At 41.9% G+C, this 59,530-nt stretch overlaps 2 protein-coding genes and 1 pseudogene across 5 annotated transcripts; 2 read left to right on the top strand and 1 right to left on the bottom strand.

Annotated features, from left to right (window-relative positions):
• Positions 1–5,186: 5,186 nt before the first annotated feature.
• Positions 5,187–8,784, bottom strand: LOC137002774 (GTPase IMAP family member 9-like; annotated as a pseudogene).
• A 1,587-nt stretch (positions 8,785–10,371) lies between these two features.
• LOC137016972 (uncharacterized) lies at positions 10,372–33,004 on the top strand. 4 transcript variants are annotated; one of them, XR_010894531.1, is made up of 10 exons: positions 10,375–10,687; positions 14,079–14,420; positions 22,456–22,785; positions 22,879–23,019; positions 25,485–25,817; positions 30,363–30,653; positions 31,044–31,135; positions 31,343–31,425; positions 31,593–31,690; positions 32,587–33,004. XR_010894531.1 is itself a non-coding variant. In XM_067380832.1 (8 exons), the coding sequence occupies exons 1-7, from the start codon at positions 10,651–10,653 to the stop codon at positions 31,655–31,657; spliced, it is 1,539 nt and encodes a 512-aa protein (XP_067236933.1). In that variant the 5' UTR covers positions 10,376–10,650; the 3' UTR covers positions 31,658–31,690; positions 32,587–33,004. The 4 variants fall into 4 exon arrangements, 2 of the variants coding, with proteins under 2 accessions (XP_067236934.1, XP_067236933.1); XR_010894530.1 differs by lacking the exon at positions 31,044–31,135; XM_067380832.1 differs by lacking the exons at positions 31,044–31,135; positions 31,343–31,425 and having other exon boundaries at positions 10,376–10,687.
• Positions 33,005–38,367: 5,363 nt separating this feature from the next.
• LOC137016976 (uncharacterized) lies at positions 38,368–54,432 on the top strand. The gene is made up of 8 exons (XM_067380837.1): positions 38,368–38,428; positions 38,772–39,095; positions 44,705–45,025; positions 52,545–52,658; positions 53,292–53,381; positions 53,574–53,602; positions 53,797–53,862; positions 54,004–54,432. The coding sequence occupies exons 1-8, from the start codon at positions 38,368–38,370 to the stop codon at positions 54,121–54,123; spliced, it is 1,125 nt and encodes a 374-aa protein (XP_067236938.1). The 3' UTR covers positions 54,124–54,432.
• Positions 54,433–59,530: the final 5,098 nt, after the last annotated feature.

Below are 59,530 nucleotides of genomic sequence, written 5' to 3'. Positions count from 1 at the left end.
GGTCTGTCCGGGTGGTTGGTGTGGAAAGTCTGTAACAGAGTAGGATCAAGGATATCATTCTTAGGGACCCATGAGCGTTCTTCGGGACCGTAGCCTTCCCAATCCACCAGATATTCTAACAGACCACCACGGCGCCGGGAGTCCAGGATCTCTCGAACCTCGTAGGCAGTTCCATCGTCCAGGATGAGTGGAAGGGGGGGCTCGACGGCTGCCACGTCAGGTTCTGTGGAAGGAAGAACAGAAGGGTGGTGAGGTTTTAGGAGTGACACATGGAAGGTTGGATGAATTCTTTTATATTGTGCAGGGAGTTGTAACCGGTAGGTGACGGGGTTGATCTGTCGGAGGATGGTGAATGGGCCAATGAAGCGGGGACTCAGCTTCTTGCAGGGCAGGCGCATCCTGATGTCTCTGGTGGACAGCCAGACCTTCTGCCCCGGTTGGTAGTTAGGAGCGTGGGAGCGCCGAAGGTCGGCTGTCATCCTGCGCCTGCGCAGGGCTCTCTGCAGCTGGTGATGAGCTGAGTCCCATACCCTCTCGCTCTCCCGGAACCAGTAGTCGACCGCTGGCACGTTGGAGGGTTCCCCGTCCCAGGGGAACAGTGGGGGCTGGAAGCCGAGCACGCATTGAAAAGGTGTTAATCCTGTTGTAGCTTGACGGAGGGAGTTCTGGGCGTACTCGGCCCAGCCCAGGTACTGGTTCCAGGAGTCCTGGTGGCCATGACAGAAGGTACGCAGGAAGCGCCCAATCTCCTGGATCTTCCGTTCCGTCTGCCCGTTCGACTGAGGATGGTATCCAGACGATAGGCTGACGGTCACACCCAGGAGGGAGAAGAACGCCTTCCAGACTCGAGAGATAAATTGGGGTCCTCTATCAGAGACTATGTCTTCGGGGATTCCATAATGACGGAAGACATGGTTGAACATTAATTCTGCTGTGGCCATGGCAGTGGGTAGACCTTCCAGGGGGATCAGACGGCAGGCTTTGGAGAAACGGTCTACGACTACTAGAATACAGGTGTGACCATCAGATTCTGGGAGGTCGGTAACGAAGTCTACTCCCAGGTGTGACCAGGGTCTCTCAGGAACGGGCAGAGGATTGAGCTTGCCGGTTGGAAGATGGCGTGGGCTCTTGGAGATGGCGCACTCCCTGCAGCCCTGCACGTACCTTCTGACGTCGCTGGCCATGTTTGGCCACCAGAAGCGCTGTTTGAGCAGCGAGAGGGTCTCATTGACCCCCGGGTGACCAGTGCCAAGTGATGAGTATACGGAGTGCAGGAGTGGAGTGCGTCGTGTCCTGGTGATGTAACACAAGCCTGGGGGACAACCCGGCGGAGTGCGTGAGGAGGCATTGGAGGAGGGTAAGGTCTCTTCCGACCATTCGATGGGGCTCATGAAGAGAGACTCGGGCAGGATAGTTTCAGGGTCATCATTCTTCTCCTCGGGAGCGTGGAGACGTGAGAGAGCATCGGCCTTGAGGTTCTTTGATCCAGGGCGGTATGAGATGGTGAAATTAAATCTTGAGAAGAACATTGCCCATCTGGCTTGACGTGGGTTGAGTCGTTTGGCAGCTTTCAGATACTCAAGGTTTTTATGGTCAGTAAGAACTTGGAAAGGGTGGTTAGCTCCCTCCAACCAATGCCTCCACTCCTCAAGGGCGAGCTTGACAGCCAGGAGTTCACGGTCCCCAATGTCGTAGTTTACCTCCGCCGGGTTGAGCTTGCGGGAGAAGAAGGCGCATGGATGGAGCCTACTTGGATTCCCCTGCTGCTGTGAGAGGACCGCTCCCACTCCGGTGGTGGAGGCGTCCACCTCCACGACGAATGGTAATTCTGGATTGGGGTGGACGAGGAGGGGAGCGGTGGTGAAGGCTTTCTTGAGGGTCTCAAAAGCTTCAGTGGCAGGTTGGGACCAGGACAGAGACTTGGGCTGTTTACGGAGCAGGTTGGTGAGTGGGCTGACGATGGTGCTGTAGTTTTTGATGAAGCGACGGTAGAAATTGGAGAAGCCGAGGAAACGTTGGAGTTCTTTAATGGTAGTGGGAGTTGGCCAGTTCTGGATGGCGGAAACCTTCCCCTCGTCCATCCTGATGCCACTGTGGTCAATCACATATCCCAGGAAGTGGACAGAGGACTGATGGAAGGAACACTTCTCTGCTTTTAGAAAGAGTTGGAACTGCCGTAAGCGCTTGAGGACCTCCGCAACGTGGTGGCGATGTTCGGCCAAGCTCCGGGAGTAGATGAGGATGTCATCAATATACACCAGAACGAACTTGTGGAGGAACTCCCGGAGCACCTCATGGATGAAATCCTGGAATACGGAGGGCGTTGACCAGGCCATACGGCATCACAAGATATTCATAGTGGCCGGTGGGCGTGACGAAGGCGGTCTTCCACTCGTCCCCCTCGCGTATCCGGATGAGGTTATACGCGCTGCGGAGGTCCAGCTTGGTGAACACAGTGGCACCGCGGAGATGTTCCAGGGCCGCTGGGACGAGGGGAAGTGGATACCTGAACTTCACGGTAATCTTGTTCAGTGAGCGATAATCGATACAGGGCCGCAAGCCTCCGTCCTTCTTGGCCACGAAGAAGAAGCTTGAAGCAGCAGGGGAAGTAGACGGGCGGATGTATCCTTGGTTAAGGGCCTCTTTAATATATTCCTCCATGGCCTTCTCCTCCGGTACTGATAGGGGGTAAATGCGTCCCCTAGGCACTGGCTCACCCGGTAACAGATCGATGGCGCAGTCCCATGGCCGGTGTGGAGGAAGCTTGGAGGCGCGTTGCGGGCAGAAGACGTCACTGAAGGGGGCGTAGTCGGGTGGAACATCGACGGAGCGTTTTTCCACAGGACTTTCGATGGAGGTAGCGTTCACGGAGATATTCTTGGAGAGAGGAGATCTTGGAACAGGAAGTTCTGGGAAACAGCTGGAGAAGCAGTGGTCGCCCCACTTCAGGACTTCGCCCGTGCGCCAGGAGATGGTGGGATTGTGGAGTTCCAACCACGGGCGCCCTAGAACCACGTCAGCGGTGGATTCCTCCAGAACCAGCAGATGGATGGTCTCAGAGTGGAAGATACCCACTTGCAGTAGAAGAGGACCAGTGACGCGACGAACCATCTTTCGGCTTAGGGGTTTGCCCGTGATGGAGTGGACCTGGTAGTTAACCGGAGAAGGCGAGGTCTTGAGCCCGAGGTGTCGACAGAGGGCGCCGGAGATGAAGTTTCCTGCTGACCCTGAATCGAGGAGCGCCACCACTGGAACGGAAGCATTAGCAGCAGTAAGGTTTACGATAGTAGTGAGTGGTTTCATCTTTTGGATTGAAGGAATGATAGCACTCACCACAGGTCGAGGAGGACGGGTTGGGCATGTGGAGATGACATGCCCAGGGGATCCACAGTACAAGCAAAGATTCAGGGTCAGCCTTCTCCGCCTTTCTGCTGGAGACAAACGTGAGTTATCCACTTGCATGGGTTCGGTGGCTGGTTCTGGAGAGCTGACGGGTTCGGACCGACGGAGGAGGGTGGTGGTCAGTGGTTGGCCCTGGTGCTCAAGGAGACACGACTGCATACGAGAACCCACACGGATGGCGAGTTGGATGAATTGTTCGAGTCCCATGGAGTCCTCGTATGCAGCGAGATGCAACCGCACATTAGGCTCCAAACCTTGTCGAAAGGTGGTGATGAGGGCTTGTTCATTCCAGCCGCTGGTTGCGGCGAGCGTTCTGAACTGCAAGGCATAATCGTTAACAGTCTGGTTTCCTTGTTTTAAATTGTACAGTTTCTCACCAGTAGAAGAGTCAGCCAAAGGTCTTCCGAAGACTTCTCTGAAGTGGGAGACGAACGCTGGATAGGATTTAACGACTGAGCCTTTTTGAGTCCAGAGGGAATCCGCCCATTGAAGGGCCTTACCTTGCAGTTGGGAGATTATGAACGCTATCTTCGCCGTTTCGGTGGGATAGAGGTGCGGCTGCATCTCCAGGACCAACTCGCACTGAAGAAGGAATCCGCTGCAATCCTCCGCCGATCCAGAGTAGGGCGCTGGTTTGGCCATGGGACTGGCGGTGTAAACAGGTGAAGCAGCGGTGACAGTGGATGCGGAAGTGGCAGCGGTGAGGGGTCCTGGCGACGGTGACTGTGGTTGAGGGGTAAGTGCTCGTCGCAAAGCGTCCACGAGCTCTTGAAATGGGTCATGGTAGCTCATGCTGATGTATGGCTGTTAAGGTCCGGTCTTCTGTTACAACAGAGACACCGGAAGCAGAGATAAAAGCAGTTGGGTTGTTTATTGAGACAATCAGCAGAGCAAACAGGTAAGTGACTGGTGAATATGAAGGTCTTGGAGGTGAAAGAGAGGTAATACTGTCCTTATTCTTTGTATTGCAGGTGATGGTGGAAGGAGACGCTGGAGATGGGTGACTGGAACACTCACACACACAAGCAGGTAGGGACACGAGGAGTACTGGAGACAATGGAGACGAAGGAGATGATGTAGACAGGTAAGTATCGTTTTGAGAGTCCTTGAGGAAAGTGAACAACGGGGAGTATCACGAACGAGACCGGACAATGTGTGTGTGTGAGTGTGGGGTTCTTATAGTGAGGCTGATGACTGTGGTGATGAGCTGCAGGTGGCGGTGATTAGAATTCCGGTGATTGAGTGCGCGGGTAAGGGAGTGAGGTGGAACCTGACGTGTCTGTGACAGAGGTATGAAAACATTGTAATAGCTAGGTACACTCCACATATATTTTAGCTAGCTAATCCATTGCAATTTAGCCATAACTATCAGTGTAACTGTAACCAGTTACCAAAACAGCCGTCTGTTTTGTTAGTTCATTTTTCAATAGTGTCTTATCAATGACAAAAGTATTCACATCGGTGTTTGTTTCCTTCCTAAACTAATCGGACTTTTGAACGAATTGGCTGAATGAACGATTTAAGTAGCTCACCCATTAAAACGTCGAATCGCTGCCACCTACTGGCGGTTTCAATATTTAACATAATTTCTTTCTTATTAGAATCGCTTCGTTATGTTAGAATTTGATGAATGATTATACATAAATTTCATAAAGTTATGATAGATAGATAGAGAAGGAATAAATTATCTAATAACGCTACACATAAAACAGATTTTTTTTTTATTAAAAAAATGATAACAGGCAGCATACCAACACTCAACCCCCCCAATGTTGAAAGCAAATCTACGCCCTTGAGTGTCCTCCTCCATTCTGCTCCATCATTGTGTCAATCTTGTGCAGTAGATCATTCACCTGCTCTTGTTATTCTCATCTCTATTGTTAAAGACATGATATCTGCCTCCACACTGCTGAACTAGATGCCTTAATGTACTGTTACCCTCAATGAGTTTCTCTACAGACTTTCCTTCTATCTGATCTCCATGAGTGAAGAGAATGGAGTATTTTAACACCTCGTGACCAAACATCACCTCAATGATCTGAGGAATCTGCTGCTCATGCTCAGTGAATCTGTCATTTACTCTTAACACAATGAAAGTCCAGGACTGGATAATCTCTGTCATTAACACTTCAGGGTTCATCTGTGTGTCAAAGAATCCAGGTGTATCAACTACAGACACAGATCTGCCTGAAACAGTGGCATGTTTTTCCAAACATTCACAGGTCACCGAATCCATACTCTGCTCAGATTCAAACTCTCGCTCTCCCAGTATTGTGTTTCCAGCTACACTTCTGCCAACACCAGTTTTACCCAGAAGAACAATCCTTCTGGATGAGAGAGAGACAGCCGTTGTCTGTTGTTCTTCACAAGTGTTTGCTCTGATGTCAGGACTCTGTCTGAGAAGCCTCCCTCCATCTGATGCTGTATCAAAGAGAAAACAGTTGGAATCAGTGCTTATTTGGATGCTTATGAGTTAATTTACTTTGTGAATAAAAATGAAAAGAAGTTTACTTAAAAAAATAAAGCAAATTTGAAGAGGATCCACGTACAGCTTGGTTTACAGTTAAAATCCACAGGAGAAATAAACACAGGAAAGTTGGAGCAGACAATGATACTCAGAACAGGAGCATATCCAGAGCAACAAGGAACAAATTAAACAAAGCAAACCAAGAGATTAAACAGGGCTATAAAGACAGAGGAAAACAAATAAGCTTATGAATTACTATGATGACAAACTAGGAGTGGGGAGTGGTCAAAGGAAAATACATGGCAACAAACAACGGGAGCACAGTAACAGGGAAAACAGGAACTAAACAAAGGAAGAGAACACAGAGACTATGGGAACAAAGAAAACAATTTAATTTAAAAGTCCAGACACAAAACAAAAGGCACAACATCAACACCTTCTTTCCTTGGAAGAAGAGGTCAGCTGGTCAGTGTTGGGGGGCACTTTTGATTAAAACTGAAATGGGTCATACCATATTACCAGAGCACTGAGCAGTAGGGCTGCAACAAACGATTATTTTGATAATCGATTAATCTAACGATTAGTAAAACTATTAATCAACTAATCATTGATTATTATCAGTAGGCTTTGTTGTCATGATCATTATTGGGAGTGCCCTTATCAGCCACTAGAGGGCACTCCAACCCGGACTCTTGTTTTCTACAGACTACATTTCCCATAACCCACTTCCCGGACTCATTATCCCGTTCATTGCACCCAGCTGTTTTGTGTTTCTTCATTAGTGTCTGCCTATTTATACCCGGTTTGTTTTCTGCTTTGGTTATGGTGTTTTCATGTATGGTTTTCCTGGTCTCTGTTTTGGTTTTTGGTTTTCATGTTTCTTGATTTTTGTATGGACTGTTTTTATGGATTTTGACCCTTGCCTGTCTGTGGATTATGTTCTGGATTTCCCCATTAAATGCTGCACATGGATCTTACCGGTTTGTCTCTGTGATTCCGTGACATTTGTTCAATTCCACTTTAGCAATTAGTTAAAATATTGAGTTATACTTTACTTTAACTAGTGAATAAAACAAGGAAATCACTTCAGCTTTTGAAAGTATATTTTAGTATTACTGTATTTAATAGACCAATCTCCTTCAGGTTTTCTTTCCTCCTCAGAAGTCATCAATAGTCCAACTGTTACAATGACTGGTACTGTATTTTTTTAAGTCTGGGAATTGTAATAATAACTTTTTAATAACACAGGAGGGCTGCATTACAGTATTGCGCTACAGCGCCCCACTGGTCAAACCGCGTTATTGCAGGCCCTTCAAATAGGTTGTATGAGATCAAGAGACTTTGACAACAAAAATAACATGGACAGAGCAAGTACAATGTATACATACACACGGTTCAGATGAATTGAAAGCTTGCCCTCTTTAATAATACAGTTAAACAAAATGTACAAAGCAAACTTTGTGCGAAACTGAAATAACCTTAACATTAGTAACCACCCCAGGTACATGGTGACAAGAGTTCCTCAATTCATACTTTCTGTTGCTGTCAAATCATTGAATGGACTTACTGTCGGGGCGATCCAAAACTGGACTACTGCCTGTGCAAAACATAAACACAAAGCGTTAGTGGTTCTGGTTAAAATTATGCAAATCAGAAAACAGGTGTTACAATAGTTTAGTAACAGATGAAAACAGAACATGAAAATAGCACAAATATCCCCCAAGCCATTTACAGTTTCAGACCTCTCTATCTTCTATGAATTGCATAAAACACACACACATAAGCTTAAACTGAATAAATGACTTCATTACATAACAGTAACTCTGTAGGGCCTCGTCGGCCTCTCAGACTTTAGTCCAACCCTAAACTATGTCTTTATTCTTTATCTGTTAAACTATGTGTTGTTATCATGAGACTGTAGTGCTCGTAAACATTTAAATATTCTTCTGCATTTCTCCCTTGTGCACGGGAGTTTGTTGTAATTTTCTCCTTGCTCATTTGTTAATATTCATCATTCTGTATGAGTGTGTTGTGTCTGTGCTTCATTGGTTGTTCTCTCCTCTAAAAAATAGTTCTCCTTATGCGCTCAACTAAGTCGGATAATTTTTTTAAGCGACCTGAAAACATGTGCATAAACTACGATGGAACGGCATAACTGGACCAACCAGTCGACCGATCTCGTTTCAAAGCATCTGTTTTGTTCATTCTGTAATGCCTGAGCAAAGTCCAAAAAGAGAACTTGTCTGGAAAACAGAGGACATATGTAGCCCATTTTTGCTTCCTCGATATGCAAAACATGGACTGTTGCTACGACACGTCAACGCGTCCGCCATATTGTGCAGGGCAAGACTACGCTGTAAACAAATGCAAGTAAACGGGCGAGCTGCGGTTTTTCTGGATAAAACAAAAATTACATTTACATTTATCAACCAATTTCAGTGGTTTATAATGTATGTGGTGTACAAAAAGTTCTAGTTCCTTAAAATATTGATAGTTAGACAATTTATTCGAATAAGTAATAGTCAAAGCTCAGGCTTGTCATGTATTTGGCTGCTTTATTCTTGCATAATAATTGTGAAAATGTCCATACAGAGATATAATTTAATTTTCACATTAAATGAAATAAAGTGTTCTTATTGTGGAAAAGGCATTTTCTGTCTTTAACGCAATTTTAGCTTTTCTTGAGCTTAGAATTGACCACCATTGAGAAAAATAAACACATCATCCATTATATTTATATTTATATTTATGCATTTGGCAGACACTTTTATCCAAAGCGACTTACATTGCATTATACTATACATTTGTATCTGAGTATGTGCAATCCCTGGGATCAAACCCATGACCTTGGCATTGCTAGTGCCATGCTCTAACCACTGAGCTCCATTAGAAATCACACAGGCTGCTTTCTGCATTTTTATAGCACTAAAATGATACAGATATTTACAGATAGATACTCCAAAACACACAACAACAACGATAACTGATGGATCCTTTACATATGATATGGTAAAACTACAGTGCAATGCAAATAGTAAGTATAAGATAAAGTGAGAATAGTAAATAGTTTGTTATACACTATATATAAGAAATAGTTTATGTATTATATAATAATATAGTCAATAATAAAGTAATTAATATTGTCAATAAACAAACAGTTTACAGCAAATAAAATAGTAATGAATAGTACAATTATATAATAATATAAGTACAATAATATATTGATAATAGCATATAGTATGATAATACTATAATAATAGCAATAGAATATGTAGTATGAAAAAAGTTTTTGTGCATTTGTTTTAGAGATTGTTTTGTCAATAAATGTAGAGGGTTTCAATTTGCATTTGTGTTGACTGTAATATTTTGAAATACTAACTTCATTATTATATGTAATTACAAATAATGTAATAACAAATGTATTAAATTAAATAAAAATGTATGTAAATAATGTAATTATAAATGTATTAAATTATATAATAGATGTAATGTTTTCAGCGCTTAAGTGCATTCTATTTGTAATTAGTTTCAAATGTATCACAAGTTAAGTTCATATTAAATGCAATTAGTTGAACTTCTGAGTGATTTTTTTAAACAACTTTAATACATTTTTTTATGTACTTTGAAATGTGGTAAAAGTGTACTTTCGAATGTATTGACAAGCAATTGCTAAAATATACTTTAATGTAATTTACATGTACACTTTAATTCACACTTTAAGTGTGATAACTGATATTAAAATATATTTTAGTTCACATTAATTGTATCCAGTCTGAAACAGACAGCGACTTCACAACATGATGAGAATAATGTGGAAACATCACAAAAGCAAAACAAAAACATATCATGACTGGTGATAATAACAAGTATAACATCATCTTGTAAAGTCGTTGTCTATTTTTTCTGTGCATTTGTGCTGAATTACCTCACAGAAATAAATTATATTATCATCAGAATTATTTTATTTGACTGCTTTTGAAATAGTTTTAAATCAGGTACATAAGGTTGTTTGAGTATGTGTTATGTTTGACACATTTCAGGGTTTTGTGCTGCAATATCCTGCCTTGTCAAACTTTAAATAAACTTTAATTCAGGCCTTTATTGATGTTCTTAATAATTTGCCTGGTAAAATAAAGGTTAAATAAATAAAAAATAAAATGAAACTAAACTAAAATTTCCTATCATAATTATAATATTGTAAACAAAAATAACATTCTTTAAGTAGCCGCTGGCATGAAGACTGTCATCAAAACTACGGGTTTATATTCCAAAGGGATATTTTATTACCTTTTCGAAATAATCTGTTAAATAGTTGCAATTTGCGGAGCGTGAACTAATATTTTCAGTTCCATTGGCTTGCGCGTTCTCTCAAAGACACGCCCACAATATGACGATCTCATGAATATTCACGTAAGCGCCACCCAGAATATTTCAGGAACTGAATATATTGTAAGACCTCTGCCTCCCGCCCAGGTTAACTTACCCACAGAGTGACATCACTGACATGGACACTCGACTCTTCTTAATAAATCACTCCAGATGACAGGAGAACATGAATCCCGTCAATGTCACACTCCATTCCAGTATGTGGCGGAGTATGCGGAATAAGCTGGCCATAAAAAACACCAGAAGAAGAAGACGCAGAAGCACCATTTCATGGGCGTTGTCAGTTCCCCTTATCTTTGAGTGTGTTTTAGAATTACGAACACGTCAAAGGTTGTAAAATAACCCAATTAGCCATCTTTATTAAATTCAGCATCTTCACAGCTCAACATACGGACATGTTATCCGTCTTTCTGTTCTTACTATTAATCTACGGTGAGTTTCGAACCTGTTTTCCTTTCGGTTTCAATGTATGTGCACAATAGCTCCGTCTGTTCCTCTGCAAGACGCATGCAGTTTTGTTTATAAACCGCTCCAAAGAAACACTTGCAGAGTTTAAAGTCATAGATGCAAAGGCTATTACCACGGATCAACCTTTAGCCACATTATTCATAGATATTAATGTTATTACTCATTTTCATGCATCTGACGTAGAAATTATAATTAAGACTTGTGTTACTCCGCAGCGGTGACGACCAGTCCAGTCCGAATATAAACACTTATTACAGGTGTACCGCAGTGATTCAGGATAAGACAAAAACACGGTTTGGAAGATGGATTCATGATGTTGCAAACGGCAGCTAGCGCGGATCCGTAAAAAGCCTTTGGCTGCGTATGGACAAGTCACCTGACTTTAGTGATTAGTGATTATACTTGGTTCGTTGCATTTGGTTGTTACAAAGACATTATACCTGAGCCAGTTTTGTTTGGGGTCCAAATATGTCCAGTATTCAAAAAAAGGTTCAGATTCAGTATGCTAGAAAGTTATTCATATTCACACTCGCATATCCAGCTCTCTAGTCTAACACATGGCCATAACAGCAGAAATAAAAAGCATTTGCTGTACATATTTCCTTTTGTTAGTTTTGTGTGTGTGTGTGTGTGTGTGTGTGTGTGTGTGTGTGTGTGTGTGTGTGTGTGCGCGCATTGGCGCAAAAATGGGTTATGCACGGATGGGGGGCGCCATTGTGCCAAAACAATTCTTTGAATAAAATTTAAAATACATTTTAAAATTATGTTTGTTGAAAATTAATCTTTGTTTAGCATTTTAAATGAGTAAAACATATATTTTATTATATCAAGTGAAATCAGCTGCTCACCATTTTGACATACAAGAGCCGTTGCTCTGTTACGGACAGTCACATGTCCAAAACGGATTTGTCCATTCTGGTGTACAGAACAGAAAATGTAAAAAAGGAAATGAAAAACAGGGTCTTAAAATGAGGAAATCAATGTCTAAGTGGATAACAAGCAATTGTCTTTTAAGAACGGTCCGCTGAATCATTGATTTTACTCGGTTCGTTGAAAAATGAACAATGTATTAATAAACTTTTAAACAAATGTAAATTCCACTTTGCCATGTAAATAAGGCTTCTTTTAAGCCAAATGAAAAAAGGAAGGAGGAAAAGAAAATTACATAAATAGATAATAAAACAAATAGGTGATCTTGATGATGCAGACAATTGTTGATGTGCGTCTTTTTAGACCCCAAATAACGTTTGCTCAAATAATAATAAAAAAATGTTCTCTTTGTCCAAATGACATGAAACATTGTACAGTGGTTAACACTTTCTAGATCTACAAATACAAAAAAAAAATAAAAAAATAAATAAATAAAAAAATGGAGTGATATCTTGTTTTTATGTTAGTGTAGAAAAAAAAGTCACACTCAAAATGTAATTTTGTTACAAATTATATATATTTTTTAATCAAATGTAATTTTACTCTGTTTATTAATGTTTTTACTTCATATTTGTGCAGTTTTTGGAGGATTTATCATATCTTTTAAATTTATATAAATAAATAAATATTTTGTTGAATAGGTTTTGTTGAGCTTTTTCTGTAAAATTCACTTTATAAAAGACCCACATTTCTAACTTTCATTCATGGGGATAACATGGATAATTTGACATGGTTTAGTGTGAGATTTTTGCCCATCTTTTGGAAAATGCAGTTTTAAAAGTAAAAAATGATCACTTTATCCAGCAGATGGCAGCAGAGCTCCACTATTTGCTGTTTGACTGACTGAAAGACTCTTTTCACACGTATTTTTTTTCAGTTGATTCATATCTAAATAATATGAAATCACAATTATAACAATACATTTTTTTGTCAAACTTTAGCATTTTTTTGTACTGAAAAAAATAGGTTTTTCAAAAATGTTGATTTTGAGGATAAATTTTGTTCATTTTCTAAGTGGGGTCTCTTCATAATGTAATAATATTGAAAAACTGATTTTTATCTTATTACAAAAAATATTAAACTTTGACAAAAAGTAGCTTTTATAGTTATAATTGTGATTTCATAATATTTAGATATGAATCCAACTGAAAAATACTTGTGAAAAGATGTCTTTCAGTCAGTCAAAGACTGACCATGTACCACTTGCATAAACACCGCATCTGTAGGGTCTGCCATTGGTGTTTCGCGGGCTATGTAACATGCTCTGTTTATCATATTAGATACATTTGAGTGTGTTGAAAATGATGTTATAACGTTACTCTGTGCGTTCGCTCGCATAAAAAATAAAATAAAGAAAATTAGATTTAAACAATAAGACTAAATGTGTTCAGTTATATAACAACAATTCGTTTTATGCCTATAAATATATCAAAACAGTTGTTTCCTTGTCTATTAAAAGCGTCTTTGGTGTTTCCGTCAAATGTTAAGTGTCCCCAACTAAGCAAGCCAAACTCCAACAGGTGATATGCTGTCTGATTTCATAGTAAACGGTGCATCTTCATTGATAGTTTAGTGAACAGTCAAGACCTAAATGTAAAATATTTTCTTACTATGTTTTATGAAAAACTTACACCCCAGTTGTGCAGTGCTAGCAATAAATCCAACAGACATAACACACTGCAATAAAATTAAATCTAATAAATGAATCTAATAATTCAACTTAATACAATTCAAGAAGATCTGTTCAGGTTGAGTGATGTAGCACAGAAGAGCAGATACCAGGGTATCAAATGGAAGACTCAGACACAGAGAGTGTAGGTTCAACCAAGATACAACATCTATTCGGCCAGTGAGCCAATTATGTATTGAAAATATAGGAAGTGAAAGTGACAACTCAGCATTACTACAATGAATAGGGTTTGTACAACACTCTAAGAAAAGCAACATGTTCTCTGAGCATGACAATGACTAGACAGAGATACAGAGATACAAAAAAACAGGCACATGATGTTCTTAGAATCTTACAAGTATTTTTGTCATGAGGCAATATGTATTTATTTGAGAACCAACATGACAGACTATATTGTTTTCACAGAAAGCAGTGTAGTTCATTGTTTCACCTGTATAAAGCAATGATTTAAAAAATGGGGAAAAATACTGTTAGTTTGTGCAGTGTTTCTTCTCAAGTAGGCTACATTTATCTTGTTTTTATGCTTATGTATTGTTGTGTATGCTCTTGAATTTCATATTTTTTTCCACAATCTTCAGAAGTTCCATCGTTACCAATAGAGTTCCACAGAACACCATAGTTTTCTCATGATGCTTTTGGGAAACGCACCCCAGAACAGTAAACCAGTATCTGTTTGTCTTCTGAGCTGGTCTGAAGTTAGTGTGGTATCAGTAAAACTGGTTGTTTCTTTTCCAGGTGTGTCTGATAAAGAGACAGAAGAATCTAAACCTGAGCCGATGACGGTGATGGAGGGAGATTCTGTGACTCTACACACTGATCTTACTGAAGTAATGAACGATGATACCATTCTGTGGCTGTTTGGACCTAAAGACTTGCTCATATCTCAGATGAGGCGAAAAGATGACTTCACTCCGGTTTTTTTCACTGATGATCCTGGATTCAGAGGCAGATTGCAGGTGGACCAAAAGACTGGATCTCTGACCATCAGAAACACCAGAACCAGACACACGGGACAATATAAACTCACCATCTCTAGAGAAATTACTACAACAAAGACATTTAATGTCACGGTCATTGGTGAGTATCTTGAGTCCTTCATTGCAACAATGATCAAAAAGCTTCAAAAAAGGTATTTAAAGAAATATCTTTCTTTGAATCTAACATTTTAAAGTTGTTTACTGTTTTTTTTTTCTGTCTTAAAATAGTGGCATGCACGCAGTGGCTTTGCTCTGCTAGTGTTTTTTGTTTGTTTTGTTTGTTCTGTGCCAATCAGCAACTCTACATATAATTGAAATGTTCTGTTAAAGGGGTGATGAACTGAGAAATCAAATTTCCCTTGAGCTTTTGACATATAAGAGGTCATCATACTATAAGAATATCCTGTAAGTTTCAGAACTGAAAACTTCCTTGTTAGTCCAATAAAAGCTTTTACTGACACCAGATCCAACGAAAGTGGGGATCTATGAGGTCAAAGGGCAGCAAGCACAGCTTCTTCTTCAGAAGATCAACGCCTACTTCATCACTGCCTGTTTAGTCCCGCCCACCGATTCACACATGACATGCAATAGAATAGGTAGCCTGAGATATAACCGCCACTCTGTCATGCACAAGCTTTAGCTACACATCTATATTAGGGAGGACTTGCTGTTTGTTCATAAAAAAGGTCTTCCTGTCTTACTAGTTGTGTAAAATAACCAACCCACAAAGTAGTTTCAAAAATATGCAAAGAGATATATTCATAAGAATTAATAGTTGAATGTCTTGCATAATAGCATTGCAATAAATACCACCAAATATAAACAATTATGAGCAATAGAGAAACAACAATTCTTATCTGGAAAAAGTTGGCGAGAAGTCCATACAGTTAATGTCTGAATCCCCCAGGCAAAAAGTCAGACAGAAATCCAAACGCTGAAGGTCTTACAAAAATCACAAAAAATATATAATCCACAGTTCGTGTTAAGTCCCCAAAGACAGATGTACGTACTCCTTGTGAAATGTTGTCCATCATCAGGAATTCACACAGGTTGAGGCATTTGTTGCACTTCAGAAGAGGTCTACTTTGCTGATATGGCTTGGGTGACATGAGGTTGAGGGGTTCCTTCAGGGAACCAACCCCCTAGGGCCCCTCCCTCTCTAGCGCATTGCAAGCTGTGCAGTTTCTGGATTGGATTGCTGGTCCTTCTCATAGGGGAACCTAGCATTTCATTCAGAGCTCCAGCTGAGGGTCAGACGTTGATTGCAGCATCGGAGAGAGTGCTGTTATGCTCTGGAAATGAGGGTGACGCTGCCCACTGTAATGGTGTGTGCTTATGCTGACTCAGATTCGGAGTTTACAGCCATGCTTTCCCGGGTATTCCGGATGTGCATGGAAAACTTGGCAGTATGGAGGTATATTGGTGCCATAAATATGGAATGCCAAGAGTGCCAAAATCTGTATAAGTTTTTCCTCTCTCACTGCCCTCTTGGATGGGGTGGCTGTACACAGACCACTCCCACCTGCATGTGAGGCCAAGGCACTCTTTATGCATGAGGGTAGTTCTGAGCCGGGGTTGAGCTGCGCTTGTTGACTAACCGTGATCAAGTCACGCCACAGGCCCTCGGCCAGACGATGTCCACCTCAGTGGTCCAGAAGCGCCCCCTGGCTTACCTTGTGAGGTGCAAGAGGTTGTCAAGCTAAATGCTTTCTCAACGCTCCCATCTCACGAGGTGGCCTTTCGGTGACACTGTCGAGGACTGAGCCCAGTAGTTTTCCTCAGTTAGTAGCAGACCGGGGAGCTTCCCCATGACAAACCATTGAGTTCCTCTTGGGCCGCCCCTCAGTCTGCTCTTCGCTCTGCGTCCCCCCAAGTTCAGGGGCATCCTCTTCACTACAGTGAAAGATGTCTGCTCCTGTCTTGCGGTGCGGAGATCGCAGTCCTACTGGCAAAGGACGCGATAGAGCCGGTCCCTCCAGCCGATATGAGGTCAGGGTTCTACAGTCCCTACTTCATTGTACCCAAGAAGAGCGGTGGGTTACGACCTATCCTGGATCTGCGAGTGTTGAATCTGAGCCTTCACAAGCTACCATTCAAAATGCTCACACAGAAACGCATTTTCGAATGCATCTGTCCCCAGGATTGATTTGCAGCGATCAACCTGAAGGACGCGTACTTTCATCTCTCGATTCTTCCGCGACACAGGCCATTCCTGAAGGCTTGGCGACACTCCTGAGTGATTGCCACCCGGAACGTGCCGTGTTGCCACGCCCATCTCGGGACTCGGCCGTGGAGCCAGTATTGAAGCGGTCTCATATGAAGCGGACCGAGTGGTATTACAGCCGGTGCGGCCGCCATATGCCCCAGGAGCCTCTGAAAATATTTAAGTGGGACCGCTGTCCTGCCGTTGAACATATTCAGGCAGTTCAACACCGACTGAGCCACGTACAACGGGCTTGCAGTTTCAGGGGTTTGGACGGGACCCCATCTGCAGTGGCATATCAACTGCCTCGAGTTGCTTGCAGTGCGCCTTGCTCTGAGCCGCCTCTAAGGGCCGCTACGGGGAAAGCATGTACTGGTCCATATGGACAACACTGCGACCGTTGCGTACATCAACCGTCAAGGTGGTCTACGCTCTCGTCGCATGTCGCAACTCGCCCCCCATCTCCTCCTGTGGAGTCAGAAGCATCTGAGGTCGCTTTGCACCATTCATATTCCCGGTGTGCTCAACCGTGCGGCCGACGAGCTATCACGAGCTGCGCTGCCGGGAGAGTGGCGACTCCACCCCCAGGTGGTCCAGCTGATCTGGAGAGAGTTCGGAGAGGCTCAGGTAGACCTGTTTGCCTCACCAGAAACCTCTCACTGCCAGCTGTTTTACTCTCTGACCGAGGGGACACTCAGGACAGACGCACTGGCACACAGCTGGCCCCGGGGCCTGCGCAAATATGCGTTTTCCCCAGTGAGCCTACTTGCACAGACACTGTGCAAAGTCAGGGAGGACGAGGAGCAGATCCTGCTAGTTGCGCCCTATTGGCCCCTATTGTCCCCCTCCACCCTCAAAGTCCACACTGCTGCTACGCTTACCACGACCACATAGATGGCAAAACTGTTGGTCAGCACGACCTGGTCGTCAGGTTCCTTAGGGGGGCGAGACGGTTAAATCCTCCTCGACCTCCCTCCTTACACTCTTGAGACCTTGCTCTGGTGCTTCGAGCACTTCAGATTGCTCCCTTTGAGCACTTGCAATCAGCAGACTTAAAGATTCTGTCTCTGAAGACTTTGCTGCTGGTTGCATTGGCCTCCATCAAGAGAGTAGGGGACCTGCAGTCGTTTTCCATCGACGAATCGTGCCTAGAGTTCGGGCCGGGTGACAGCCACGTGGTACTGAGACCCCGGCCTGGCTATGTGCCCAAGGTTCCTACCACTCCATTCAGGGACCAGGTAGTGAGCCTGCAAGCGCTGCCCTCGGAGGAGGCAGACCCAGTCCTGGCTTTGCTCTGTCCAGTTTGCGCCTTGTGACTGTACATAGACAGAACTCAAAGCTTCAGGACCTCAGACCAGCTCTTTGTCTGTTACGGAGGCCAGCAGAAGGGAAAGGCTGTCTCCAAGCAGAGGATGGCCCACTAAATAGTGGTTGCCATCGCCCTGGCTTACCAAGCTCAGGGCGTGCCCTGCCCGCTCAGGTTGCATGCTCACTCCACGAGAGTTGTAGCATTCTCCTGGGCGCTGGCTCGTGGCGCCTCGCTAACAGACATTTGTAGAGCTGCGGGCTGGGCGACACCTAACACGTTCCCTAAATATTAAAGCCTTCATGTCGAGCCGGTCTCCTCCCGTGTTCTCGCCTCAGGTCAGAGGCACGGAGAGGAGAGGCCCCGGCTTAGTGTCGGCTTGCTGCGCTACATGCGCTCTTTTGCTCCAGAGAGTTCCTATGGGCAGACCCTGTTAAGTCCTCTGGTTACCCTTCGGCAGCCGACGTGGCGGAGCGTCTGGCGCCAGGCCTATACTCCGTTGCATCCTTGAGAACCAGATTTAGGCTGGGTTCCATATGTGTGACCCTACGGGGATCCCATATGGTTTATTCCATGGTTGCTCCTAAACGAAGCCCTTGTCTTTCCCTCTGGGAGAACCCATATGTTAGCCCATATGTACTCCTCCACATAACTCCTTCGGGGAAGGATGTGGCTTCCTCAGCCACATCCCTTTTCTAACAAAAGGTTACGCTTTCCCAGCGTCATCCAATAGTCTCACTGAATGGGTTTGGGAACAGCAGTGATTGACCCTTTCTGTGTGTTAGCCCTGTCCCACCGTCCTCAGGCAAGGGGGTTCAGGTGGCTTACAACAGAGCGCTGGAAAAGAGCAGCTCCTGTGGTGCTTTGGTAGGGATTCCTATTCGTCGGTCTGTCCGACGTACGTTGAACGTGATCGACTGAATGGGAACGTCTTGGTTACAAAGGTAACCCTCGTTCCCTGAAGGAGGGACGTCCCGTCGCCACAGTGGTTGTCCTGCTGATGCTGCCACCTGCTTGGTTCGGCTCCTCAGCGAAAACCTGAAGATGCAACGCACCTGCTGCTCATTATATACCCGCGCTGCGAGGCGAGCAGCTGATGCATATGATTGCATGCCAATGTGCATTGGCTCGTTTCAGTTACACTCAAAGTAGATTGGCCTCTCTAGCGAGATTCCTATTCGTCCGTCTGTCCGACGTACGTCTCCGTTCCCTCCTTCAGGGAACGCGGGTTACCTTTGTAACCAAGACGTTTCAATGATGAGATCACTGCTTTCATGAGCTCAACAACATGTCTGTGATCGACTACAATGATCATCACTGCAACCTTTCATGCCACAATCTAAACATAATGCCATAGATATAAATGTAATGCAACACATTTCACGATTAGTTAACCTTAGAGCTGTAATAGTAAAAATGTGCTAAAAGAGAGAGTAATACTTCGATTTTTCATATGCTAAGATGTCAGCCATTCACAGCAGTGGGCATTTACACTGAAGTCTCACAGCAGACACGCCCCTTAAAACAGAGCGTTCAAATCAGAGGATAAAATCAGGGTAAGAAAAATGCCTTTTATTTCTAAATCGACCCTTCGCAAAGACCCGCCCTCCCTTAGTTACTGTTGCTTTGTCCGACAAGCCGTGGCACTGTCACGCCACACAGCAAACCAGGTTACTTATGATATTAAACAAAGTCCCAGTTTTCAAACTGTGTAGTTTTTTAAGAAATTAAAAAAAAAAGAAAAAAAGAAAGCGTTTTGTGAGTCTTTAATGTGTCGTGACCATGGTCGTGACAGATTGTTGTAGTGCCTCAGCTCAAGAGGCTCATAAACTGATCATCTCTTCCTACTAGTCCATTTATAGCGTCAAATAAACATGAGAAGAAATGTTGTTTCAAATGCGTAAAGATGTCAATACACATCATTTTTCAAGTTTAAGTCCACCCAGGTTAATCTTCTAACTCCTGACTGCTTTGTCAGACAAAATGGCGGATTCGGCGTTCTGACTGGTTAGATTGCTTGTCAATCAAACTAACGGCGAAGGGTCAATTCTGATGATTTTTTTATGTAAAAATCATTCTAACATTATAAGTGCACTCCAGGAAACATTATAAAACAATAAAACAACACAGTTCATGACTCCTTTAAAGATCGGAGAGTCGTGCTCCGAGCTAGACTCGATCCAGAATTGTTATTATTATTAACAGTGTACAATTCCTGGAAGAGATTGTCCAACCAGCGGGATCTCCGCTGCGGATGCAGCGGCGCAGTGAATGCAGGCAAAAGGCTGCCAGGTGGGCCTACAAACAAGGCTAAAGAGATCACGCAGCCCTGAAGTATCAGCAGAGATTGAGTCAGCTAGATCATCCATTGTGAAGGCCTCATCGACACGACAGCCAGTAGCACAGTTCCTCAACAAACCGTCCATACCGGTGTGATGAATATGATCCGCAACTGGACGGAACTGAAATAAATACTTTGAATGTTGCGATCCTATCAGACTTATGATAGCAACCTGAATCATAACAAAGCACTGTTCACCAGAGGACAACTGGCCCCCCGACTAAGCCTGGTTTCTCCCAAGGTTTTTTTCTCCATTTTAACACTTGTTTGCCACCTGATGTCACCTGATGGAGTTTGGGCTCCTTGCCGCTGTCGCCTTTGGCTTGCTTAGTTGGGGACACTTGACATTTGACTTGACATTTGATATTCAACAGTATTCTTGACATTTATTCAACAGTGCTTTGATCTGCCTGCATTGACACTATTCTTTAAGAGCTGCTGTGCAGCCAAAATTATGTACCAGTTATCAATGTAAAGCTGCTTTGACACAATCTGCATTGTAAAAAGCGCTATATAAATAAAGGTGACGTGACTTGACTAAAGAGATCACCCCATAAGCCTGCACTGCCCAACATCTTCCTCACAAACACTAGATCACTCGGCAACAAAACAGAAGAACTGGATCTGATAGAATTTTTATAGTAGCGGGGGATTTTAATCAAGCCAATCTAAAAACTGTTCTTCCTAAATTTCATCAGCATATTACATGCCCCATGAGAGAACGTAATGTTTTGGATCATCTTAACAGCAGCATAAACAATGGATACAAAGTCACGTCCTTCCCCCACTTGGGCCAGTCTGATTATAAATCCATCTTTCTCACCCCTTCATACAAACATCTCATCAAGAAAACTAAGCCATCTGTTTTAACAATAAGGACTTGGCCTGAGGAGGCTTCCATTCAACTTCAGAGTCACATCAGTAATAGGGCCCCCCGAAGAGTTTGGCAGGGTATCCGACATCTCACTCAATGTAAAATTTGAAGTCAACACGAATGAGTCTGAGTCTGTCCTCTGCTGTACTCACTATATAAAAGCAGCACCAGCAACCCACAGCTCAAACAATAATTAAATTTGCAGATGACACCACTGTGCTGTGGCTGATCTTGAATGGTGATGACTCTACCTACAGAGAGGACTGTGTTGGCACTCAACACCTCTAAAAACTAAGGAGCTCATCATTAAATTAAATTCCGGAAAAAGAAATAGAAATCGCCCCTCTATACAGTATATTGTAGGAGAAATGGTGGAGAGAGTGACCACCTTAAAATTTCTCAGCACACACATCTCCCAGGACCTCACATGGACTATTAAAGTGTTAGTTCACCCAAAAATGTAAATTCTGTCTTTAATTCCTCACCCTCATGTTGTTCCACACCTGTAAGACCTTCGTTCATCTTCAAAACACAAACTACGGTATTTTTGATTAAATTCGAGAGGTAAATGACTCGTCCATAGACAGCAATACAATCAACACTTTCAAGGTCCAGAAAGGAACTAAAGACATCGTTAAAACAGTCATGTGACTGCAGTGGTTCAATCTTAATGTTATGAAGAGACGAGAATACTTTGTGTGTGCAAAAACAACACAAAAATACAGACTGTATTCAATTGTTCCCCTTCCCTGTCAGTTTGTTACGCAGTTGCATTGCAGCACTTCCAGGTTATATGTCAGAACTCTGGCTCAGTATTGATGTGATGCTGACGCAGGATCCGGCCAATAATGAGTCGGCATTCTGACGATGAACCTGGAAGCGATGGACGTAAACAACATGTGAGAATGACACAGAAAAGAAGAAATTGTTGAACAAAGCCGTTTTTGCACAGAAAGTATTCTCGTTGCTTCATAACACACACACACACACACACACATATATATATATATATATATATATATATATATATATATATATATATATATATATATATATATGTTTAGATTTGCACTGTCCACTACACATATCTGTTTGAATTTGCACTATTTACATTGCTTCCACATTTTTGTGTGTGCGCATTCTATTCTATTCTATTCTATTCTATTCTAGCCACCTGATTTTCTGGTTGTGCTACCTGACTTTTGCAACCAATCTTACACTGATCAGGCTTCTATTTGTATGCCTGTATTAGATTTTGCCAAAATTAAATAAAATAAAGAAGTTTAAGATAGTATTTCCTTGTTTTACATTGTTGTTCCACCTGATGGGGAACCACAAGCAGGATTTCATAATGGTCTAACTTGTTCAAAATTTGTGAAGCACTTTTATCAAGGTTCCACTTGTTTTCCAGCTGTGGTTAGTGAGACGGATGGAATAAAGTCAGAGTCAGTATCAGTGACGGAGGGAGAGTCTGTCACTTTACGCAATGATGCTGAAATACACAAAGATGCTCTGATGCTGTGGAGGTTTGGAGATAAAGGTGTCCTCCTGGCTAAAATCGATATCGAGGCCAACAAGACCTCATTACACGACACTGATGAGAGATTCAGAGATCGACTGCAGCTGGATCTTCACACCGGATCTCTGATCATCACAAACACCAGAACAAATGACTCTGGACTTTATGAGCTGCAGATCAGAGGCATTGAGAGCTCACGGCGATTCCTTCTGTCGGTCAATGGTGAGTAATTGAAAGATCAAGTCTTTTAATGTAATGGCATGAATCATTTCAGATCATCACACTGACTGACACCTTCACCGTCTCCATTTATAGCTGTCCCAGAACCACAGCTTTCTTCAGGTGCTAAAGCAGGGATAGGTGTTGGTGTTTTAATTCTTGTTCTGCTGCTTGTGGCTGCAGCTTTAGCTGCAATTTACTACCACCACAGGATCTCTAAATTAAAAAAGAAAATGGGTAAGTATAATATACTTTAAACAGGATTCCCATCTCCTACAAAATGTCATAACTTTCTTTAAACTGTGGACATTAGAGGTTTTCAACCCCGCTCTTAGAGACCCAATGTCCTGTTCCAACCAGTTTCAACACACCTTCAGAGGCAGGGGTGCAGAATTCAGTTCCTGGGGCGTCACAGTCCTGCAGAGTTTAGCTTCAGCCCTAATTAAACACACCTGGAGCCTCGTTAATAAAATGTTGTGCAGAAACAGTCCAAATTTCATCTTGCGATCATTTCTCAAATGTACATACGTGTGATTCATAGAATGAACGTACGCACAGAAAACATGTATATGCCAAAATCTCTTTCAAGGAAAGTCTGTTCACTCGTCGGCCATATTTGCAGTGCCTCCAGGCAGCTATTTCAGGCGTCCAAGACCAAGTCCTATCTATTTGAATATGGCAATCCTGAAAGATCAAACACTGCTTGGTGAACTCACAATTAAATTACATATTTCAAATCAGTAACAAAATCTGACATGAACTGTCTCATAAATGTTGTTTCTTATGCACAAATAGTGTTACAAAAGCTTATTTTTCAGGCTAGATGCGCATTTGCAGTCCTAAGGGGTGTTCTATGGGAACACTCTTTTAGTAAGAAGGCAGGACGTATTTTGCCATTTTGCGTGTTGCAGTTTCTCCCATTCAGAATTAATATGACTGCACCTTCTTTGTATATCTATAGTCTTTGCGTACACCTCTCTTTCAGATGTGGATTTTATAAATAACAGATGAGCTTGAACTTGTGCCCTTCTGAATGGTTTCAGTTCTCTGCCTTGTACACGACTCCTAATTAATGTCATTTATATACAAAAAATGATCATCTTTGTCCTTAATCCTTTAATTTAGAATGACGAGCTGCAAGAATATCTTAGATTTCCAAAAACTGCAGTTATCTGATAAGGCAGGGTTTCCCAAACATTCCTGGAGCCTCCCCAACACTGCATGTTCTCCATGTCTCCTTAAAGGGTCATGAAAACCCCCTGTTTTACCCTGGTCGTTCACACCTCTGAGTTTCAAAAAGTCTGTGGAAATGTGCATGTAAAGCTCTGGAAAAGTGGGAGTGTAGAGGGGGGAAGAGGGGAGAGAACAGCCAATGAAACAGAGACATACAACACACTCATTATACAGAATAATGAATATTAATATATGAGCACGGAGAAAATGACAACAAACTCCCAAGCACAAGGGAGAAATGCAAAATAATATTTAATAGGGCTAATAATAGGCTTCTTTGATTACGTTTACGAGCACTGCAGTCTCAAAATCAGTCTTTTGTCTGTTAGAATGATCGTGTCGTCGCGTTCAGATAGGCTACACCACTGTATCAGTGTCCAGTTTGCACATATAATTCATTTGAAGAAGACTTGAAGAAATATGTGTGCATAACTACACCGTGCTGGTTAATGTTTGGTGCAGGAGAATGTGTGAAATAAAAACTTTAAACACGGATACTTTATTCTGTATGAGCTATGTGCCAGTGGCTAGTGTTATTAAACTCATCGCGGAGCTCCGTGCTGAAACCGATCATATGCGCACTCCTCCGCCTGTATATCATAAAAACAATCGTATTTTTCATGTGTTCGTATTTAAACTCCAGTTCTGACTGCATCACGAGCAAAATACAAACAACACTCATGTGCTGCTGTGCTGAAGGAAACATACATACGGCTCATGTACAACCCATGTCTCTGAATGACAAGAGACAGAGGGAAGAGAAGCGATACTTCCTCAGGCATAATACCGCAATTATAATCTTATGCATACTACAGCGCAGTGATTGGATTGAATGAGCTTTATGTCATGGATAAATACAGAAACTATTGATGTGGTGTGGATTTATGCGTACACACATTCTAAGATCAAATCTGTGTGGCCACTTGAGAGTTCATGCACGACATAGAAAGTAAGGCTGCAGGAGTTGAAAAATGGCAAAGCTCAGTGCGCTTAATGCACACTAAATCCACACAATTTCTAATACAATCTCTAATACGGTCTAATGGAGCGGTCTTTGAGGCCAAGCGTATTCCATCATTTATCATTTATCCCATGATTTACTCACCCTCAAGGCATCCTCGGTGTATATGACTATTCTCTCAGATGAACACAATTGAAGTTATATTAAAAAATATCCTGGCTATCCAAGCTTTATAATGCCCAAAAAAACATATCCATCCGTCATAAAAGTAATTCATACAACTCCAGGGGGTTAATAAAGGCCTTCTGAAAGTGCTCTTTTCCATACAGTGGTGATCACAAAGTTCAAGCTTTAAAAAGAAAAGTACCATAAATGCACTATGTTGTCATATATTCAAAGTCTTCTAAAGTCAAATGATAACCCTGTGTAAGGAAGATAACCCATTGTTCAGTGATAATCTTCTCTTTTCCACATTTCTGTTCTCCGTTTCCACATGTTGCTGTGACAGATGAAGAGAAGAAGTCAGTGATGGAGGGAGATTCTCCAACTCTACTCACTGGTCTTACTAACATACAGGGTATTGATACGATAGAGTGGTGCTATGAAGATGAAGACAATTGCATTGCTGAAATTAATAAGGGGGAAATTAAGAAATCTACCGGTGCTGATGGGAGATTCAGAAGCAAACTGAGGCTGGATAAAGACACTGGAGATCTCACCATTAGCAACATCAGAACCATACACTCTGGACTCTATATACTAAAGATCAGCAGCAGCAGCAAAAGTGTTACCAAAAGCACCACAAGAACAAAACGCAAGAGATTCATTGTTACTGTTGGTGGTAAGTATATCTAAAGTGTTAAAGGGTTAGTTCACCCGAAAATGAAAATTCTGTCATTAATTACTCACCCTCAAGTCGATCCACACCCGTAAGACCTTCGTTCATCTTCAGAACACAAATGAAGATGCATGAAATCTGATAGCTAACTTACACATTCAAGATCCAGAAAGGAACGAAAGACAACATTCACGAGTTCACACTTACAAATAATCAGACAGAAAAATGTATGCGTAGTAGTATGCGTATCTGGCGGGCTGTCCGAGGAGAGGGCTCCGAGCTCGGTATTTTGGCCCGAACCCAGATTACTCCCCCCATTCTGGTTAGTATTCCGGAAAGTAACCAGTGCAGGTGTGAGGAGACGGGGTGGTGGAGGGATGCTGTCAAACTGTCGAGGAATATGGGTGAGTCGACCGTGTCTTATATATATAAGCTTTCACTCGTGCTGATTGGGTAGATATGTTGATTACTGATTGCTGACAGCTGGCCGAGATGACGTGATGATTAGTCAGATTATTTGAACGTTGCTCCTCCCGAATTTTGTTAATAAAACATCATTTCACGAGTTCACACTTACAAATAATCAGAGAGAAAATAGTATGCGTAGTAGTATGCGTATTTGGCGTGCTGTCCGAGGAGAGGGCTCCGAGCTCTGTATTTTGGCCCGAACCCAGATTACTCCCCCCAAAAATTGCAAACCAATGCAGGACAGCAGCCGGAACATTACTGATGACCCCCAAAATTGCCTTGCTTAGGCTGAATGTGCTGCTAGGAGGGTTAGTAAAGGACCGGTAGAGTTATCGTCATATGGATGAAGACATTGGACAGCGTTGAGCTCCTGCGGGAGCCGACATCACTGCTGCGGCAGTGGAGGAATTAGCCAGAAGAACTGAGCTCCTGCGGGAGCCGAGGTGATGACACTGCTGCGGCAGTGGAGGAAATAGCCAGAAGAACTGAGCTCCTGCGGGAGCTGAGGTGACGACACTGCTGTGGCAGTGGAGGAATTGGCTTGAAGAACTGAGCTCCTGCGGGAGCCGAGGCGACATCACTGCTGCGGCAGTGGAGGAATTAACCAGAACTGAGCTCCTGCGGGAGCCGAGGCGACATCACTGCTGCGGCAGTGGAGGAATTAACCAGAACTGAGCTCCTGCGGGAGCCGAGGCGACATCACTGCTGCGGCAGTGGAGAAATTAACCAGAACTGAGCTCCTGCGGGAGCCGAGGCGACATCACTGCTGCGGCAGTGGAGAGAATAGCCAGAGGAACTGAGCTCCTGCGGGAGCCGAGGCGACATCACTGCTGCGGCAGTGGACAAATTAGCCAGAAGAACTGAGCTCCTGCGGGAGCCGAGGCAACATCACTGCTGCAACAGTGGAGAGAATAGCCAGAAGAACTGAGCTCCTGCGGGAGCCGAGGCGACATCACTGCTGCGACAATGATAGAAAATTTCCGTTGTATTGGAATGATGGTATTAGTTGAGTTGGATATGGTGGCTTGCAGGTATGTGTGAGAGAACGAGCTGGAGCTGAAACTAGCTGATAGGTGTTCGTTGGGTTTCTTTAATATGGAAGCGATTAGATTGGATGTAGTTCTTAAAAGCTTCTGATGACCAGCGACCAAATGTTTGAATCTGATGCTGGGAGAGGCCTTTTTGGGTGGCTGTAGTTGCTGCTCCTATGCAGAATGGATTGTAGGGTTCTAGGGGAGACAGCTTGAAGAAAGTAGTTGAGAGAAGTGTCAAGGAGAGTTTTAAGTGGGTGGTTTATGGAAATATCAGCTCTGAATAATCAGGTACAGGGGTTGGGAATGGGTCCACATTCCAGGCAATTCGTGCCAACAGCTTGAATTTCTAAGAGGATCTGATGTTGTTGGCAATGGGGTTTGGTTCCAGGGCTCTAGCATTTGGTGGGATGGGCATCAGTATTGTAGTAGACAGGGTGAACGGCGTTTTGCTTATGGGAAAGTGCAAGGAGGAAGAAAGGCCGGGACCGAGGCCGTTAGCGGAGGCAGCCTCACGCTCGGGTCGGGATGAGGAGGTTAGAAAAGAGGGAAACTGAGAAAGGGAAATTGAGGTGTCCGGGCCTGCACCGTTAGCAGAGGCAGCCTCTTGCTCGGGTTGGCCGCTGGAGCCTGGGAAGGAACAGGGTGGTTAGAAAAAGAGGGAAGCTGGGGAAAATAGGATGTCTAGGCCTGCGGCGATAGCGGAGGCAGCCTCACGCTAAGGTCCGTAGTTGACACTGTAGACCAAAGACAAAAGAGAGGTAGGGTGAGAGATGGTGGGATGAAATGGCTGAGACGGCTGAGCTTGCTCCGCTAGTAGAGGCATCCTCACGTTAGGAGGGAAAGCATTCACCAAGAGGGGCAGGCATTGTTGGATGGTGTGCGGTGCCGGTGAAAGCCGCGGTGTGTGGCTAAGCGGAGGGAGGAGGAAAGTGGGGAATCTGGGGCATGACCCAGGCTTGCTGCTGCTGTGGCCTGACGCTTGTTTCTAGCACATGAATTGAAGATACAAGAGTGAGGATGTAAGATGAAAGACTGGCCTTGTGGAATTACTCGCATCATGAAGTTTAAGTAGCTGAGCGAAGATAGTAATTCCTGTTTAGAACAGTTTGGACTGTTTAGGAAGGTGGAAGCAAAAATGAATGTCCTATTGACTCCTTATGCCTGGAAATTAACTGTATTCGAGTTAAATCCCAGAAATTCAATGGACGTGGCTGGACCCATCGTTTATCCGGGGCGATTGGAAACCTGGGCTCAGCGAAACAGTGCAGGGCCGAGAGATAGATTATTAAACTTTGTACATATTCTTATTTTCTCAGAAGCAGCCTGAAATGTTTTAAACCTGCATATATTCGCCTCTGACACAATGGTTTGATACTGTAAATGACAGTACTGTTTGTACTATCATTGCTGTTTGATGATCATTCAACATCAAACAAAGTACAATATGATTTGGATGATCCTTGTTCTTTAACTGTTGCTGGTTTGAGTCACAAGCACCTTCATTTAGTGAAGCTCAAAAGAGACCCATTTGTAAAAGACAGAGCTTTGCATAATAAAAATGTGCACCTTGAATTTATTTAATTGTTTTCAACAACCGCTAACATTTAACCATGGACATGCTGCTTGTTTAATATTGTTTATTTATATTTATTATATTTTCCATCCAGACCTGGAAATTACTCAATTCCATACTTTCCAAACTGTAATGTAATTAGTTTATTCATTGGTTATCTGTCTATGGTTTGTTAAGTTACTTACAGATTTCTGCTCGTTATAAAACAGATACAGACGAAAAGGGAACGGTAAGATTTATTTAAATGCATCAAAATAACGATTTGAAAAGAATTTGTCCTACCAGTCTCCAAAAGTGAAGCTGTGGTTATACTTCAAAACAGAAATACATATTATGACTAAGTTTCTAAGCGATTTGTTGATGAATCGCAGGACAGCGATGACAATAAGTTCTGAGTTTAATGAATCTATGCGACCGTGCGTGCAATCTGAACGTCATAGGCTACGAGCATATAACAGCTGATTGAGTGTTTAAACCACAAGCGGCACGTTAATTAGAACGGCAAACTTTACGGAAACAGTTTAAAATGTGAATTCCCCCGATCAGCATTGATACAGATGTCATAATGTGGAAATTAATTCAGGGACGGAAAACGAGAAGGATTTTAACTGTGCTTTTACGGGGTTGAGCCGATGGGGAGGAAAGTCCGAGCTGGCTGGGATTGAATCTGCGATGCGGCGCGGCTCTGGCTTGCTGAAGGCCTGCTGCGGCGGCCTGATGCTGGAACAAGGCCCGTTCCTTCGCGGGAAGAGGCGGCATTGCCCGAGACTCGAGCTTGGTGCTCGACTGCCTTGTTGTCCATTTCTTTATGGCAGGAATGATAGAATGAGCAGGACTAGGAAATACACGGAAGGAGTGACGAGAGTCGGCCTCGGCGTCTTGGCATGCGGGGACCCGTTTGTTTGGGCTGACGCCCCCCCGAGATGAATCGGCGGCGGTGTAATTGCTCCTAGTAAGGCCAGAGGATTGTGGCAAAGAGGACGAAAGATTCTTCATCGGACACAAAGAGATTAATTTCGGATATGGTGGGAACTTAGATGATTAGTCAGATTATTTGAACGTTGCTCCTCCCGAATTTTGTTAATAAAACATCATTTAAAGTTAAAATGGTCACATTAAAATCCATGTGACTCTAGTGGTTTTATGAAGCTATGCAAGTGCTTTTTTTGCACTCACACACAAAAAAAACTTAATTTACCACTGTATTTACAAAATAATATAATCTACAGCGCGTTCACAGAATGCATTATGGTGCTCTATAAAAAATAACCCTGTCCAAGCCTTTTCAGCTCTATTCTCTCACTGCATGTCTTTAGTAAATCTTGACAAAAGAGGGTTTGCGCTGGCGCAAGCTGTTAGTAAATCTGGGCCTATAAATGTATGTTATGTACAAACTGCAGACTAAGTTCATTCAGTCACTTGTTTGATTTTTTTTTTTTTTAATATATTTCTATGTTTTGCTGTGACATGAAGTGAGGACACGGACAGCGAAGGTGGGAGAACATGTCACTCTTGAGACTCATGCTGAAATACAGAGCGATGATCTAATGCTGTGGACATTAGGACCCGAAAACCGTCTCGTTGTTAAAACTGATTCAGGAGGGACTAGCATTAGTGAGAGATTCAGAGACAGACTGGAGCCCGACAACGAAACTGGATCGCTGACCATCAGAAACATTGAAATCACAGACTCTGGACATTTTAAACTACAGATCATCAACAGCGAACGGACCATATTCAGAAGATTCAATGTGACTGTCATCGGTGAGTAGAGCGCCATTTATTATAATAACATATTGATTTTCACAACAGGAGCAAACTGATTGGTCGGTGGTGTTCAAAGAATGCATTGTCTTTTTGCACATTCCAGATTATAAAGTTATGATTATTCAAGTTTTAAGAAAACATTTTTTGCAAAGAAGCATTTTAGTTAGTGGTCTCTGTCTTTTGGACTTTTTGGATATTTTTATTAACTAACATGAACAAAGATTAACAAATACAGTAACAAATGTATTTCTCATGGCTAGTTCATAAATGAACCTCATTGTAAAGTGTTACCACAGACAAGATGCTTGAACACATGTAAGATCCAGACAGGTGAAACTGAATATTTTTGTAAGTTGGATTAATAATGACTTCATTTGTTTCTTAAAGAATGATTCAGTGGTAGAGACATTTTTAACAGTAATTTGGCGTAACAATGCAGTCGATACAGTCGTTACTTGAAGTCCAGTTACTTTCAGAAGGTAATTTATTATATTTTGATTGGTAACATCAGCGTTTCTATCTGAATAATAAACTTTTGTATATTTCTGTTATAATTGGAATATTTGTCACACAGAAATAATGATACTGTGCATTTGAAAAGATTGTTTGTGAAGCTGTTTATTTATTTATTTATTATTTTTTTAAATCAAAGGTTTAATATACACATGCAAATCATTGTCTTTCAGGAATTAGATCTCAGATTTGATATCTGACGTATATGAGTAGCGCGAGGGCTTTTCAGTGCATTCATTGCTATAATATTCATGAGGTGAGACATCTCTATTAAAGGATACACTCCCAGCACTTCACCCACCCGTCACACCAGAACCGTTTTCAGAACCAAAACTTAGAAATCTTGCACGGTTCTGGTTCTTTTCAAAAAACACTACTGGTTCCAGATGTGAAAATATGATTTATCTGTGTATTTTCTTTAAGGTTCCACAGAAGAACACGTGAATGAAGAGACACAGCAATCAGTGGAGATGGTCCTGTTGGAGTGAATGAGCAGCAGGCGACAAGTTCCATTTGACAGGGTTTGTACCTTCATGAATTTTTTTTTTTTTTTTTTTTTTTACAATATTTTACAATATTACAATATCAAGAGCATTAATTGTCAAGTGTTCCTGTTCATTTTATAATTTGAGTAACATTAAACAGTCTGTGTAAATGAACATGCATGCTTTTTCAGGTGCAGCTTCTGTTCCACCTTTGCAGTGTAAAGATGGCTTTTGTTAATGCAAAATTTTATTGGTAACAGTATATATAGTGTTCTGATTGACTTAAGTTATTGGTTACAGTCAATCAATTGCAGAGAGCCCCATATTGGAAAAGTTTATTTCTGAACGTGGCATGGGGTAATGTCTGGCGGTTGCAGTTTGTATAGGTGTAAATTAAATAAATTAATAAATAAACTTGACTGTTTTGGGAGAATTTAAATAGGGATGTTATCTTGTTGATGATTGATGGTTTTCCAATTAGATTAATGGTAAATAGGACTAACAGGCTGAGCTGATTTTACATCTTTTTAGTTACCAAATTTTGTATTACAAAAGTTCGTCTCTAGCCCTGCAACCGTATAAAGTTACAGTCAGTGTTACTGTACACTTTTTTAACATCATTTCCTCCCATTGATGTATGTTAATCTGTTGCTAGGGTCAGACACAGTATTTTAACTTACTGGTGTGTCAGCATTCATTTTGTATTAAACTACATGGCTTGTCGTTAATTAAGTTATGCTGTGATTTGATATTTGAACATGGATTTTTATTCTTATTTTACATACATATACTGTTGAATTATATCAAGAAAAATGCAATTACCCTGCCTCCTGTTTAGATTTTGGATGTCTGTTGCTACACATTTGGCCAATGTATTAAACATTAGGCATTGCTTACAATATTATTAGTATTTATTTTTGTTTGTTTCTCAGGTCTGGCAGGGATTGTTGGTGAGGGGAGGGAATATCCAGTGCTTTCTCCACCCTCAATACCACGACTGAGGTGAGACCCTTGAGCAAGGCACCGTACCCCCAACTGCTCCCTGTGCGTCACAGCAATGGCTGCCCACTGCTCCGGGTGTGTGTTCACGGTGTGTGTGTTCACGGTTGTGTGTGTGCACTTGGATGGGTTAAATGCAGAGCACAAATTCTGAGTATGGGTCACCATACTTGGCCACATGTCACTTCACTTTCACTTTCAGAAATGTATTATACTGTATGGCCAGAGTGTGTGTTTTAAATGTGCCTTAATTTTAAGTGTATCAAAATAAACTACAAAATACAGCAGCCACACCATGTATCAAAATAAGCTACTATATTTTTGTATTTTAAAAATACTAAATAAAATACTTTTACAAGTGTCATTCAGTCGTTCCGTGTTCTGTCACGCCTAAATCTGCGATCAAACCTTCTCAGTGATGAACTGCAATAAATCAAACATGGATCTTGACTATTATTATTATGCTTTATTTATTCACCTTTATTTAATCAGGTGAGTCAATTGAGAACAATATAAATGAACTAAGCTTTATAGTCTGCCGCAGATGATTCCAATCATATGCAGCAGAAAACTGAAAAGAGCAACGACCAAAGGAGGTACGGACTTTGGGTATGCAGAGATTAAAGGAGCTGCTAGAGCGCAGATTACGACCTGTATTATAAGCAGTTAAAAGGGACTGTAAATATAATGGAGCTTTACCAGTAAGAGTTTTATAAATAAATGCAATGGTGGTAAAATTAACTGCAGGTGGTTAATCCTTCTCTGGAACAATCTTCCTAGCATTGTTCGGGATGCAGACACACTCTGTCAGTTTAAATCTAGACTAAAAACACATCTCTTTAACCTGGCATACACATAACACATTATATATTTATATTTTCAAATCTGTTAAAGGATTATTAGGCTGCATAAATTAAGTCAGCCGTAACCGGGAACACGATCCTCAACTGGATGGAACTGAAATAAATACTTTGATTGTTGCAATCCTATCAGATTTATGATAGCAACCTGATTCGTAACAAAGCACTGTTCGCCAGAGGAGAACTGGCCCCCCGACTAAGCCTGGTTTCTCCCAAGGTTTTTTCTCCATTTTAACACCTATTTGCCACTTGTTTGCCACCTGGTGTCACCTGATGGAGTTTGGGTTCCTTGCCGCTGTCACCTTTGGCTTGCTTAGTTGGGGACACTTGACATTTGACTTGACATTTGATATTCAACAGTATTCTTGACATTTATTCAACAGTGCTTTGATCTGCCTGCATTGACACTATTCTTTAAGAGCTGCTGTGCAGCAAAAATTATGTACCAGTTATCAATGTAAAGCTGCTTTGACACAATCTGCATTGTAAAAAGCGCTATATAAATAAAGGTGACTTGACTTTTTATTATTTAAAATCACTGCAGGTGCTGTATGTGGATCACTAGTGCGCAAAACTCGCATCTTGTTTACAATATTTTTGCTTTTAAGATGGAAAATTGACAGGCTTGTGTTGCAGTTACATGGCTGTTTTGCCCTCCAGGGCTCCGTGACAGTCACATGACTGAAAACATATGTTGATATGTATTGGATGTTTGTTTGTTTTTTTATTGTTTTTCTCCATCATGTTATAAAGAACATACTGCATATATAAAATTTCTTTTTTTTTTTGGTTGATGTTGGTCTTTATGGTTTGTGCAATACTGGTTGTATTTGTTTAATGTGGACAATAAAAAAGTAAAAAATTGTTAAATGACACCTTTCCCACTGAAAACTGAAGACCATTAATTAATTCTTGCCATTCATTTACGTGTTTAGTCTATAGGTTTGTGCATTTGAATGAGTAGATGCTTGGTCTTTTTTATTAAGTGATATTGCCAAATTACTTGTCTGGTCCACATACAGCTAAATACTTCCTGTTAAAGGTGCCATAGAATGGACATTTCACAAGGTGTCCCCAGAATGCGTCTGTGAAATTTTAGCTCAAAATACCCCATAGATTTGTTATTATACCATGTTTTAACTGCTTGTTTTTGGGTGGGAGAAAAAATGTTGGCGGTGTACGCCTTTAAATGCTCATGCTCGTGCTTGTGCTCCTCGCCCCTAACAAGTTCACGTACAATACATTGCATTTACACACAGCAAATATAACTCTCAAATTGGATCATTACAAACAGTTGGTGATGCAGCATATAAGATCACGTAAGTATGGCATGTATTTTGTGGATGTTTGCAAACATTCGATTCTGAATAATTTTGATAGTGTTCAGCTAAACACTGTTGGAGAGATTTATAAAGAATGAAGTTGTGTTTATGAATTATACAGACTGCAAGTGTTTAATAATGAAAATAACGACGGCTCTGATCTCCGTGAATACAGTAATAACTGATGGTAACTTTAACCTCATTTAACAGTACATTAGCAACATGCTAACGAAACATTTAGAAAGACAATTTACAAATATCAGTAAAAATATCATGATATCATGGATCATGTCAGTTATTATTGCTCCATCTGCCATTTTTCACTATTGTTCTTGCTTGCTTACCTAGTCTGATGATTCAGCTGTGCACAGATCCAGACGTTAATACTGGCTGCCCTTGTCTAATGCCTTGAACATGGGCTGGCATATGCAAATATTGGGGGCGTACATATTAATGATCCCGACTGTTACGTAACAGTCGGTGTTATGTTGAGATTCGCCTGTTCTTCTGAGGTCTTTTAAACAAATGAGATTTATATAAGAAGGAGGAAACAATGGAGTTTGAGACTCACTGTATGTCATTTCCATGTACTGAACTCTTGTTATTCAACTATGCCAAGATAAATTCAATTTTCAATTCGATGGCACCTTTAAGACTATTACTTTTACCTCATTTAGAAGAAACGGGTCAGGCCATCGTTCCAGCACCTCAGACACCACTGGCACCACTTCCTCAATCTCTTTTCATTTTCTGTCTGATGAGGATCTCATTTTTAGTCCTCTTCTTTAGTTCCTCTACCAATATGAGTCTTTCCTCCTCCAGAGTGTCATCAGACTGGCCTGCAGGATGATCCAGTAAGTAATTAACCTCTCCTCGTTTGGCCCTTTTTAGAGAGTTTTTCCTGTCTTCACCATCTCCCCCTCCTTTTTATCCTGTTCATACCAACTTTATGGCAAGCAGCTGATCACAGTTTTGACCTGTAATTGCTAAGTTTGTATTTTAGGCTCATTTTCCACCCATGGGCCAGGGCTCTAGGAGGAAGACGCTGACACACTGGCCGTATCAACAGAGGAAACAGATAGTGTATCAGACAGATCAATCTTTGTCTAGCAGCTCAGAAATGTCTGTTAAATTGCACAGTTCATTTTCAAAGTCAGGGTCCCCATATTGTATTAAAAAGTATCTGAATTAGATTTATGCAATTATTGCCAGGCTAAAGGCCACTGGAAAAATGAATTTCCAATGCTTAAAGCAAAAGTTCAATATTCAGCTTGAAACTGATAGTAGGAAGAACACTCAGGTTTGCCATGTGAATCATTTGAAACTTTGTATGTGCTGAATGTGCTAATTCTGTTTTAACTTTTGAGAATCCAGAAGGATCCCGAATGAAGCATGTACTTTTGGCTAGCACAGGGGTGGAAATATCTTGTTCCTGGGGTGCCTGTTCTGGTGACGAGGGGCTAGACCCTGGTGAACCAGTTACACAAGCCTTTTAAAAAAATAGCCCTAGGTCAAATTTGGGCATTTAAACTTTTAGAGGTTTATCGGTGTTCAGGTGGAGGACCATTGGTGGTTTATACAGATAAGCAGACAAAATAAATTATCTATATGCATTTGTTCAGAACATCATTTAATGTGAACTATGAAGCTAGTTTTGGTTCACAGAAATGTATTTATCTTTCAGAGAAGCATCTATATCTGAAGTGTGATGTTGATGAATCAGATCAGGTAAAGCAGTTTAGCCCATGAACACCTCTAAAGATCTGCTCTGTCTGTGGTTTCACAAGCACAAACTCTGAGTACTAGTGTAAAAAAAAAAGAGAAATGTGATTATTTCATAATTGTACACTCTTAAAACATAAGTTGTTCCATGAACTTTGTTTGGATAACAATAAAGGCAATTTATAATTTAACAAATGATGCTTTTTTAGTCAGTAGTTCTGTTTTAAAAATGAAACCCTATGATTTTATGGGATAAAAGTAAATGTGTGCTTTTATATTATCTTTTAAGTAAACAGAATAATCTTTTTTTATGTTTAATATTTAATTTAGGAAATTATGCTGCTTAACCATAAGAGCATTTACCTTTATGAAATAGTAATTTTGTTTGTGTGTGAACACATAACAGATTATTTATCTTACTCTGAGGAATCTAGCTGTAGATGAAGTGTGATGTTGATGCATCTGCTCATTTAAACTGCTTCACTTCTGAAGGATGTGGATTTGTGGTTTCACAAACTTAGTAGCCGTTTGACCTAGTGAAAGCCTGATGGTGCACACCTGAAAAAAACTCATAAAATTGAACTAAAACCTGTGAATGTGAAGGCAGTGAACAGAGCAACACACAAATGGAAACATTAGTAATATATTATTGGTTATGGTTTTTTTGTATTAATTTTGAATAAGTTAATTAACAGTCATGTGCCTCAACAGTAAAGTCATAACATAACTATACCACTTTAGCATAGGTAACATGTATTCACTATTAACTATGACTTTTCCCTCAAGAAATCAGCATATCGAATCATGATTCAGATCTTCTGTCAAACCGCCAAACTGCTGAAATCACGTGACTTTGGCGATCCGAACCGCTGATTCGACACGCTGATTCATAACGCTCCGAAGCTTCCTGAAGCAGTGTTTTGAAATCGGCCATCACTATACAAGTCATTATTTTGCTTTTTTGGCGCACCAAAAATATTCTCGTGGCTTTATAATATTAATATTGAACCACTGTACTCACATGAACTGATTTAAATATGTTTTTAGTACATTAATGGATCTTGAGAGAGGAAATGTCATTCCTTTTGTCATTTGTGTTCCGAAGATTAACGCAGGTCTTACGGTGTGGAACGGTACGAGGGTGAGTAATAAATGACAGAATTTTTGTAGTAATCATTAATAAATGTTTTATTTCTTCATACAGTCATAAATTAACTCGTGATTATCTGTGCATTAGTTAAGAATGAATGAATTCATAGAGCCTTGTATTGTAAAGTGTTTCCAAAATTTCAAACAGCATGTTTTTATTTTTGAAATTGGGAATGTATGATTGTTTCTGCATTGCACTAAAATAGCTTTTAGTACTCACTTGTTGGTGGTTAGTTAGATAAGTTGGTTACCTAGATACTTCACCTAAATAACAAACCCTTTTAAAATTGTGGTAGTGATGTGATGCAAAAAGATTGTGTAAATGACAAAAATGACACTGAGATCACTGAATCTGGTCACTAATTCACGGCACTTTGTTCAGTGCCAAACACAATCCTGGTTTCTGGATGACACTGTCCAGTTCAGCTCACTTTCTGTTCCAGAGCTTTTCACATTAAACACAGTTTCACAGCAGAGATCTTTCTGATCACTTCTTGTCTCGACTTTAGTGACTGTCAGTGAAATGCAGAGCTGTATCTTAGTGTCAGGACTAAACACTCAGTTCAGATCAGAGGAAGTTCTCAACCACAGGAGGAGCTGATGATGATTAAAGGAGGAGCTGTAACTATATAATGAAGAGAAAGACTGACAGAAACAGAAAATGGCTGATCAGTGTGATCTGTGTCTGCTGGGACTGATCATTCTCTCTTCACTTCTCACAGGTAAAGAAATCTGGATTTTCTCTAAAGACATTTAGTGGAATTAGTCTGGAAAGAGTTGATTTGAACATGCTCAGTTTATTCTTGTTGTGTCGTGTTTCATACAGATCAAACTGTATTATTCCTGATACTGCCATCTGATGATGAACAATTATTGTCATATTTAAGAATGATTCAAACAGCTCTCTGAAAAAGAAAAAAATGTTTATTCTGGAAAGTGTGATGTTTGTGTTCAGTGAGGGAAAAAATACTGAATGATCTGCATCTTCTGCTTTTAATGTTGGTATGTTTTATATCTACATTTATTAATATATAAGAACGATCACTCAAATATACTGTGTTTCAGGTACCAGTGGAGTGAATGATGAACATGTGTTCATCAGTTCTGGTGAAAATGTCCGTCTGTCCTGTAATAATGCTCTTTCTGACTGCAACTCAACTTCATGGACCTACTATAACAGATTTAGAGGTTCAGCAGCAGTTAAACTGATTGAATTAGGGATAAAGAATAAAGACACAGAGAGACATGAGAGACTGAGTCTGGGGTCTGACTGCTCTCTGAACATCAAGAACATCACAGAAGTAGATTCTGGATCTTACTTCTGCAGACAATATGTGAATGGAGGAAAACAAGGAACTGATGCGAGTGTTTCTCTGCATGTTCTTCATGGTAAGTTTATGATTATGTATTTATTTACATAAAATCAATTACAGTGGTGTGAAAAAGTGCTTGCCCCCTTGTCACAGTCGGCTCAGTGCCGCGACAAATGAGGGAGGCAACGAGATCGAAAGTGAATCAAAAAATGTTTATTAACAAAACTGAATTTACAAATCACAATAATTAACATTGAAAGCACTGCTAAGGAAAAGTAAATAACTAAGTAAGTAACGGAAAATAATAAACCTTCTAACATACCAAACAGGCCTGCAAACCTAAAGCCCCAAACTAAACTAATACATAAAGCAAACAAATAATCACAACAAAGCAACCCAAAACTAACGAAAACAAGAGGTTAACTGAAGGGGGCAAATCAGAGAACCAAAACTCTTATGTTGTATTCTGCAGGTGTTTCACATGATGAATACCTCATAAGTCCCGCTCCACAAGCAAAACGGGCCAATAGGACCGTCACACCCTTCCTGATTTTTAATTTTTTTTTGCATGTTTGTCACACTTTAAAGCTGCAGTAGGTAACTTTTGTAAAAATGTATTTTTTACACATTTGTTAAACCTGTCATTATGTCCTGACAGTAGAATATGAGACAGATAATCTGTGAAAAAATCAAGCTCCTCTGGCTCCTCCCAGTGGTCCTATTGCCATTTGCAGAAATACACCGCTCCTGGTAAGAAACAACCAATCAGAGCCAGGAGGAGTGTCTTAGCAGTGTCAATCAAGCTCGTGTGCGCGCTGATCACACTCCTGTCATGCAGCACAGCCATAGTGCACAGCGCGTACAGGCGTTCAAATTCAAGATTACCGGTGTGCAGCAGCTTTGCTTATGGCGGACAAACAATCCAGTTTCGTCCGTATAATACCCCGTAAAGTGCGTATCATATGCACGCGAAAAACTCATTTTGGCGTATATATTCTACGAGATTACAAACTCGTACTATTGATATGCATTTTCGTGTGATCGGGCTTTATTATGTCACGATATGCAGTTTTAAGAGTTTTTCAGGCGAGAATGTGCTGGTTTAAAGCTCAAATTTGTGGTTAATTGATAAAGATTGCGCCTTTCTGAAAATTTGATCTGACGTTGTCGGAGTTGTGAGATCCAGGCGATCACCGGACGCTCAGCGCTCATGAGAGCAGCCTTACCTCGGCTAATCCTTCTGACGTTTGCCGCTGGCTCCATTTGGCTGAGGGCAACGTGACGTTTCATAAATTTATATATGGCTATTTAACTTTTGTATCATACTAAAGCGCTGATTTTGTACGCTTGACTGAATTGTTTGCTTTATTTCTTATTGTATATTTTTATACATTTTATAATGGCTATTATTGAACATTAAAACTGACATTTAACAAAAAGAGAAGGTTGTGTTTTATGTTAAAGCCTATTTCATTTCATTACAGTAAAGATAATCAGAGTATGCACAAATAGTATTACATTTAATATGTTTGAAATGTAAACGAAAAGAGGCAGGGTTGTTTAATATTTCGCTTTGTTATAAATATAAGCAGACATTGCAGATAATTAATCACTCGTTGCCTGAGGCTATTAATATGTTTTTGTTTGTTTCTTTAAATAAAACGAAAAGAGGCAGAGTGGTTTGATAACAAATTTTGTTTTATTCTTGGCTAAACTATACATACAGAGATAACCAGAGAAGCCAGCGCGAGCTGAGTGACGTTATCAAGTTACGCTGCTGTTCCATTTGCAGAATCACCGGACTTGTGTTCGTTCTCCGGAGTCGAACTTGCCAAGTCCTAACTACCAAGGACGCGAGTCCGAACTTAGTGAACTTTGTTTTGAGAAACGCCTAGTGTCAAAACTCTAGCCGCATAACATACAGATAAAATGTCACGCACTGTGCAAAGCAACTATTGAAACCTACTAATTCACTGGCTTGTCATGTTGCTGAAATAATGTACTAGCAAACCTTATTTAGCATTACATATCGATAGAATAATTACTTGCATACTGTAACGTTAGTTACCGTTATATTATCTTACTAGCTATTTATTACTTATAGAAATAGTGCATATACGTCATATATAGTTACATTACATGTATTGCAAAATACGTAATGTTTTTGAGGACCAAGTTTGTAGTCAAAGTATGGGCAGGCCATAGTCAGTGTAAATCATATTGTTGATGTTTCGTCCGTATCAGTGAATGCGCTATAACTGTTTATCCGCCGTCATCGGTCCTGCTTGCTTGCTTACTAGCCTGCGCGTTCACGGCAGGCTCCATTGTGATGGGGGAGGAGCTGTGGAGGGAGGGCTGTAGCGCAGCAGAGAGCAAGGGGGAGTGACCTGTGAGTTGTGCTTGTTCAAATTTTCAGGCTAAGTCAACGTTTTCTAAAAACTCCCTACTGCAGCTTTAATGTTTCAGATCATCAAACAAATTTAAACATGAATCAAAGATAACACAAGTAAACACAACATGCAGTTTTTAAATTAAGGTTTTTATTATGAAGGGGAAAAAAAATCCAAACCCACATGGCCCTGTGTGAAAAAGTGATTGACCCCTAAACCTAATAGCTGTTTGAGCCACCCTTAGCAGCAACAACTGCAATCAAGCGTTTGCGATAACTTGCAATGAGTCTATTACAGCGCTGTAGAGGGGTTTTGGCCCACTCGTCTTTGCAGAATTGTTGTAATTCAGCCACATTGGAGGGTTTTCGAGTATGAACCGCCTTTTTAAGGTCATGCCACAGCATCTCAATAGGATTGAGGTCAGGACTTTGACTAGGCCACTCCAAAGTCTTCATTTTGTTTTTCTTCAGCCATTCAGAGGTGGACTTGCTGGTGTGTTTTGAATCATTGTCCTGCTGCAGAACCCAAGTTTGCTTCAGCTTGAGGTCACGAACAGATGGTCAGACATTGTCCTTCAGGATTTTTTGGTAGACAGCAGAATTCATGGTTCCATTTATCACAGCACGTCTTCCAGGTCCTGAAGCAGCAAAAGAGCCCTAGACCATCACACTACCACCACCATATTTTACTGTTGGTATGATGTTGTTTTTCTGAAATGCTGCGTTACTTTTACGCCAGACGTAATGGGACACACACCTTCCAAAAAGTTCAACTTTTGTCTCGTCAGTCCACAGAGTATTTTCCCAAATGTCTTGGGGATCATCAAGATGTTTTCTGGCAAAACTGAGACGAGCCTTTATGTTCTTTTTGCTCAGCAGTGGTTTTCGTCTTGTTACTCTGCCATGCAGGCCATTTTTGCCCAGTCTCTTTCTTATGGTGGAGTCATGAACACTGACCTTAACTGAGGCAAGTGAGGCCTGCAGTTCTTTGGATGTTGATGTGGGGTCTTTTGTGACCTCTTGGATGAGTCGTTGCTGTGCTCTTGGGGTAATTTTGGTCAGCTGGCCACTCTTGAGAAGGTTCTCACTGTGGTTCATTGGAGTCCCAAAGCTTTAGAAATGGCTTTATAACCTTTTCCAGACGGATAGATCTCAATGACTTTCTTTCTCATTTGTTCCTGAATTTCTTTGGATCTCAACATGATGTGTAGCTTTTGAGGATCTTTTGGTCTACTTCACTTTGTCAGGCAGGTCCTATTTAAGTGATTTCTTGATTGTGAACAGGTGTGGCAGTAATCAGGCCTGGGTGTGGCTAGAGAAACTGAACTCAGGTGTGATAAACCACAGTTAAGTTATGTTTTAACAGCGAGGGTCAAGCACTTTTTCACACAGGGCTATGTGGGTTTGGATTTTGTTTTCCCTTCATAATAAAAACCTTCATTTAAAAACTATATGTTGTGTTTACTTGTGTTATCTTTGATTCATATTTAAATTTGTTTGATGATCTGAAACATTAAAGTGTACAGAGCCCGGCACGTCACCTATAGGAGAAAAAAAAAACAATCTGTGCCGACAGTTTTGCAATCCGTTCCCTCAGTTTATAAACAGTGCTCACAAATTCTTAAACTGTTCCCTCAGTTTCCCTCAAATCTTGCCCAAGGATTAATAAACAGTACCGACAAATTCAAATCCGTGTGCACGCTTTCACAATCCATTCCACAGGCTTGTAAAAACTGTACTCACTGATTTTTTTTTTTTTTTAAATAAAGCATTCATTAATTATTTTATGATAAACATACTGTCTTAAGTGCACTCATTTATAGTCATAAATTAAAAATAATTTATAAATAAATAGGCTACATTTAAAAAGTAAATACAATAAATAATAATTGTTGTTGTAGTTATTATTATTATGTACCTATTGTTGCATTTAGAAGAAGAAAAGAGGAACAAAGAAATGAAAGAGTCAGTCATAATACACAATGCCAGGTTTATTAGGCAATAATAATTGCCTAAAAAAGTGCTAAGATTATCACAAATAAAAGATTTTGACGCACATAATTCTTATTAAATCTTGTATTCCGCTACTCGTTGATAGAGAATCACTGCAGTTAATATAATTTGATGAATAATACACAATAAAACAAAGATTCATTAACACTTGCCTGGCCCAGGTGAAAAAAATAGTAATTCATTGTAAATACTATAGTGTTTTTGAACCATATATAGTAAAGTACCTGAATTAATTTATTGTGGTAATTCTATAGTTGCTGTGATAATATAACAACTAGTAATATAAACAAATTACTTTACCCAATATTGTACTAAGTTTTCTACAACTTTAGGGTATATTATTCTACAATATACATTACAGTTTACTGTAGTAAAAACTAAAGTATACTACAGTATTTATTACAGTTTACTATAGTTAATACTACATTATGCTGTAGCATTCATTAACAAAGTATTGCAAATACTATAACATATACAGTATACTACAATTTACTATAGTATGGTTCAAAAACACTATCATATTTACTATAATATTTTTTCACCTGAGGGAGTTTGCTGTTCTTCTTCTATAATGAATCTGTGAGTACAGTTTTTGCAAACCCCTGGGAAAGGATTGTGAAAGCATGTGCACAGATTATGAATTTGTGGGAACGGATTTAAAAACTGAGGGTACAGTTTGCAAAATCTGAGCGCACGGATTTGAAATTTGTGGGTACGGTTTATTAATCCGTGGGCACGATTTGTTAAACTGAGGAAACAGTTTAAAAATTTGTGAGCACGGTTTACATGGTTAAATTTCTTTTAAAAAATAATTTTTGCATTGAATTTATCTTTTGGTTTTTGGAGTAAAAATATTTCTTGGCATTATTTGTGAGATTCGCTCATCTGTTTTGTTTGAGAGAGGGTGGGGAAGAGGAGGGTCATTCTGGACTCTGTCTTTAATAAATAAACAATAAAGAAGCCAGAGCTTTTCAATCCCTTTTATATCTCCCATGACATTCTGATGGATTACAGCCATCTGCAGCAGAATGTGTTTGTGAGCGCACAGATTTGAAATTTGTGGGTACTGTTTATTATTCCGTGGGTAAACTGAGGGAACGGATTGCAAAACCGTCGACATGGATTGTTTTTTTTTGTTTTTTTTCTCCTGTGTGACGTACCGGGCTCTAAAAGTGTAAATACTAAAAAATTAAAAATCAGCACTTTTTCACACCACTGTATTTGTCTTTAATCTTACATGATTATTGAAGCATCTGTGTTTTGTGTTTTGTGTTAAATTTCAGTTTCTCGATCATCATCATCATCCTCACAGACTGAGATCAGTCCAGGTCGCTCTGTGACTCTCTCCTGTCAGTTGTATTCATATTCTGGATTCTCCTGTGATGTTTGGGTTCGTTCTGAGGGACTTCAGCTGTTGTGGGTGAATCAGACTGGTGTTGATCTGAAGACAGACTCCAGATATCAGATATTATTCTCATCAGATCACTGTAACATCACTCTGACTACAACACTCCTGAATGAAGATGACAACAGAGAGTGGAGATGTCAGCTTACTCTCAAAAATCAACTCAAGACCTCAGTCAGATACACGCTCAAGTATTCAGGTGAGAAAATGACTTGTGTTATGTCTGTAACTTTTGTTCCTTGAGAAGGGAACAGGACAGTGAATTGACAGTTTGGGGAACACCCTCAGCGTGCAAGTATCTGAAACATGTGAAACTAGACCAATCCTGGTCAGCTTCTAAAAGGTTGAAAAGGTATACGAAGGCATAGTAAAGGGATGCAGCATCTCAATCTCTTCTCAGGGAATAAGGGATACAGTCGTAACCCAAGACGTTCCCTTTTTAGGGAACTCATGCTGCATCATCATGATAACATTTTGGGCAATGCAGTGCCCAAGGTGCCATGCCAAGTGCTGTCTGTCCTAGTGTGAAACTGTCCAGGCACAGCTTAGGATGCAGACTATAAAATCTCATGAAAGTATGCAGGGTAGCCCGCCGCATCACATAAGTCTTGCAAGAAGATCCCCAAGAGCAGAGCTTTAGAAGACACCATGCTTCTAGTTGAATAAGCTCTTATGGCTAGAGGTGAGGGCACACTGTACACCTGGCCGGCCAAAGAAATTGCCTCGACAATCCAGTTGCTGTTTGCTTGGAGGCCGGGGATCCCGAGGATCTGATTTCCTCCAGCGAGAAGATCTTTGAACATAAAACTGAACAGGGCAGAGTAAATGAAGTCCCTCCCCTTCTGCCAATACATGCTGTAGAGTATGAAAGTCATGAAGAATGGTAGATCTAGGCACATTAGAGGGTATGTAGCCAGATATAGGGTGGAAGATAGCCTTCACCCTCCCAGGAGCAAATTCCAAGCAGGGAGGGGAAATAAACAGAGCTTGAAGGTCCTTGATTTATTGTAAAACGTTTTTTCAGTTGGGCAGAACAATGTTACTTATTCAGATGACATTTTCTGGTAAAATTTCTTATTTTGAACATATATAAAAGATGTAGAATCTGATATGACTATGTATGTACAGTGAAGATCCACACTGGTGCATTGACTGACAGCACCAACACATAGCTGCAGCTGCACCTCAAAACATTAGATTCATCCGTGCTGAGGAGCCGTGCCAAAGCACAACCCACGTAAAGGTAATTCTGCAAATTAGTGCAACTGCAGGTTTCAAACAGAGATGGTGACAAAGTCAAGTCAAGTCATCTTCATTTATATATCGCTTTTCACAATACATATTGTTTCAAAGCAGCTTCACAGTGACAACAGGAAAATTATTATCGAGCTAAAGTTGGTTTTTGATTGAATCACTTCCTTTGTAAAAACTTTAGGGGTCGCTCAAATGACACCTTTCCCACTGAAAACTGAATACCTTTAATGCATTCTTGTCGTTCATTTACATGTTTAGTCTATAGGTTTGTATGTTTGAGTGTGTATTTGTGCAGAAGCTTGGTCTTTTTTAAAAAAAAAAAAAAAAAAAAATAAGTGATATTTGCCAAATTACTTGACTGGTCCGCATAATACAGAAAAATTAGTTGTGTCCGCGTATCTATGCGAACTGGAATAATTTTGATAACGTTTTATCTCTACATAGGGAAAGGAAAGGGAAGGAGTTCTGAGATCACATTAGACGTGAAGGACTATAATGCTTTAAAAGCTTGCTCAGGTACTGGGGAGTTAAACCATTTAGTGCTTTGTAAGGAACCCCCCACTGGCCCTAAAATGGAATCCGACAGCCTGGGCGAAAGTTAACGCGTGTATGTCTCTTCAGCTCCCCTGTGAAGTTCACTTAATTTCACTCATTTAATATGACTCCAATTTCAAATGATTATTACTCTTAGGTTGTGTTTCCAATTAGAAATTAATCATTATTATGTATTAATTTAGATAATTGATGATTCTGGGTATCCCATATTTCAATTATTTGTTCATCAAGGACCCGATGCCGCACAGAGATACTCACCCCGGGATTTGCGGTAAACTCATGGACATAAACTCGCCAGTCTGATCTTCGTCTTAGAGTGTAATTAGTTGGCTAATACCTTTAACTGCTCACTCAAACAAAAGTGTATTTAATTTAGCCACTTCCATACAACTTGCTATTCCTTTAAGATATTCTCTCCAGATGAGTTTGCTTTATTGCAGGATGCTTGATCTCAGTTTTTGTCTAGCAGGAAAATCAAGTCTTACAAGTGCTTTGTAAGTAATTAGCAATTTTAAAATCTATACGATGTTTAACAGGAAGCCAATGAAGTGATGACAGAACTGGGCTAATATGGTCGTACTTCCTAGTTCTAGTAAGAACTCTAGCTGCTGCATTTTGTACGAGCTGTAGTTTATTTATCAAGCGTAAGGAACAACCACCCAGTAGAGCGTTACAGTAATCTAGCCTTGAGGTCATGAACGCATGGACTAACTGTTCTCATCCACGCCTGGCCACGTCCAAATGAGCCGCTTTAAGGCGGTCAATGGAGAGTCGCTCCGGTTTACCACCCCTGTCCACCACAAAGTGTTTGTCCCCTGTCTCCAGAACCCAGAATGGGCCCTCGTAGGGCGGGCGTAGCGGTCCCCTGTGGGCAATGTGGCAAATGAAGACATAGTCGGCTGTTTGAAGTCCAGCGGGGATGTGCGATTGAGGTAGGCCGTGACAGGAAGTAGGGACAGGTGCAAAAAGCCTTGCATTATCCAGTAGAGTAGACCGGTGGAGAGTAGCAGACCAGGGAATCGTGGTGCTAGGGACAAAATCCCCTGGTACTCACAGCGGCTGTCCATAAACAAACTCCGCGGACGAGGACTGAAGGTCCTGATACCCAGCATCACCCACAGGAGCTTGTCGACCCAGTTGCTGTCTTTGAGGCTGGCATGCAGGGCAGCCTTCATCGATCTATGAAAACGTTCACAGAGTCCATTACCCTGCGGGTGATATGCAGTTGTGCGGTGGAGTCTCATTCCGAGGCTCTGTGCGACAGCGTCCCAAAGCTCGGACGTGAACTGCGTGCCTCGGTCAGAGGAAATGTCCGAAGGGGTGCCGAAGTGGGCAATCCAGGTGCCAATAAATGTGACTGATGCCACCGATGTCAGTGGCACAGCCTGGCCAGTGGGTGGTCCTGTCAACCATGGTTAACAGATATGTAAAACCTTGAGAGGAGGGCAGAGGACCAACCAGGTCCACGTTTACGTGGTCAAAACGCCTCTTAGGAACCGGGAACGGTTCTAACAGGGCTTTAGTGTGGCGGTGAACTTTGGCCCGTTGGCACTCAACACAGGTGTTAGCCCAGTCCCTAACGTCCTTCTTGAGGTCGTGCCACACAAACTTTGCTGAAACAAGCCTCTGTGAAGCTTTTGCACCTGGGTGGGAGAGACTATGGATGGCATCAAAAACTTGACGCCTCCACCCCGAGGGAACAATAAGCCGAGGACTACCTGTGGAGATGTCACACAGGAGCGTTGTGCCAGCATTGCCAAAAACCATGTCCTCGATCTGCAGCCCTGTAGTCGAGGTTTTCAGATGTTGCACATCTGAGTCTGTTGTCTGAGTCGCGGCCATGCGGTTGTAATCCAAACCAAGATGGACTGCCCCTGCCACAGCCCGTGATAGGCAATCCACCACGTGGTTGCTCTTACCGGCAACGTGCTGCAAGTCTGTGGTGAACTCTGAAATGGAAGACAGATGCCGTTGCTGGCGGGCGGACCATGGCTCAGCCACCTTGGCCATGGCAAAAGTCAGCGGCTTGTGGTCCACAAAAACAGTGAAGTGTCGGCCTTCCAGCAGAGAATGAAAGTGTCTAATGGCGAGGTAGAGACCCAGCAGCTCCCGGTCGAAAGTGCTGTACTTCCGCTCACAAGGGCGCAGCTGATGGCTAAAGAAAGCCAGTGGCTGCAAGGTCCCACCTACCCACTGCTCGTAAACAGCACCGACAGCATAATCAGAGGCATCTGAGGTGATGGCGATGGGGGCTGTAGGAGAAGGATGTGCCAGCATGGTGGCGTTCGCTAATGCTGCATTAGTGGCATCAAAAGCCTTGACTCTGCTCTCAGTCCAGTCCACAGCATGTTTGGGTTTACCTTTCAAGGCCCCGTGCAAGGGCCCCATGAGCTGAGCGGCTCGAGGGATGAAGCAGTGATAAAAATTCACCATGCTGAGGAACTCCTGCAGAGATTTGACAGTGAGTGGGCTTGGGAACTGGATGACTGCCTGCACCTTTGATAAGAGAGGAACTGCCCTATCCTTAGTGACTCTGTGTCATAGGAAGTTGATGGTGGAGAGACCGAGCTGGCACTTGGTGGAGTTGACAATTAGTCCATGGTGGCTAAGCCGCTCAAAAAGGGTTCGGAGGTGCGTCAGGTGCTGAGACTTGGACGTGCTCGCTACCAGGATGTCATCCAAGTACACAAAAAGGAAAGGCAGCTCCCACAAAACAGAGTCCATGAGGCGCTGGAAAGATTGGGCGGCATTTTTAAGGCTGAACGGCATGCGCAGGAACTCAAACAGACCAAACACCGTGGTCACTGCTGTTTTGGGAATGTCCAGTGGGTGTACTGGCACCTGATGATATCCCCGGACGAGGTCCACTTTGGAAAAAAATCACCTTGCCAGCCAGGTGTGCTGAAAAATCCTGTATGTTCGGGACTGGGTATCGGTCAGGTGCCGTCGCCTCATTAAGCCGCCGGTAGTCACCACACTGGCGCCAGTCGCCGCCAGGTTTGGGGACGATGTGGAGGGGTGATGCCCACGGGCTGTCGGATCGGCGTACTATGCCCAGGCATTCCATGTTTGCAAACTCAGCCTTTGCAACGGCAAGCTTGGTCGGGTCAAGGCGCCAAGCACGGGCGTAGACAGGTGGACCAGTAGTAGTGAGATGGTGCTCTACACCATGTTTTACAGTAGATGCAGAGAAAGTGGGCTGAGGGCTGGGAAACTGGCCAGTAGACATTGGAAATCATCGGAAGCTGAGAGCATGCTAGACAATCGTATGGAGTCTGCCTCACTGAGCGTGCACGTATAAGAACAAAACGTGACAGCATCAATCAGACAGCGGTTCTTTACATCCACCAACAGTCCATGTGCACACAAAAAATCAGCGCCAAAGAGGGGAACGGCAACCTTTGCAGTAACAAAGTCCCAACCGAAATGCTGTCCTCCGAAACACAATTTGACATACCTCATTCCATATGTGCGGATGGGGCTACTGTTGGCAGCTTCCATAGGGGGGCCGTGGCTGTCAGTTACCATGTCCAAACGGGATGCAGGCAGGATGCTCCTTTGTGCTCCCGTGTCGCACCGAAAACGGATGAAAAGCAGCCTGCCAACATGGCCGACACTCATGGCCACTACTGAGCGCCGGCCCTGGCATTTCCCGAAACACTGAAACTGCATGGTGGATGGCATTTGTTAGCCTTGGTTCCAAACTTTGCATGATAGAAACACAATCCTGAGGGCTGTTGGCTGCCAGAAGACTACTGCCGACGAGAAGTGGTGCGCAGCAATGAGTGTGGAGTCGTCCCCCGTCACCAAAGAGATGTGCATGGGAAAAAGTGCAGCCGCACAATGTCCCTGACCCGCCAGGAAAAATTTATCAGCCTCTTCATCTAGTCTACAACAGTCAGTGATTGTGGTATTGGCTAATGCAGCTCTCACTTGGGAAGGCAGCTGATGCAGGAAAAGCTGGATGAAAAGAAAATCAGGTCTGTGTTCGCCCAAAAGATCCAGCATATGGTCCATGAGCTCAGACGGTTTGCTGTCACCCAGTCCTTGAAGTGAGAAAAGCCTGCTGGCTCTCTTAGCGTCCGACAGTTCAAACGTTTTCAACAGGTGGGCTTTAAGTGCTGTATACTTCTCATTTCCGGGAGGATTTGTAAGAAGGCTCACCACTCTGGATGCTGTTGAATTTTCTGCCGTGAAGTTAAACCGTTCTCTTTGCTTTACCGTTCCATTCCGTTCTGAGCCGGCCGGTACAGATATGGTTTAATTTTCCACTGTGGGCTATAACAGAGCTCTTCAGTCGTTGCCTTAGTAACGCAATAGTTTTTAAAATTGATCACCCGAGTGGTTCAGCGTATTTAAAGATATGGCGGGCCGCCAGTTGCCCATCCCTGATGTATATAAATGAACAAACTTGACACTCCACAAAGCTGATACTTTAGCTGATGACTTTGTTTTAATACATAAAGTGATGTATAAAGAGAAATCGTGGGATCAAACTCCTGTTGTTCCATCAGTTTTATCCTCTCGAAAGTCATCAAACAATACAACTTTCTTCTGATGACAGTGTTTGCATTTATTGTAAAGTTCCTGGTCATTTGATTGAAAAATTGTCTTGTTCTTTAAAAAAAAAAAAAAAGTCTATTAAATGCCGCTTCATTTGAAAGCAGGTGATGGCGTTTTAGCGGCAATCAGGGAACCGGCTTTACTGACGAAATGCGCGTGACAAAAGCATTCGATATATCGCCCAGCCCTAGTGTGATGGAACATCATAGGCAGGTGACGTCATGACCAGGAAACTATAAAGCACACCTGAATCAAACAGTGTCTTCTGTGTCTTCAGTAAGCTCTCTCTGTGAAAGTGTGCGTCTTATTTGTGACAGTGTGTTACTCCCTGCCCTCGTTACATTACAGGTGGGGATACAAACAAGTTTGTGTTGTTTGTTTGGGAGAGGAGCATGCCCAGGCAGCCCTCGAGGGGGCTGGCTGCAAGCATTGTGAACAGCTGTCTCTCAAGACGCTACGCTCCCTGGATCTTGCAGAGGAGTTAGATCTCTACCTTTACCTGCAGGACCCAGCGCTTCATTTCAGGAGGCGTAAGCATACTCTGTGGTTTCTTCCACCTGGTGAAGCACCAGTACTGCAACATTCTAGTTCTGAGGAATCAGGCATTGCTAGTATCGATGAACTCGCCACCTCACACACAAGCTTATGAGGAGCTGGTTGAGGTTGTGACTCCACCACAATTATCTAATTACAGCAATACATTAGAGCTGAAAAGGCATGGTTATAGGGAGATGCCTCAGGTGGAAGAGACGCTTGCGAGCTATCTATTGCGAGTCTGCATCTTCTCTAAAAGACCAAAAGTTATCCACTAAGACACTTCAAAAGAATCTTGATGAGGATGGGGAAGTCAGTTGCGAGGCTTTTGTTGAGCTTCGTAAAGCAACCGATTTATCTCTCCGGGCTACCAAGGAGACCGCCAAGTCAATCGGGTGGTCTATGGCAGCCCTAGTAGCCATGGAGAGGCATTTATGGCACAACTTTGCTGATATGAAAGACCGTGATAGATCTTTTCTTTTGGATGCCTCTCTCACACCTCCTGGCTGCTTCAGCGACTCTGTTAACACAGTTGTCGAGAGGTTTCAGGAAGCCAAGTAACAGACAGCGGCATTACAAAAGTTCCTTCCCGGCCACTCTCAGGTCCCAGCTGAGTATGAGCTCCTCACACAGGCCGCAACAGAAAGCGAGTGTTGCATCCCGTGCTTGTTTTGGAGAGGAGCATGCCCAGGCAGCCCTCGAGATTCACATGTGCTTCAGATGCTTGTGTTCCCAAAAGTGTAGTCATGACAATGCAGTGCAAGTTCCCTCTAACTATTGCTAGTCTAAATCATGATGTTAATGTCCTACAGATGAAGCATCTGAACATTCATCTTCTGCAGTGGATTCAACAACACTGATTCCAGTCAGCAGCTCAAACTCTGAGAAGAAATCAAGCCAAACTACAGCAGCAGCTCCTACACAAGGTTCATGATCACATGATCACTACCACACATCATCAGTCTCTCACTTTAGCGGTTCACACCAGCTCTTACAGGACATACTCATTTCTGGAATCAGTATCTAAATGAACTGAATCTTCATCTGATCACAAGCTTTGACTCGAGACATGTTTCATTTGTAATCCACATCACATTCTCATTTCACATTCTCTCACACATCACCAACAATCCAGAAACATGAAAACTAATGTCATGTGAAAAGTAACTCTATTAATGTCAAAGAGGCATCATTTTCATTGAGACAGTCCTAAAAAATTATATAGAGAAAATGACCTCAGAAGATGTCAGTATATTGCTGTGTTTCAGTGTTCATGCTGTTGCTCGATCAGTTGTTCTGTACAGTGCAATTGACAGTTTTTGTTGGTGGAAACTTTAATATAATAAACACTTTTTAGCTACAGATCCATGAATTGACAACAGTAGGACGATCACAGCTGTGATAAAGTTACTGAAATTCCAAAAGTCCTCATCACAAATTTTCAAGTATCAGTTTTTAAATGAGGATTATTATGATATTAAATGTGTCAATTAATTTTATTTGTAATTATTTTTATATATTTATTTAAACACAGTAATTCTGAATGTGTCTCTCTATAGTCTCTCTCTCTGTGATTGTGATTGTTGTCGCTTCATTCGCTGTTCTCCTTCCTGCTCTTATTCTCTGGATGATTCGCAGAAAAAGAGACGGTGAGTTTTTACAGTTTCTCATATTTATAACAGACAAAAAGTCCAAAACATCTGATAAAATAAATATGTAATTTAGACAGTATTGCTGTAATTCTACAGCACTAAAATTCCTCCAAATATTATGTGTTTGAAACTGTATTGTGTATTTGGTTTGTGTTTGATCATCAATATTTTCTTGACGTTATGTTTCAGATAACAGAAGAGGAACTGATGACTCTGAGGTGAGTATTATAGGTCGATCCATGAGTTATTAGAGTTTATAAGCTCTGATCCTGAAATGTCAGACTCATATTCATTGGTTCCATCATTTTTATTCTTGTCTGTGACTTCAGAAACAGTACAAATACACTAACTGGTCCATTATATAATCTTTTCAATCATTTCTGAATATTTGTGTATATTTGACCCTGAGCAGACAGATGATCATGTGACTTATTCTGAGGTCACTGCGTACAGTAAAAACCAAGACCATAAGAACAAGGTGAGAAACACTTCCTTGATGTTGTCCAGCTTCTCTCAACATGATAGTTCGTGTTTTCTTCTGAATTTGTGTCATGAATTGAGCTCAAACATCATGCTGTAATAATTGTGTGTTGAAACAATAACTGTGATGTTCATTCAGGTTCGCTGTGATGATAAAGTGACTTCTGCTTCCATCAGAGGAGCAAAAGCTGGATCTCAGGAAAACTGCAGTGAACTTTATGCCTCTGTGAACAAGAACCATCACAAATCAGTCAAATAATGACACAAAAACCACATGAGCAGAAGAATATGAATCTAATAGAACTGAGTCCTAATGGTGTCATTCAGTGCCATTATAAATACTTTCAATGTCTTTTACATGTTCACAAACAAACCCAAGTGATGCTCTGATTTATTTGTAGTTATTGCTTATTTTTCTCAGTTCAGCATGTTTTTTGTATAGTTTCTGTCTGCTTGTTGATCAGTTAATGCTAATGTCTTTATTATTCATTCAGAGCTGCAGGTTTGGACAAAGTCTAGAAAATGACGACACTTTTACTCTCTTACATCATTCTCATTAAATCATGTATTTTCTCCAGCAGTTAATTAACTGTCAGCTTGCACTAATTATGAGAACAGACAAAGCTATTTTATGTATTTTTGATGCATTTGATGTATATTTGATGTAAGCGTTCATCACAATATGATATTTTGTCAATAATAAAATAGTCAATGTCAAACATGTTTTTATGGTGAAATATATTTTCCATCATTACACATATTTTCTTGAGCAGACTCTGTAGACGAGACACAGAAACCTCTGTTCACACTTCCAAAAATAAACCATGGTTAATATAAAAAACATGCTCACAAATCAACCAGGGGTTTGCTACACTAACCATAGTTTAACCATGGTATTTTTTTAATAAAAAAACAACAACATGGTTATTACACTTTTACTATCATAAACCATGTTTAATTTTCATAAGGGACTGGTCCTCAACCAGGGGTCCGGGGAAACTCAGAACGTCAGTGGAGAAAGACATATAGTTCATCATAACATCGTAATATATATCATACACCCGCCATATTGATAAATCTACATGATTTTTCATGTCTTTTCATTTTCATATCTTCTCTCGAGACTCCTCTGCTAGTTCGCTGTTAATGATATGCTAAAGCCCGCCCACACGTTGACATGATTGGTTACAAGATAGTTTGTGATGTCAGAAACACCAGGAATTTCAACATTAAAAACTTGATTTTCACCACAGGAGGACTTTAAATATGCAAATGAAAGTATGGCTTTCTCCATGTCTAAACAGTGTGGTCAAACTAACACACTTTTTCTTTTGTCCTCGTTGAGTTTTAGTGTTTTCAGAACTGTTTGCGTGATCTTTAGTCTAGTTTCACAGTTTAGATATGCTTTCTGTGGTTTTTTCAGAGGTGTGATCTCACTGTTGAGGTCTGGAAACATGTCACTGCTGAGTGTGAGAGCTCAGTTAGTTTGACCACACAGATTATTAAAGAAACACGCTTAAAGAAAGAAAAGGAAATGAGATCTGAGATCACCCAACTCAGTTTAGACTGATGGGTGTGAATTTTCACACTTTTGGGGAGCGTTTACACAACACCATTTTCAACTTGTGCACAATGTTTTGATCATTCATTTACATGAAAATTTAAAGGTCCAAGTTTTGGAAAAGAATATCTTTATTTTCTCCCTGTAAACAACAAAACCAAACATGAATTTGTGTAAACGGTGACATCATGAACATACATATGATGTTTTCAGTTTATATGTGTAGTGTTTCTTTACAAAGTAACATTGCCAACACTTCTCTCACAGCATAATGCAGTCTTTTGTGCTCGATAACGCACAGAAGAAGTTCGCTGAAGTGTTTGTGAGGTGTTTATTTTTCTCATGCTTCAGCAGCTGACGAGAGCGTTTTGCTGATTGAGGATACGTCGTATCTTGCGTCCTCATGATCAGCAGACAGTGCTCTATATAATTTTCGAGTGATATGTGGGTTTGTGTTCAAGCATTTGAAATCTAATCATGCACATTACTTGTGTGTTGTTTGTTTGGGCGAGGAGCGCACGTTCATCTCTTGAGAGGGCTGTTTACTTGCACTGTCAGCATTTCCCATAGGCAACCCCAGTCTGTGTTATCAATCTGCTGCTGGTTGTGTGAGATTAGAGATATGTTGATGCCCCCATCAGATGAGATGTTTGCGAGCTATCTTGTGGCTGGAGAGGCATTGACGTTGAAAGCTTTGGATCTGCCCATATATGACAGGACATACATGGCAGCAGATTATGCTCTATGCTCTGTGCTCCCCCACTCTAAATCAAGCACTTTTAGAAAACTACAGACCAGTATCCCTTTTTCCTTTCATTGCTAAGGCACTTGAGAGAGTTGTGTTCAACCAACTGTCTACTTATCTCACACAGCACAACCTCCTCGACAACCACCAGTCTGGCTTCAAGAGTGGCCACTCAACTGAGACTGCCTTGCTCTCAGTCACTGAAGCCCTGCGACTGGCATGAGCGACTTCAAAATCATCAGTACTCCTCTTGCTGGATCTGTCTGCTGCCTTTGACACAGTGAACCACCAGATCCTCCTGTCAACACTCATGTCAAAGGGCATCTCGGGAACCGCACTCCAGTGGTTCGAGTCTTACCTCTCAGGTAGGTCCTTCAGGGTATCTTGGAGAGGTGAGGTGTCCAAGTCATATCATCTTGCTACTGGGGTACCTCAGGGCTCAGTGCTTGGACCACTTCTCTTCTCCATCTACATGTCATCACTAGGATCTGTCATTCAGGATCATGGTTTTTCCTATCACTGTTACGCTGATGACACACAACTCTACCTCTCATTCCAACCAGATGATCCAACGGTTGCTGGTCTCATCGCAGCCTGCCTGACAGCCATTTCTGCCTTGATGAAGGACCACCACCTTCAACTCAGTCTTGCAAAAATGGAACTGCTTGTGGTCTGTGCAAACCCAACACTTCATCATAACCTTTCAATTCAACTTGGGTCGTCAACCATTACTCCTTCCAGGACAGCTAGGAACCTTGGACTGGTGATGGATGATTCTTTAAGCTTCACAGATTATGTTGCGACAATGGCCTGGTCCTGCAGATTTGCCTTGTACAACATCAGGAAGATTAGACCCTTCCGGAACATTCCACACACATTCTTGTCCAAGCTCTTGTTCTATCCAGACTGGACTACTGTAATGCTCTCTTGGCTGGCCTTCCAGCATGCACTGTCAAGCCTCTACAACTGATCCAGAATGCTGCAGCAAGACTGGTCTTCAACGAGCCGAAGAGAGCGCACGTCACTCCTCTCTTCATCAGTCTGCATTGGCTGCCAATAGCTGCTCGCATCCAATTCAAGGCTCTGATGTTTGCCTACAGAACGACCGCTGGCTCTGAAGCACTATACCTAAACTCACTATTTCAGACTTATGCACTCTACAGAAGCTTGCGTTCTGCAAGTGAACAGCGCCTTGTGGTGCCATCCCAAAGGGGCACAAAATCACTCTCACAGAAAAAAAAATCTGACGTGGAAGCACTGACCTGGCACCGCATATGCCTCTGGCCACTTTGTAAAATTGCGACCAGGAAAAAACGGTTGCCTTGACTAGGTACTGCTGCAACGCCGCATGAGAGCGTTGGCTGGGTCCCTTCTGTGCCATGCAAACATTGCAGCAGTGAACGTGCAGCTCTGCATCCTGCCGACATCCAGGCCAGTAGAACTGCTGCCGCACTTTCTTGGAGTTTCTCCAGCTGCCCTACACTGTAAAAAATGACCGTGATTTTAACAGTAAAAGACTGTAAAAATGCTGCGGTGAAAAACTGTCAATTGGTTTACAGAAAGTTTCCGTACTATATATGGTGAATAACTGTAATAGATGTAACGGTACAATTAATGTAATTTTACGGTAAAATACCGTTAAATTCACCGTTTTTGGAAGTGAAAAATAACAATTAATTGTAAAATTTACAGTGAAAAACCGTAAATTGACATTCCCATAATTCCCTGCGTGACACTTCACATTTGATATATTTTCGTTGAAATAACTCTGTTTCTTCTTAGTTTTTCTAATTTTTTTTCTAATCAGTTATGTACATTAGGGTTTTATGTTACATCTAATGTTGTTAAATTAATGTTTATTGCATTTTTAAAATGTCATGCATGTTACCATGATGGTGTTTAGTGTGTGTGTGAATGACACTGTGTGCACCTTCTATATGTTAGTGTTGTCCTTCTCAGCTTGTGGAAAAGCTTTTTGTGATGAACTTTGATTCATCATGTGACTCTCATCACCACTGTGTTTGGTGACTGTCAGTGTATTATAAAGATACAAAACAGATATTAGTACTTCATTAGGTTGGTAAATTAACATTATATCAGTTAATGAAATACGTTATTTTACCGTAAATTTAACAAATTTTTTTTTTTTACGTTGCTACTGTATTTTTTACGGTAAAGTTCTGGCAACCACAGCTGCCGTTTTTTTACCGTAAATTTTACTGGGATTTTTTTTTACAGTGTATGAACCCAATGGAGGACCTCCAGCCGCAAGTGTAAGGGAACCAGGAGTTGCAGATGGTCGATTCCCCTGCCAGGGGCCTGTCACCACCTGTAGATCATGCCTTCGTGGAGATCCAGGCTGCCCCACTGAGAATGAAGGGTCTTGATCTCGGGCCCCTGGGAAGACACGGCTGACCAGTCTGCGACGTGCTTGAGCCTCCAGCCAGCACTTGATCGTTCACCTGCTGTTGCCTCAACTGCTCAGTGGTAAATGGCTCCCCATCTCTACTGCTGTCACCCGGCCTTACTGCCGCCGACGAGGGCCCCATACCTCTTTATTCCTGGCGACTGCAGTACCGACATTTTTCAGCCAAGCATGGGCGTCTGGAGAGGGCGTTAGCATGCTGCCGCCCCGGTCAGTGCTGAACCTCGAAGTCATACTCCTATAGTAGGCCACAACTCGCTCTCCATTCTCCCCCCTCTGGGAGAGTACAGCCCCAACCCCCATGTTACTGGCATCAGTGTCCACAAGGAATGGTTGGTTGGGGTCAGGGTAGGCCAGGACAGGAGCATCGATGAGAGCGGCTTTCAGCTGCAGGAAGGCCACTGCACAATCCACAGACCACTCGAACTGCCGGCCCTTGTTTGTCAACTGATGCAAGGGGCTGGTGATGGTTACAAAGTCTCTGACAAATCTGACAAATAGGAGGCCAGGTTGGTGGGGGCCTGGCGCTTGGCGAGAGGCAGCCTATGGGCAAGCGAATGGGGGCAGCAGTGCCAGTGTCAATGTGATGCTGTACCAGAGCTGTTCTACGGTACAGTCCTCTTCTCTGGCTGCAAAAATGTCCACAAAGTCTCTCAAAAGTCATTGTAACTGCTCCCGCTGCAGCACGCTCAGATGCTCACTGTTTCGCCGCTTCAACTCCTCAACAACAGCAACAGTCTCAGGTGATGGGGGGTGAATGGAGAATGCGGTGGTAGTAACTGGGAGGCACTGGTCTGAGCTACATGCTTCACCGTGGCTCGCCCTTCCGGGCGAAAACTCGGATGTTGGCGACGAAGGTGCCCGCGCTCTCTTCTTCACATCGACGCCGGTTAGTCAGCTTCTCCCTGCTCTGTTCTGCGGAGGTTCTCTGCCCA

Source organism: Chanodichthys erythropterus, chromosome 3 (genome assembly GCF_024489055.1).
Source record: "Chanodichthys erythropterus isolate Z2021 chromosome 3, ASM2448905v1, whole genome shotgun sequence".
In the NCBI taxonomy this organism is placed as follows: Eukaryota; Metazoa; Chordata; class Actinopteri; order Cypriniformes; family Xenocyprididae; genus Chanodichthys; species Chanodichthys erythropterus.
This window is presented reverse-complemented; position numbering and strand designations above follow the sequence as displayed.

Coding starts and splice junctions, on each gene's coding strand:
- LOC137016976 (XM_067380837.1), top strand. CDS start 38,368: ATGGCTGATCAGTGTGATCTGTGTCTGCTGGGACTGATCATTCTCTCT. Junction 39,096..44,704: donor TTCTCTGCATGTTCTTCATG/GTAAGTTTATGA, acceptor GTTAAATTTCAG/TTTCTCGATCATCATCATCA. Junction 45,026..52,544: donor ATACACGCTCAAGTATTCAG/GTGAGAAAATGA, acceptor AATGTCCTACAG/ATGAAGCATCTGAACATTCA.
- LOC137016972 (XM_067380832.1), top strand. CDS start 10,651: ATGTTATCCGTCTTTCTGTTCTTACTATTAATCTACG. Junction 22,786..22,878: donor ATTCCTTCTGTCGGTCAATG/GTGAGTAATTGA, acceptor CTCCATTTATAG/CTGTCCCAGAACCACAGCTT. Junction 23,020..25,484: donor TAAATTAAAAAAGAAAATGG/GTAAGTATAATA, acceptor TTGCTGTGACAG/ATGAAGAGAAGAAGTCAGTG.